This window comes from Triticum urartu, chromosome 2, assembly GCF_003073215.2.
Source record: "Triticum urartu cultivar G1812 chromosome 2, Tu2.1, whole genome shotgun sequence".
NCBI lineage: Eukaryota > Viridiplantae > Streptophyta > Magnoliopsida > Poales > Poaceae > Triticum > Triticum urartu.
This window is the reverse complement of record NC_053023.1, coordinates 601,162,388-601,234,476: the sequence shown is the minus strand read 5'-3', so window position 1 is coordinate 601,234,476 and position 72,089 is coordinate 601,162,388. Positions and strand designations below refer to the sequence as shown.

The 72,089-nt window shown below is 44.4% G+C and overlaps 2 protein-coding genes, 1 non-coding gene and 3 pseudogenes across 3 annotated transcripts; all 6 read right to left on the bottom strand.

The window, feature by feature from the left end:
- Positions 1-18,227: 18,227 nt before the first annotated feature.
- Positions 18,228-22,112, bottom strand: LOC125539105 (annotated as a pseudogene).
- A 794-nt stretch (positions 22,113-22,906) lies between these two features.
- On the bottom strand, positions 22,907-22,993 carry TRNAS-UGA. Its single transcript has one exon. It is a non-coding gene; the product is annotated as a tRNA-Ser (tRNA).
- A 3,840-nt stretch (positions 22,994-26,833) lies between these two features.
- On the bottom strand, positions 26,834-27,215 carry LOC125533750 (ribosomal protein S12, mitochondrial-like). Its single transcript, XM_048697111.1, has one exon. The coding sequence runs from the start codon at positions 27,213-27,215 to the stop codon at positions 26,838-26,840; it is 378 nt and encodes a 125-aa protein (XP_048553068.1). The 3' UTR covers positions 26,834-26,837.
- A 44-nt stretch (positions 27,216-27,259) lies between these two features.
- LOC125533751 (NADH-ubiquinone oxidoreductase chain 3-like) lies at positions 27,260-28,272 on the bottom strand. Its single transcript, XM_048697112.1, has one exon. It carries the CDS (start codon positions 27,614-27,616, stop codon positions 27,260-27,262), a length of 357 nt encoding a protein of 118 aa, XP_048553069.1. The 5' UTR covers positions 27,617-28,272.
- Positions 28,273-30,690: 2,418 nt separating this feature from the next.
- Positions 30,691-31,545, bottom strand: LOC125539104 (annotated as a pseudogene).
- Positions 31,546-32,211: 666 nt separating this feature from the next.
- On the bottom strand, positions 32,212-33,505 carry LOC125539103 (annotated as a pseudogene).
- Between the last annotated feature and the right edge of the window lie 38,584 nt (positions 33,506-72,089).

The window sequence follows — 72,089 nt, the reverse complement described above, 5'->3', positions numbered from 1 at the left end:
GAGTGTTTGCATTGCATTGCATCCAGACTTGATTTCAGTCCCTTAATGCCAAGTTTGACAGCCATGGCATTGTTCTGCTTTATTCTTTTCATGCGCGCAAGCTCATAATCATTATGCTGTTCAGAATCTGAGATTCATGAAAACATAAAAAGTAGTCAGATTATCTATGGAATGCATTGCAGTTTCAACTCGGAGTGTGTCTCCCTATAAACCCCTACATATGCAAAGTTCACCTCCCCAACCGTGCTGACCAGACCACACATAGAGATACACACCCGAGCGGCGAACACGCATTTTCGAAACTAATTTAGGAACATTTAGCTGACCAAATAAACAACTCTGTTTTAATAATATCAGATTCGTATTTGAACAACTAAGCTTGTTTAGCTTGATGGGTGGAGCAGTGTTATTATGACACGAAGCATGTATTCTGATCGCATAGTGATCATAAAAGGGGGAAACACTAAGCATATATTTTTTAGCAAAAGAGGGTTTCCCCTCTGATTTCTATTAAAGAAACCACCACGGAACCAACATGATCAATGAAACCCTAAGCATGATCAATTAAACCGTATTATGGCTGTGCCATGGCAGATTTGAAGCTGCAAACTGAAGAAATGATATTTACCATCCATTGTTTGCTTCGAACTGAGAACTAAATTCTAAGAGCTGAAAAGAAAGTAGAGTAACCAAGTTAAGATATATTTTCTAGTTGAGATCAAAAATTTGAGGAGATATGAAGTACCACCTCTCTTGCGGCGCCGTGTAGGCATCGAGGGTGCGCTGGCTGTCGGTGGCGTTGAAGCAGATCTGCGACGGTAGACAGGTGCATTGGGGGATAAGTCCCGTTGCGGTGGAAGAGAAGGTCGTGTGAGCGGCCTCGGCAAAGAGGACGACGGCGCCGATGAAGCGAGAGGACGTGATGTAAGGCTATTGGTCTGTCTCCATGGATGAGAAACGTACATCTCTAGCAGTGGACGACGCGGTCTTGGTAGGCGCTCCGGCATGGTGGAGGACGGTGGCGATGGATGTGGTGGAGGACGGCGGCGATGGATGGGGTGGCAGACGGAGGCTAGTGTGGGAATGGGGTGTTCTAGCGCGGACGGTGTATGAATGGGAAAATGGAGGGAGAGGTACGGGGAACCATGTTTTTGGGACGCGCCTGTCTGAAATATGGGAAAGTTACGAACTTATCCCCCGTTTCAAATTTGGACGTCTCGTCGGTTGGGGATAGGACGGTAATCCTGCTTCTCCCAAATATTTGCCGGTAACTATTTCGGGCGAGGAGAGGGTGTTTTGTCGCCCACGGTGTATGAACGGGGCTGACAGGTAGGGCGGTTGTATCACGTCTGATGGGAGTTACACATCTGCCCCTATTTAAAATATTAGCCTACATCTATTTCAAACGAGGAGAGGGTATTTTGCCGCCCACCGTGTATGAATGGGGAATGGAGGGAGAAATAGAGGTCTTTCGGACGAGCTTGAATCAAATGAGTTTTTCCGCCCATGTTTGACGCCCACCATGTCGGAATGGGCTCAGAGGCGGTCGTGTCACGTCTAATTGAAGTTACTAACCTACCCCTATTTAGAGCAGTGGAAATCGGGCTGATGGATTGTCCGTGTAATGGGTAGACAGTAATTTCCATCTCCCAAACACTTGCCTTCGGGCAGCCGATGTGGGAGTGGACATTTTGCTGTTTCTTTCGAATTTTGGGACAATAAGCATCCACGTTTACCCTGGCAGCTAAATTCGAATCCATTTTGTATTCCTATATGAATCTTTATAAATCATTCTATGTGTTTTTATATATCTTCAAAAGGACGATAAAGATGTATTCCACTGTCATATATGAATATGGTTTACAAATGCCGATACTCAAATTCAGAATCTAGAATCCAGTTTAAGGTGAATTCGAATATTTGGAACACTTCATGTCCAACTCAAATGTCACACACAGCATAATGTGTACTCCCATTTAGATATGTACACAAGCGATGTATCAAGATTCAAATACCGAGTCAATCAACCAAGAATGTACGGAACTAACAGACATATAAACACTTATAGAGTATATGGATCAATAATATCAACTAACATACATAAGCCAGGCCACTGTACTTTTTTTGGCTACAACAACATCCTTTTTTAGCCAGCATCTTGGCCCTTTCCAATGTGTGCCACTTATGGTCCATCTATACTACTATTGCTGAATGCACATTCAGCCTGATTGGCATATTTGTAGGTCTGGCACACCAATCCAAATGAAATGTCTCTGAGTCTTATCAATTAATACAGACTTGTGCTCAAATAAAATTACAAACAAAAAAAACAATTATTACATGATCTCTAAAACAAATGGTTTGATTGATTACATGAACAGACAACACAAAGGTTATTCAACTATGGAAAGAACATTTCACCTATGATTTACCAAGTAGGAATTTAATTTCCTTTTTTCCTTCAGGACCTTAACAATCTGGTCAGTCTCAGCTTGCTTCGTTTTGAAATCCACCAAATATTTAATGGTTGTCTTGAGTACTACTTGTGATTGTGCTGTTTGCTTCCTCAACATGTCAACTTCATCTCTAAGTGCAGAAGCAGAATCTCTTTCTACCACTAGTTTAGCCTCTAGAGCATCAACAGTTGGCAATTCATAATGCACGATTGGGCCGGTGCCACTGCTGTGGGATACTGCAACGTCCATGGGGACCTTGCTCTTTGATCTTGGGCTAACCTGTTTTGCCATTAAAGTTCCGATTGGATTCAGAAAAGTTGAAGTTAGCAAAACATCTCAACTGGGAGTTATAACAGCAAACCAGTTAAACAAACAAGGAATTAAAGAGTTTCAATTGGATGCTGAAAAGTAGTTATTAACATCATTGTAACCCGCTATTGCAGCAGCAAAGCAGTTAAACAAAAAAGTAGATATTTAAGTTAAGGCAAACAGGTAATTCTGAACAGTAAGTATCAAACACATAGATAGGCACAGTCTACAATATGATTAACAGGCTGTGCCATTATGTAATCAGTAGCAAACTAAATTAAGCCAAGCAACATAATTGAACAATTTTGCAATAAGTGGCTAACTAAAATTCCGAGAAGCAGGTAACTGAACTTACACTAGTTCTTTGTACAGGCACACTGCAACTTCTTTTTCGCTTACAAGGTTGTACGAAGGAGTCCATGGCATCAATTGCTTGGATACACAGTCCCAATACTTCTTTCTTCCCACACTGCATGGGTAAGTCGAATGGTTAATCTGGTAAGATGGTGCGTCCTTGATATGTTATATGAGGACGTGTAGTCAGACTAGTTGTAGCCAAACACATCACACTAGCTTTTACTGTATATTTCATGCGATTACTTTTGGTATATCGGGATCTAAGCAATCTACAATAGGATGAAAAGACTGGCATCCTTCACATTATTGGCGAACTCGGTTCATAGAAACAAGCAATTCAACCATTCTGTGGGTAAATCAAAAGCGCCACTGGAATATTTGTCACTATCCAATCATACAAGCAAAAAGGGGCGACGCCACCATAGGGGCTGGTATGGGCGGCCACCTCAGGTGGCGGGAAAGTGTGCACCTAGTTTGAGTCGTCCTAGTTGGCCCACGCTAGTTTTGTTCGTCCCAACGCATGAGCAGGCAATGTAAAAAATGAAGAAAGATGTTTCAATTTGGATGGGCCAATAACATAAGTGCAAGGCAGGCCCTATAGCAGGCTCGCGGCCCAAACGAGCGCCTCTCATATCGATTGATAGCAGGAAAAATCCCAATTCATTCGCTCCAGCCTCCAGTCTGGTTCGGTCCTAACCTAGCCGCCGCTGGACAGACCAACACAGCACTTCCTCGCGCCCTCGTTGGAGGGCGGTTGCCGGGCTTCAAGCGAATGGAAGGACAAGAAGATGAAGATCCAACCCTGGGTGTAGCCTGCATGGGAGGCAGCGGCGGCAGCACGGGCATGGCATCGAGCTTGCACAAATGGACAGTCGCAGCTTGCAAGAGTAGCATGCGCAACGAGCAGGTACATCACATCCCTGATTATATCTAATTCAACTCTTCAATTTCTGGCCAATAGTTAAACCTGACGGTGTTGTAAAACTGCTTGTATGTAGGGAATCTATGAGAAAATGAAACCAATTTCTACTTATTTTATAACTCCCCAATCGATACTGAACTGACTGAATCTGATGTATCTAATCAAGTTTCCGGTGCAAACATACAAGCTCATGTTGTTCTTGAGCCTGAAGTGTCTAATGAACAGACTGCTAATGAAGGATTTGATGCAAACATTTTACATGCTCCTGGTGATGAACATATAGTGTCTAATGAGGGATCTAATGCAAGCATTTTGCAAGCTCATTGAAGGATTTAGTGTCGAATGATGATCTACTATGTTGAGAGAGACAGAGATTTGCAGGCATTAATGACAAGCAAATTATAGTGCATTTTCATAGCTTGAGGAAACGTCGAGGCCATCTACCAGAAAGTCCCCGTATCATGACAACATAGCATAAATACTTTTCTAATATGTTGTTTGAAACCATTGGCATACTTGTGCAGGACAGATATATTTATATGCAGTTTGCGCACTGGTTATACGTGCAATTACACTTCGATATTTTCAGCCAGAGAACGAATAATTCAAGTAGGTACAAACCATGTTTGTAGTCCTTGTACACCATGTTGCATTTTGTGTTTTTTGGTGCTTGCATCATTTAGTGTTTATAATCTGAACTACTTTGGATCATTAGCTGGTTTTCAAAGTGCATGTAGCTTCACATTTCTCAAGTTATGTTGATTTCCGGAGTGCAAGTGCCTTGAATTCGTGGATCAGCCACTGCACACAAATCATACACGAATGCCAGTACGAATTAAATGAAATGCAGGGACTTACGCTAGCTCGTTGTACAGGCTCACTGCAGCTCTGCTTGCACTTGGGATGTTCCATGTACAAGTCCATGTTACCACTTGCTTGGATGTGCAGGCCCTGTGCTCCTTGCATCCCCCTCTGCATTTTTAACATGGTGAATGGTTGATCAAATAAGAGGAATCGACCTTCATGTTTTACCGGAGGACAGATACTTACACGGTTATACGGGTGTGCAGGATGTGTACCAGATCCCGTAGCGCCGTCATGCTTCGCTAAAATATGGATTTTTCTTGTTTCAGATGATATCTCTAGAAGAAATAACAGTTAAGGTCAGAGTTGCATAGGCGTGTAATCTATGAGAGCAGTGAAAGGATATCCAAACATCGTCGGAATAGTGCACAAGGGAGTGATGTGTGGATACCTAGTTCGGCCCGGCATTTGGGCATGCTCGCCTAGCTAGAGTGCGGGTCACTTCAGAGCCGTTGAGGGTGATGCGCTGGCGTTGGTTGGCCATGCACGGATGCAGATCTTCAGTGGCAGCGGAGCGCTACGATGCGGTGGATGAGACCGTTGGTGAAGCCCCAACGGCCTCGGGGGGCGGAGGTGCGACGATGTGCTCGGTGAAGTAGCCCCGGTGAGCTGGGAGACGGCGTCGGTGAAGCGCACCTAATGCGGTGGAACTCGGTGTCTGTGAGGCACATCGGTTGCGGCGGCCGACGTTGTCGGTGGACCACCCGGTGCGGTGGACGAGGGCATAGATGAGGTAGCTCTGGTGCGGTGGTGAAGCGTGACCATCGTCTTCGTCGTCGTCGTCCAGCACAGAGGTGGGGAACGGTGGGGATAGAGACGAGACGAGGGAGGGGCGGTGGGTGGCTGGGTGCTACGCGTCCGTCCGACACACGCAACCACCCCGACAAGACTATGCTTCGGTGCCTTAAGGAACCTTCCTTTGTGTCCATGACATATGGGCCCAACAGGTGGCTGGCCCACATGTCAGTAACCCAAAGGCAGTTGCCTTTAAGGCACCGAAGCAGCGTCCACCCCGACACGACCCTGGTTTGCCTGGTGCGCCTACATTTGAGAATGCAAATGAATCTTCTTTCATTTGCAAACGAATCTATATGTATTACCATGCTTGTGTTTTCCTTGCAATAATTAGTCATTCAAAACGAGATACTCCATCCGTTCACTTTTGTAAGTCATTTCAGACAACTTAAAATGAACTGTTTTGCACATTGTCTGAAATGTCTTCAAGGTATTATAAAAGTGAACAGAGGGAGTACTATAAATTAATTAATGAGGAGTTATTTGAAAAAAAATCGAAACGGTACCCACGCTAACGTGGATTAGAGTGTGTGTCACATCATTAGTTATTTGAATTAGAGTGTGTGTCACGTAGTTAGTTATTTGAATTAGAGTGTGTGTCACGTAGCGATCTCCAATTCTACGTAGTTAGAGGAAGCTAAAACTGACTGTCATGATAAGGCGAGAGACTGGTCGCTGTTCTGCGAGGTTTTTTGAGTCCCTAAAGACTTATGCCGCTTAGGACGAGGGGCCGGCCCTATCCGGCTTACAGGCATGTATCGCGCCCCGAATTCGGCCTTCCGAATACCAGGGGCTTCGCCAAAATTTAAAATTATAGAATTCTATGGCTAAGTGAGAGTGATAAAGCATTATTAGTCCTCTTGCCTTGTTCGTTGTGCTGAGCACCTCCCTCGAAGGACCCAAATATGGGAAGAAGAGTGCTCAGGTTTATCTCGAACACCCCAGCACTCGTGGCATGGGGGCAGAAGCCGAGGACTAGCCATCTCTCAGATTGGATAAACGGCCAAACAGAAGGTAATATTTTAAATTCACACAAGCATTGCATAGCGCATATGAAACAAGTTTTCATCATACAGGATCACACGAGCAAGTTTACTCAAATATTACATCCTTTGAACATTCGTCCGCTACAAGACGGGCACCCTTCAGGATACCCTCATAATAAATTTCGGGGGTGCGATGCTCCTTGCCCTATGGCGGCCCTTCCTTGATCAGCTTCACAGCGTCTAGCTTGGCCCACTTCACCTTCACATGGGCGAAAGCCCGGCATGCACCTTCGATGCAGATGGACCGCTTGATGACCTCCAGCCGTGGGCAGGCATCCACTAGCCGCCTCACCAGGCCGAAGTAGCTGTACGGAAGGACGTCGCCAGGCCACAGCCGGACTATAAGGCCCTTCATGGCCTGTTCGGCCGCCTTGTGCAGCTCGACCAGCTGCTTTAGCTGGTCGCTCTGGGCATTGGGTGTTCAGTCCCAGTATACTGAGACCAGAACAACTTCTTCGTTGAGCTTCCCTCCTCGGCCTAGTAAAACTGCGCGGCATCCGACACGCTACGAGGCAAATCTGCGAATGCTCCTGGAGAGCTCCGAATTTGGGTAAGTAATCGGTAATTTACTTTTACATGCTTGATCTACATATAGAATGCCTTACCCGCCGCTATCTTCTTCATTACATCGATCTCCTGGAGGGCCTTCTGGGCCTCGACCTTGGCACTCTTTGCGCTCTCAAGGGCCACGGCAAGCTCAGACTCCCGCGTCTTCGAGTCAAGCTCCAACGCCTCGTGCTTCGTCACGAGAGCCTGGAGCTCTTGCTGCACCACGCCCACACGAGCCTCTTGTTTTTCCCGCTCGGTGCGCTCCTTGGCTGCTTTATCTTCGGCCTTGGTTAGCGCTTGCTTCAGGGTCGCCACCTCGGTCGTGGCCCCTGGCAAACATACGATGATCCTGTCATTTTGCAATCGCGTCCTCTTTTATATACACATATCTATAGACAGGGTATTACTTACCCCTGTTCTCCTCGAGCTGCCTCTTGGCAAGGCCGAGCTCTTTACTGGACCCCTCGAGGTCCTGCTTCAGTATGGCGACCTCCGCAGTCAGTGCGGCGGACGTCAGCAGCGAAGCCTGCATACGCATATTGACATACTTATATTAGACTCCTGCGGTATTATTTGATCCTCTATTCGGCTTTTCTTTGTCAACACCGAAGAAAGCATCAGGGGCTACTGTCTATGCGGTAATATTTCTACTACATTTTAAAACACTTACCTCAAAGCCTGTTAGAAGGCTGGCACAGGCTTCAGTCAATCCGCTCTTGGCGGACTGAACCTTCTGGATCACCGCACTCATGATAGTGCGGTGCTCCTCGTCGATGGAAGCGCTGCGAAGTGCTTCCAGCAGATTGTCCGGTGCCTCTGGATGGACAGAGGTCACCGGCGCATGCGTCTTGCCCCTCTTAGAAGGAGGCTGCCTGCCCGAGCCCGGAACCAGTGGAGGGTCCGGCGCGGTGTTTGGCTGAGGGCCGAACTCGGAGCTCTCGGGGCCCCCGTCCCAGTGGCTCCCGGAGTCCGGAACGTCGCCTTGAGGCGCCTCCAGGACTGTCTCCCCTCGACCCGGTGCCTCTTGAGACAGCACCTCGGCGTCGTCAACAGGATGAGGGGAGGTGCGGTCGGGACTGGATCGCTATCCATGTCCGACGAGCCCAGGGAGCCGTCCGATGATACATTGATGCTGGTTCACGGCGGCCTGCATAATCATGTTCAGCGTTAGGGAAAGCAGTGTGACAAAGGAATGCTATGAGTTACTCTGGTATCTGAATACTTACGATCTACCCGGGGGCTTGGCCCGGGGCAACCACTTGTCTTCGCCCTTGTCGGCGGCGGTGTCCGGAAGGAGAGTCCTCCCCTTCTTGGACCCTTCGACCTCCCCAGTTGGGGCGGCCTTCCTTTTCTTGTCTCCACCGCCTAGAGGGGGAGCATCTTCTTCTTCCTCCTCGTCTTCGGGGGAAGAGTGTGCCACAGAGTTATCGGACGATGAGTCCGATAACACCTGGCGTCGGGAACTCTTTCGGGTTCCCTTGGCCTTCTTGGTCTTCTTCGGCACCTTGTAAGGAGCCGGAGCCAGGATCTCCATCAGGAGAGCGCTCGTAGTGTCTTCGGGCAAATGGGCCGGACAGTTAATCTGCCCCGACATCTCCACCCAGTCCTATCAAAGGCATGGAGATTATACCCCGCGCATAATTAAGCTAGGGAAATGAAATGTCCTACGGGACGTATTGAACTCACCGAACGCGCTAGACGCTTTGCACTTAGTCCGCGGTCCTTGGCGAGAGAAGGGGGGACCTTGGCGCCCTTGAACAGCACCTTCCAGACGTCCTTGTGCGTCGTATCGAAGAGCTCGCTCAGAGTTTAGTGCTGGGCCGGGTTGAACTCCCACAAGGTAAAATTCCACTGTTGACACGGGAGGATCCGGCGGATGAGCATAACTTGGACTATGTTGACAAGCTTGAGCTTCTTGTTCGCCATACTTCGGATGCATTTCTGGAGTCCATCCAGCTCCACCGATGAACCCCACGACAAGCCCTTCTCTTTCCAGGAAGTGAGCCGTGTTGGGAATCCGGATCGAAACTCAGGGGCTGCCGCCCATTTGGCGTCGTGCAGCTCGGTGATGTAGAACCACGCCGATTGTCATCCCTTTATTGTCTCCACGAAGGAGCCTTCGAGCCATATGACGTTGGGCATATCTTGCCCACCATGGCTCCGCCGCATTCTACTTGTTGGCCTTGTACTACCTTTGGCTTGATATTGAAGGTCTTTAACCATAGGCCGAAGTGGGGCCGAATGCGGAGGAAAGCCTCACACACAACGATGAACACCGAAATGTTGAGGATGAAGTTCGGGGCCAGATCATAAAAGTCCATCCCGTAGTAGAACATGAGACCACGGACGAATGGATGGAGGGGAAACCCTAGTCCGCAGAGGAAGTGGTGAAGGAAAACTACCCTCTCGTGAGGTTCCGGGGTAGGGACGATCTGCCCCACAGCGGGCAACCAATGCGCAATGTTCGTAGCTAAGTATCCGGCTCCGCGCAGCTTCTTGATGTCTCCCTCCGTGACGGAGGAGACCATCCACCTGCCTCCCGCTCCAGACATGGTTGGAGAAGGTTGAGGTGGGAAGTGTGGACTTGGGCGCTAAAGCTCGAGTGTGCGAAAACGGATGAGCAAAGGAGGAAGAAGGCGTGGATAGAAAGGTGAATCCTTATCCCTTTATATGGGCGGACGAAGCTAAGCATCCCCATTTGCCTGGTAAAACTCGCTTATCCCCCAAGCGCCATAGTTGATGGTGCAGTTGGGTTACCCACGCTCGTATTGATGAAAATCCCGTAATAAGGGGACACAATCTCTTCTTTGACAAGACGTGTCGAAAAACTGCCTCGCGTGATGTGCAGGGCTTGTTAAAGGGAACGGTTCGAATAATCACCAGGCTAGGACATAACATCATATTTTCGAAACAAGCCAGCAAATTAGATCTGCGAAAATATTATTCTCTCTACGGTGGTACGTGGAACTTATTTTGCAGGGTCGGACACTATCCTCGTTTTCAAGTTCTTCTGTTATGTATTCGGAGAAGGAACCCGCCTTGCAATGCCGAAGACAATACTGCGTGCCGGACTCATCGTCATTGAAGCCTAGTTCAGGGGCTACCGAGGGAGTCCTGGATTAGGGGGTCTCCGGACAGCCGGACTATCTCCATTGGCCGGACTGTTAGACTATGAAGATACAAGATTGAAGACTTCGTCTCGTGTCCGGATGGGACTCTACTTGGCGTGGAAGGCAAGCTAGGCAATACGGATATGGATATCTCCTCCTTTGTAACCGACCTTGTGTAACCCTAACCCTCTCCGGTGTCTATATAAAACGAATGGTTTTAGTCCGTAGGACAACAATCACAACATACAATCACACCATAGGCTAGCTTCTAGGGTTTAGCCTCTCTGATCTCGTGGTAGATCTACTCTTGTACTACACATATCATAAATATTAATCAAGCAGGACGTAGGGTTTTACCTCCATCAAGAGGGCCTGAACCTGGGTAAAACATCGTGTCCCCTGCCTCCTGTTACCATCCGGCCTAGACGCACAGTTCGGGACCCCCTACCCGAGATCCGCCAGTTTTGACACCGACACCCTCTGTCCCAAATTTCTTGTCTTAGATTTGTCTTGATACAGATGTATCTAATACTAAAATGTGACTTGATACATCCGTATCTAGAAAAATCTAAGACAAGAATTTTGGGACGGAGGGAGTACTTTATGAACATCAATGCTACCTTTTAAGAGGGTATATTTGCCTCAGTAACTTGTGTTATGGATATTGCATGTAATCCCTCTACTCTCATGCCTTTGAAGACATGTTCTAGTGTCTTTGTTCACTCATTTCTGTGCGTATATGTAGTCATATATGGAGTATAATATCGAAAATCATCTTATATTTCTGAACGGAGGTAGTAATAAAATATGGTTTCTGTTTGAATTAGAACCAGGTCCACGGTCAAGATGAAGTTCTCAAAGTCATGCCATGTGAACTAGAAGACCTGATGATGAGTTCTACCGCTGAACTATCCAGCTGCTGTGTCCTTGTCACCACGTGTCCTGAACTAGTGTTTTCCTATAGCATTGTTGCCGGGCGTGTTCTCGAGGCTGTACTTAACCACAAAAATTTCCTGGCTGCGACTTCGATTATGAAGGGCGTGGTTCTTGTAAAGCTTCCCAACAAATCTGATGCAGCCTGTCTTCATCATCATGTTTATGAGTGGAAAGACCACTCTGTTATGTTCTCCAAGGTTGACAAGATGGTGATGGTGCATGTAGACATCTCACAAGAAGTCCATGGCCTAGTAAGTTATGTGGGATTCATCCCGTAGGTCGGTGGCAAAAAATAGTCCGCAGAGTTTAATTAGTGCAACTTTGCTTGTCTGTAGTAAGTACTATTGTTCAGTACTTGATTTGTGTTTGTGAACCCTGCATTGTTTATTAGTACTGCCGCTTTTGGTGTGTGGTCAGTCCTGAGAACGGTCTATGTTAATGTTTGTCCACTCAATTCAGTCTGTGTATTTTGAAGTATCCATATCATATTTTTTTGTGAGGATGGTCTATCAATTATGGTTACACTCCAATATCTGTATGCAGTGCAGGGTTTATCGCACCCACCAGGATTTCCATCCACATGGATGTTCGGTCCATACGATTTGTCACGACTTTTCGACTATCCTGCTTGTGGGAGTAGGCGGGGCCCCTGCATGCCACGCATAGTTGGACGATCAATCTTCTGTTTAGTACTTCGACATAGCGATTTCCTGGTAAGGATTCACTCGTGTCAGATCAAGTAAATCTTATTGATTTAGTGTCTAAATCTTATTGATTTAATGTCATGTTTTCTTTCTTTTCCTGCAATTTTACTATGCAGGTTTTGCCATGTGACATTCATCACAGAATAAACCATTTGGTTTGCTCTACGATGGCTATTTTTGCAGGTTTCACTTCTTATGTTGTGTCAGTAACAAAGGAACCGTCCATCACTCATATTACTGGAAAAAATTGGATCAGTCTGTTGTCTGAGTACAAGCTGAATCCCTATGATGAACTGCAGTTTGGTTTAACAAAAACGCCACAATTAGTCCTTCTCGCGTTCAAAAGAAATGAAGAAAAAGACTCGATCACGGTCATGGATCCTAGTCAAGTTAGAAAGCTGATCATAGCAGACCAGACACGATCACCGCTGTCTCGCACAGATCGAGCACCGACGGTTGCTCTAGCGCTGACAGCGGCAACAACTCAGTCTGATCCAGCTGAGGATTGGGCACTGACCGCGTCAGCGGATCAGTCTGATCTACCAGAGGATCAGGCATCGACACCGGCACCTGCTCCGACACCGGCACCAGTTCTACAAGGAGCACCATCTCCGGCAGCAGCAACGGCTTCGGCACCTGCACCAACACTTGCACTTGCATCTGCTCCGGCCCGTGCAGTTGCACCGGCAACAGACTGGGCTGCAGTTCGCACTTCATATACCAAAGTCCTTACAAAAAACCGACATGTCCACCTTCTTGGTAAGCATTGGCCGCCCAAGTGCTGCGTTCTTTTTTCTTTCCATGTTGTTTCACATGATTCACTGTGTTGATATAACTTTTTGGGTATGTCTTCTTGTTTGCAAACAGAGAATTTCTAGAGCAACGAGGGAGTCGTTCAACAATCCGAGCGACCGCGGCCAAGTTTCTCTTACCATGCGCAGCCTTGGTGTGAATGAACCTGCTCAATATACCGTAAGTACAAAGGATGGTCGCATGATGATTGATGCTAAAGGATGGTCAAGGTTCAAATCTAAATCATATCTTGCAGTAGGGGATGATGTCAAAATCGAACTTTCTCGGCAAGGAGAGCTGGTCCAAATCAGCTTTGAAATTCTTCAGTAGCAGCACGCAAATGCCGAACTGATCTATCCTCCGAGAGATTTTGATGTAATAATCTGGCATGGTGAAACCAGTGTCCTGTGTGCATAAGTAGTACGACAGTATTACTTATCACATGGTATATCGTTGATAGAATTGCAACTCTGATTGCTGGTTAGGAACTGTCGTTTGATTTCATTCCAACAACTGCCATGCTTTATTCAATTTTGTGTATTCGCCTTGCGACAACATCTAAAACCAGCGCCGTATCGATCGCTTGCAATATGAAAAGCGCTGAGGTAGAGCACATGGGCCCCCAAACATGCAGGGTCGGCGTGCGGCCCAAAGTCCAGAACCGTGAGCCTATCTGAGTATTATATTCTCAGCTGAACCCCCATAATGCTCGTGCGTTGCAGAGGGAGTATATTTCTGGGTAAGGTGAGCCTGTGATATAAAATATTTGTATATTTCTGTATAGAGGGAGTATCTCTCCGTCAAAAAATATATTTATGTGTAACTAGTTACTCCTGTCTTTCTACTTCCTTTCGCTGATATGTGGGGCAACCGGCAACGGGGACCAGGTGCCATATGCACAAATTAGAGTGCAAAACTTCACGGTAGATACACCCCAGTTGTAGCGCCGCAGTAATGCCCAATGAGCCATCAAATCACAACCCCCCTTTCCAGCTTTAGCAGTAAGCTGGACAGACGAAGCGGCAATATTTCACTAGGCCTGAATCCCCTTCTCCCTCGTCTGCTTGTTCAGAGAAAACCCCCTCTCGGCGATTGCATAGGGTTTTCTCATGGAGAACCAGGTACGAATTCTTCATCCATCCCTGATAAACCCAGGTCCCTTGGTCACAGGTAATCCTAGGATGGCAGCCGCCGCCGTTGATGCATTTTTCTTCCTACTGAATCTAGTGTGTTTCATTTGCAGTGCCCAAAGTGCGAGTACCCTACAGGTTTCTGCACCCTCGGTGAGACGCCACACTTGTTCCTTCTCATCCTAACACAGCATTTTGAAACGTGCACAGCATGTTCCTAGAATCCTCTTTTCTATCCGGGAGGGTGGGGGTTTTTTGAACATGATGTGTTCTCATATTATTTTTCCTGCAGTGTATTATTTGCTCTGCCAGAACACATGTACTCAAGGTGCTTGGCCTTGCCATAACTGAATACACTAGTTTAATGGTCACAGTGAAGACAAGCGATGGATATAAGTTCCGAGTTGGGTTCATGAACCAAGAAGATCACTGCTTTTTTTATGGCCGAACTTGGATAAACTTTCTCAAGTGTTACAGACTGAAAGTTGGCGCACGAATGTTGATGGAAATAGCAGAACCTGGTCTCATCTTCACTGCGATCTTCCACCCCGACGTCGTTCCAATTGTTCATCCATGTTAGTTTTGTATCTGGTTCTTGCTTGTTGCCTTGATTACTTCTTAATCCACCTATTCTGTCTAACTAATCACAATTTAAATTTAGAAGTAGCAACGAATCTCTCACGAAGATGCTACTTCTAACTAATATTTTCTTATAATTGGTGGCACGTGTAGGTTTTTTCAGAGTTAAGCAGTCTACTCGTTTGTTACTCTGTAATAACTCGGCTGTTACTAATGGCACTGAAGTTGACTGGATTGACATCCACAAGTTCCTACACTTTATTGATCGTCTTGAGGTCCTTGTGGCGCGTTTCGATGGTGGAAGGCCACGTGGGATATGTGTGCCACTGCTGCACTCGTTGAACAGGTCCAACTGTGTCGAGAAACTTATGGTACGAGCTGTTTTCTGTTATATATGTTGTTCATAAACTGTTGCTTATACACAGTTTTACAGCCGTGATCTTCTTGAAACAGGAACTGCCGAGTTCTATTGTTCCTATACAGATGCCTGACCATGGTCGGGTCAGACTTGCGCTTGGTCACAACATGATGTTTATGTCGACCTACTCAATTCCCCTTGGAGGTGAAAAGATACTTATTCATGGGTGGTCTCAAATAATGAAGGCCCGTCCATCTTGGAGAATAAGACAGAAGATTATGTTCATGCTTTTCCATGGCTCTAAAGCGAATATCCTGTTTATTGTCCACGTTGCGAGATGAAGGCGCTTTCAGAAGGTTGTGGATGCGCGGGGTGGCGCCTGGGCCTTGTCCTGGGGCTTGGAGGCCTCACCCTTCGTTAACTGTAGGCAAAGTAGCACTATTTGTGGCATGCTTTGTAAGGTTGAACCTGTATAAGTACTCATACTGCTTTCAGCTTTGGTTGTTAAGTGCCCCTGCTGGTTTCAGTTAAGGTTGTTAAGTACTCCTGCTGCTTTTACAGTCTGTCGTGTTTCTTCAGTCCTGTCTTTCTCCAGCCGCCAAAACCAAACCAGCGCCGGCGGGGCCGCCTGCTTCCGCCTCCCACGGCTGGCTGCGCCTCAGCGCACGCATCGTCGCCCCACCATCTCCTAAATCGTTAACGCCGACATCCTCCGCGCACTTTGGTGCGCTCGCCGCGGCACCGCCCTCTCGCGTTGTCAACATGGTCAACAAACAACATGAATCGGCAGAAGTACGTGGAGAGGATGACAGTAGGGGCCCACCACGTCAGTGTATGGAAAAATAAAATGCTTCCTCCTAGTGTTTTCTTGACATCTGGGACCCACGACAGTGTGAGTGTATGTAGTCAATAGACAAGAGAATAGCACAAGATCGGCTGACACCTGGGACGTAGCTACTCAAGCAGTATTTTTTTGTTTGGTATTGTTGAGACGGAGCAGGGTTTGAACTGGGTTGTGGCCCGTCTAGCCCAAGTTTATATTTTATGTTCACCATGTGACCAGCCCAGCTATTTTTTCTTTGTGAAAATGAGCCCAGTTTAATTTTTCTGAAGAATTCCTAATCCAGGCCTACTTATTTTTCTACGCCCTCATGGACTGCAACTCTTTCAAGACGCCTGCAAATCTTGAAAGTAATATGAAATGGGTTGTAAATATAAAAGCAGATGACAAATTGGCAATTACTTTATAATTTCTGAATTTTATTACATTTTCAGAGTCCTATTTCACTAGGCATTAACCTAATTTAAATATATCTTCAAAGTAAATCTGGTTGGACATTTAGGTATTAAAAATAGTTTGGAACCCACAAAAATATGCGATTGGCCCCGGCCAACCAAAAAAATGACTACAATAAATTGCATAAGAAGTTTCCATGAGCTATATATAAATTATTAAAAAAAGAGGGAGTGGTCTGACTTGTGGGCATGTTTAGTTGACGCGTATGCAAGATTTTTTTAGTTATTATATACGTCAACAAACGATTCTAGCAGACGTAACCGTTGGATGTCAATCCAACGGCCGTCGTGTTTCTTCAATCTCTGATCTTCTTGCTCCAGCCGCCAAAGCAGCGTCGGCGGGACCGCCTACTCCCACCGTCACTTTGAATTTAGTGGGGCACTGTTTACTTACAGCCTCTACGAGTTGCAAGTGAATGGGGCCGGTGCGTGGTGAACGGAAGGGTTCATCAAGCCATTTCTCGCCTTAACCCCTAAACTAAATAGGAAGAGGGGTACTTGACTAATAGGGGGCAATTGCATTGCACCTGACTGTGAGGGACCTCTTGATACCTTATGTTCACTTCCTAACTAGTAGCCGGTTTCCTGTCGTGGAAGCCTTTTCCCAGTGCGCGGAGCCCCGATGAGGAAGGTGTTAGTGCTTTCTCATGGGGTCAATAATGCTAATCCCTCTTTTTGTGCCGGGAAGAAGATAAGAAAAGGCGAAGCCTTCTCTTGGTTTCCCAACCTGTTGCTTCTAAAGGCTGCCCTCTCTCGGCTGGATTTTGGTCCAGCCTACTGCGAGGATCCCGTATCCCGTACATCGTCTTTCTCCCTCCTGGGTTCCCGTGGTTCCTATGCCGCCGCGTTTCCCGGTCCTTTTCTTTTAGTGCTTCGACCCGAAGCGATAGCTTGACGCGTTTTCCGTGGATAAGATGGCAGCGCTCCAGCTCACTAAAGAATGGGACGGCAGTGGTCCGCCGGCAAGCTCGTTCTGATCCTGGGACGCAGTACATTGGAATCCTGAAGCACCACCACGAACGCTACCGCGCGTGCGCCTGCGGTGCGGTAAGGCACCACCCTGTTGTGCCAGCAGCCAACTCCGGCGTGTCAGCTTAGTTATCCTCATCAAGCCACAACCTTGATGTCTAGCTTTCCCAACTGGTAGACGGTTCCCTTCCCCCGGATCAATGAAGAAGGGAGAAGGTCAGTTGATTCCTCGAAGAACCGGAAAGCGAAGCGCTATGCCGGGCGAGGGGACGGGAAAAGAAAACTGCTCGAAGAAAGATATTGGGGTTCCCAATGCTTCTCCACGCCCAACGAGATGCGCCCAACCTCGGATGCTTTACTCCCTAAACCCCACGGCGGTTCCGAGACGGAGCTTAACTGAGTCTCGGTTAAAGAACGGCGATGATCTACGTTCACACGGCGGCACTGATTCCATGGATAGTTTCATTCGAGATCGTGATGAGGACAATAGCTTACGATCATCGGGGCTTTGATCATGCACTAGGCATTTGATTAGGGACATTGCACAATTGATCCGAACACTTTGTCGCATCTCTTCGATACGGATACAGTAACGATCATAGCGATCTCCTCTGGTACCTACTGGTACGTCAAGATCCGATTGGTCATGAACATCGTAAGGTGCTGCTCTTCGCGAATCCCAGCATACCCCAGGTGGGATGGGTAGGCCCACCACTTCACTTTTGCACTTTCACTTAGGCCCGGGCCAAGTCAGTGGGGGGACCCTGTCGGGCTCCTTCCCCCCCAAAACAAACTGTACGTGGGAGTTTCCCTTCATACGGCTCGAATCATTCTCAGATGCCCCGAGAGGCATCTTTTCCTTATGATCTGGTGGTTCACACGCGCGCAAACGAGCACCGGCCGCAACAGCAAGGAACTATGACCAATAGTCAGACACAGAGCGTCATACTTCTTTATCTTGTGATGGTTGAGGAGTTTCTTTCTCAGAGGGTGCGGGACGCTTGCGGAGTCCGTGCCTTCCGTACCACCACAGGTCGTTCTTGGGCAGATCCCGCTCCTAAACATAAGGGAGGGATAGGGGGAAAGGGGCCCTAAAAATCATATAAATAGGGTTGTAGAAAGACCACTTTCATTCGACGTTCCGGGGCGCCCGATTCGATCGACGAATTTGGCGAGCTGATCCGCTTTGATCCAGGAGAAAGCCCAGTCAGCCACCTTTTCGGTGCAGGTCACGTGACCTACAGCTCGGCCTTCGCTTTTTGAGACTTCCTCTACCCACATCTCTATGTGCCCGCAGCACTTTCATATGGAGAAAGATGGGCTTACCATGTTCCATCAATAGCACCTAACCTATGCCGATTTTGGCGGACCGTGCTCCACCCCGGTGAACTCATGCGGTTCCGACGTGCCCAGAGGCCAGAGGCGAATCCGTTCACGGTCCGTAGGACCAACACCATTCGAAGGTTGATGGCCCGCCCGCCTAGAATAGGAATCTTTGACTGGGCTTACACACATTCGCTCACTTACGCTGTCCCCCCTCAGCTCACCCTAGCCCCGGGTACGTCGTCTCCAAGGCTTCACACAAAATCTTCACTGACAACATATGCATGCTTTTGTAGGGTCAGGCAGAACCGTTGTTGCCTGATGGGAACTTCCCCCATATTGCTATCAATGTCTTCATGTCGCACGACCTCTTAACATTACACCACTGAATCCCCAATCCTTTGCTTGCTGTGCAGTGACAGTACCAATATCCACTAATCGTTGTTTCCAGATACGGTTGCCGGTTGACATCTCTTCTAATTCGTCGATACGAGAAGCAAATTGTTGTGTGGAGGAATCAATATCTCGACATAAGCCAAGAGGCAGATCTTGTGCCACTCCACCAGGTCGTATGAAACTGGCATGCATCCTGGCTCCCGGACTCTTTCATAGAATTCCAACAATTTCTCCCGCTCCTCAAAAGCCCAAAGGAACGGAGTTGATGCTCCCACATCCATAGCATGAGTAGTTGAAGCAAGTGAATGATTTGAAATTCGAGTTATTTCACAGAATAACACTCTTATATATTGAGCTCGTAATGGTACCTCACAATTCAAAAGTCTCTCGGCTGAAGAATGAGCGTGTTCTTGGGCCATCGTAGAAACATAGATAGGGTCAACGACGGAACGAACAACGAAACTTTACGATAGCTTTTTCGTACACGTTCACTTGCATCACATACACAAGTGCTCTCTGAACCATGCAATAAGGTCACCCATAACACGGCTCTCCCACTGGAGTTACCTTAGCCCCGGGCCATGCTATTCCATGATATTGGAAAAAGTTGACTAATTATTATCATCGTCTTGAAAGCTGGGCGCCTTTTGAATATGAGTGGGGCTCCTAGTGTAGGCGGCGCCTTCGTGGAGCCAAACCGAAGGAAGAGCAAAAGGGCGAGGCCACACCCGTCTTCGAATAGGAGGGGGGCTTAGCTCTGGATCCCGCCTGCTTGCAGAAATGAATGGATCAGAAAGGGGGCTGGGTTCTATTTCCGGGCCGGGCAGGAGGTGAAGGCCAGAAGAAGAAGAGAAGTGCGCCTTCCCGGTAAGGAAGAGGATAAAAAGGTGCTGTCATCTATCTCGACCTGTTTCCCGAGGCGTTGGAAATGAAGACCGGCTCAGAGAATCACTGGCGTGCTTTCTCTCCCCCATCGTTTCGCCAACAAAGAAGTCATCCTTGACTTGACTATTGACCATTCCATCCCTACCGAGCTGCCTCTTCGAAGTATTTACCTCTGCCTTTCTTTTTTGAGAACATACCCTTCAAATCAAAAAGAAAAAAAGAAAGAAAAGTTCCTCGTCTGTGATTTAATCGGCCCTAAGGGAGTTTACTTGACCCATTCTCCAGTCTCCCGCACTGCTCAAGTGTGCGACTCCGTATGAGGACCTCCTTCCCTTTTGCTCTGCCCACTCTCCGTTCACACGGTTATCAAAGCGGAGGAAGGGCGGGCAGCAGGTACCACGAGCCCTCTGTCCCACACATCTATCAAGAAGCAAGTGTAGTTCACCGGTTCCACCGAATGCTCCTATCTCTCGGCAAAGATCGTGTGAGTGTGCAGTTATGCTTCGGATGCTTCGCCATGGAATAGATCGATTCAGTTCCCCTTCTTTTCCGGTGCACTCGCTTTGTATCTCCGACACACAAGGAAGGACGCGGTGGGAAGAAAGCTGCCCTAGCCTCTGTCCGGTCGATCATTCCGCTGGCATCTTGCATTCACGCCTCCGTTTGACTGCCGCTCGGGAATGTAGTTGTAGATACGTGAGTCTTAGTGGGTCGTTGGCTCCACCTCTTATCTCCTTCTACGACATGCTGTAGTCGTCGCCATATTCAATATGTCACTTAGTCATATCTGCCTCGCAGCGGGTCAGCACCTCCGAAAGAAAGGGAGGGAGGACTTCATTCAGTGACTCCGCGATCGCCCTCTAAACGATCAAAATAAGGTAAAGCTTGAAGATAAGTTTTGTACTCGATTAATTTCTCAGTCCCTCTAGTCGGGTGGGCGCCGGCCGGCCGGATCCCCCTGAAAACCGTACGTGCGGGTCTCCCCGCATGCGGCTCACGCCATTTGAGGTGGCCCAGCCCAGCATTCATTCGCAAATCCTGTAGTGAAATTGAGACTGCTCGACCTCGGAAGCTAATTCGCGTGTAGGCAGCGCTGTCTTAATACCGTTGACTGTATCTATTCATTGATACATTGGCTCGCTCCCCCCCTCTTTTTTCAAGAATGAATGAGCCGCTCGGACCTTCCATTTCCGTCAAATGACCCGGCTTCCCCTGGCTCTTCCACCGTCCGGGCTCCCTTTCCTCCCTATGCTCCCCCGGCGCAGGCCCACCACGCTTCGCGCCTGCGGCGTTTTCGCCAGACGGTCTTTGCCAGTAGTGCCATCCTCCCCGCAGGCTGTCTGTATGGGTGGGTTGTCCCTTGCTGCTACGTTCTGTTAGGCGCTATGAATTACAGGAAATTCAGTGGTTGACTTGGACAGCAGGCGGGTTACACGTTCCACTGTGCCGAGATGTGAGGTGCAGGTGGTGATGATCACCCCGGGGTATGCGCTAGCGCCCTTGACGGGCACTCCAGGACCCGCCTACGCTCGTGAAAACCCAGGTCGGTCCTCCGACCAGATGTGTGGATAACGAGGCCACCTTCACAACCTTCTCCCTTCTATCTTTATCCAAAGTCAGGTAGGGCGGTTCGCTTGAGTTGCTCAACCGTCCCTTTGCCCGGTGCTCATGACGCGCTACGGAACCTCCACCGTGCTAGCGGCATAGGAGCCTACTCAGCGTCAGCGGCTTCGTGCCGCACTGGAGTGATCCAATATGTGGTTCCGCACGTTCCACCACTTCTCCGTTCATTTCCAATACTGATCGTGAAACACCATGAGCAGCAGGATGTTGAGGTCCGGAATTCGAAGTGAAATTCTTGATTTGCCCGTTCCTAGTCGTCATGGGAAAGAAATAAGAAAGAAATAAGAAAGAGATTATTCCCCTAGAGCTTGTCCAGTACCACCAGTACTCAAAATGCATCTCCGCGCGTCTACCTGGCGCTTTTATTAGCCGCCTTGCATGCAAGCGAAGCGCTATTGGCGGCAATTAATAGCTCACTGAGCGATGATTGATGCAGTCAGTCAGTGCCCTCGATTATTCTATTCATGATAGAAGGATCATGGCGCCCCGGAAGCATTCCATCCAGCAGCAGCATCTCCTTCAACCACGCGAGGACAAAACTGATGTTAGCTACATTCGAGCGTTCACCGCACAGAGGCGATCTCGAACACTACCTATGATAATAAATCCAAAGGAAAGGTCGACAAAATGATTCAATCTGACTTTATCGGTATTCTGGATTGAGTAAAAAAGGGATATATGAAGTTCAAGGCCTTGCCAAAACCGTCATGGCCCTATTATGTATAGGCCATACTAAGCCAATAGCGAATAACAAACTCTTTCCTGCTCCCTCGACCTTAATTAACTCCCCCATCCTGCCAAGCCTCAGCTGCCAGCCCATTGTATCTAAGCACACTGCGGCAAATTAATACAAGTAGCTAAAGATCTCGCATCCGACATCTCCGGCCGAACGGTTAGGCAACACTAGGGCGCCTAGGTCAAAATTCCGCTTACCAAACAAGATGTCGAGAGGCGAACTCTGTAATTCCCCTCCTGCAAAAGTGATAGCGGCTGTAGCATCCGTGTGGAAGAGGGTAAGCTTTCGGCAACACCTTTTTCAGATTGTAAAGGATGAATACTTGTGTTGGGTCCTGCAGACCAGGATAGCCTCAGATCAAAACCTAATAAATGTACCTGGGGGTTGATCATATTTTTGGGCAATAAGTATTCAGGAATTGAGCGCTTATGTAGCTAAAAACTCTGCCACCTGAATACTTGATTCATTAAGGTCGTCCCCTATACCCGGAAGTCTCTATCGTTTTCTTTGTCTGTTAAGCTTCACAGGGTTGGGACTCCCTAAATCAAACTGCAATCGTTGTTTATCAACCACTCACGAGACACACGAGATCTTCGACTTAGCTCCCACAGGTCATCCAACCCGGGGCGGAGATAACGAAAGGGAGACAAAGTCCTAACTAAATCAACACACAATAACCTCAACCTTCTACCCATTCCATCCATCATATCAGTCGAGTCGAGGAGATTCGTTCTTATCTATAGATAAGGCAAGAGAGAACTTATGACCTCGCGGATGGAGAGGGATTCGAACCCCCGGTATTCCTATCAATACTTCGGTTTTCAAGACCGACTCTTTCAACCGCTCAGACATCCATCCCTGCGCTCTCCCGCCCTATCTATCTGTGTGCTGGTAGGTAGGGGCAACTCTATGTGATTCGCTACGCTTGCTTGCGCCCCACCCCGTAAGCTGACTCTATTGCCCTAGCGGTTAGCGAACTTTTCCGGTAGTACGAATCGCTACGCTTCGCTTCTTTCTATATGATAATATGCACCGTCGGTTGCTGCGCTCCCTGCGGGTAATAGCAAGAGAGTGAAGAACGAACGATCCTCAAAAAAGTCAGCAGTGAATGAGTCCGACTCGAGTTCGTGAGTCAAAGGCGTGGCAAGAGAGCGAGTTCGACTCGCGAACGATCCGCAAGTGAAGGACCGATCCTTTAACGCCAGTACTGTTGCGAGACTGGTACTTGGCGGCTCACGAGCAACATATAGAAAAAGGTTGCCCATCACTCCCTCGCTCCTTTTTGAAGGCCCACCGCTCCCCCTTTCTTTAAGTATCTATCCCGGCTTGCATTTTGGGGCGAGTACTACAGTTCCTCCATAATCACACAAGAACGCCCAGCTTCGAAGAGCTGCTCTCTCCCAGTCCACAGCAAGGTGTTGGAATCTGGATCTACTGTGTGTTCTGACTCTATTTGGATCAAGTCAGATACTAAGCCTTCTACTACTACTACTTAGGAGATCAAATGCTATATTTCAGAGATTGGACTCTCTTACTGTGTTTTTTCAGGGTTGTTCCCGAGCCAGGTTCCCTGGATCCATTCTTACCTAAATGGATGAATGAAGAAGGGGGCGAGCAGATACGACGGCCACACACACTTCTTTTTAGGCGAATAAAGCCGGATCTACTACACGGCTAGATCAAGAGAAAGATGAGAAAGCAAGATCAAACCTACTCTACTGTCGATTCAAAAGGTAAACAGCCCCCGAAGACTTTATCAATGAATGGATCAAAGAAGTTTATCTATCTAAGTCATCGTATATAAGGGAAGAAGCCCGCCCCTGATCGAAGAATGAAGAAGCTAGCCCGGGTAGACTTTAAGACCAACTTGGTGTAGAGACGACTATGATGGTCGGCCTCCACAGACTGAACGCGGGAGATTCTTTCACCCTGTTTTTAGTAGTGCGAGGAGGATAGAGCTCCCAGCAACGACTGATTGTTCGTACGAGCAAAGGAGCGAGCATGCTTTACCCTTAGAGTGAAGTTGACATTCACAGGTCTTGTGGGAACTCCTTCAGTTCAGGTAGCCATAGTCACTCAGGGCTATAGTGGTAGTAGCAAGATCGAAATTGTGAGATTGGCTCGATCACAAACTATCCAAGAAGAAAGATCAAGATTCACTTTTGTCGGGCAAAGAACTCTATTGAGGAAATGACTTCGCTCACTGAAGACCAAGCAGCAGCCATTCTAGATGAAAGGACACAAGCCTAAAACTTGAATGCGGATCTATTTATCTGAATTCCTATCTTCAGAAATAAAGAGTTGCCTATCTTCAGAAATGCTGGTATAGTTGACTTGCCTCTGTTCTCGCACCGGTGTCTGCCAGGGTCTGAACCATTAGGTAGAGGATCAGCTGAAAGAAAAGGCAGACAGAGATCTTGCGCCAGATCCGTATACATTCAGCACCCTCATTACAGCATTTGCTAAGCATGAAAAGTGGTTGGAGCTATGCTTATGTGCACGAAAAATGCAGGAGAAAGGATGGCACCCAGAGACGAGAAGGGCGTAGCAAGCGGACGAAATGCTTCGGTGAAAGCTAGAACCAACTCTGCGAGGAAAGCAGAAGCAAACAGTTATGATGTGGTTGATAGTGTTTTTAGGGATTACCTAAGTCGGCGTTACCCGACATAGTCAACGGGGTACCTTCATTCTTTAACAATTCCGGACATAGGAACAATGAGCTGTCTCCACCGCTTCTCTTCCAAACCAATATCGCAATGGATCTATCTTCAGCTTATTCTCTCAATCAATGAATACGGGTCATCAAGGAGAATCAGGGGAAGTGTAGACTATAAGTAGCCAATTTGCAATTCATTTCCTTGGCAATGACGAGTGATGGTATCTCGAAGCCATTCATCTTATCTCTGCAGCAGGAGATTCTTCACCGGACAAAAGATAAGGAAAAGACAAAGAAATCCCATGGGTAGTTTTTGGAAAAACCTATTTTGTAGGAGAGAGAGGCCTACCTATGAAAACTAGTATGTATCTTTTTCTTGGTTTAAGCAGTGCAGGAAATTGTCGGTCCTAAAACAATGTGTCCCCATGATCATTTTACATCACGATATCTTTTCCTTCTGGTTATGCGTTTTCCTCTTCACTTTTCTTTTTATTTATTTGAAGGAATCGTCCGGGCAGAAACGGGGATAGTGATTGATGGCATAGAGTTTTGATAGAAAACTCGTATCAAAATCATACCAAAAGAAAGTCTCGATTCGAGGAACGGAATACAGGTCCATGATAGAACACAGACCGGTAAGAGAAAGGAAAGTAAGCATAGTCTTCATTGAACCGGAAGAACAATTTGATTTTCCGTCAACAAAGTAACGCTGTGCAAACTCATCTGATCCCTGTTTGGGACTTCTTCTTCATGTCACGAGCCGGAATCGAACCGGCGCTTTCCAGATGCATGGTCAGGATAGATACCTATCAGATCGCGACTTTGATTTCGCAGTTCAAGAGGAGACCTCCCTACATCTGCGGGCTGGCGGTCCTGCCGGCCAGCCGACACAAAATCCAATTCGAGTTTTCAATACGGAGCCTGAAATAGTTTTTTAATTCAATACGGAGCCTGAAATAGTTTCTAAATACAATACGGAGCCTGAAATAGTTTTTCAATTCAATACGGAGCTTATACCAGTCTAGTTCAATTAAAGATCAAATGGCGCAAAATAGTTTGCTTAGGTGGGAAAATTCCAAAAGCGCATATAAAAAGACATCAAAAAATGCACATACATCGGTACCCACGGAAAAGGCAAAAGCGGCTGGCCGCTAAAATAAGTGAAATGAAATAAAAAATACATCTGCATTTGATAATACATCTGCATTTGAGAAAAGTAATCTATATTTGCATTAGCAGCAACGAAATAAGGAATCTGAGAATAAGGGTTTGGATTAGGGGGAGGAGGGGAATTTATTTCTTCTTCCAACTCCATTAAATTAGAACTCACACTTTCTACGCTCATAGCCGGCCCATTGACAGAATTTGGGTATGACGACGCTGGGTCAAATTCCACAAGCATGCCGTCCATTGAATCCGGAAAAAAGGATCCATCGTGATTCCCCATCTTTTTCAGCTCTGCTCCCAAACAAAAGAGAAAGGGAGACTTAGTTTTAGATCGGCATTGGTTTTTCCAACGAAAAACAAGAACATTCTTTCACGAACAAAATGCTAGTGGATTTGTAACGCATACGATGGATTTCCCATCGACGAAGGCCACACGTCCCTCACAGCCCTTTTAAAGACCAAACCATTTGCACCAAATTCTTGCAAATCTGCCAAAGCCTGACGGCGATATTCGACCTGATGATCCCATTCCACCCCTCCATGCACTGCTTCAGAAAGCGCGCTTATATTAGAGGAAAGGTCGGTTAGCCAATACGGATCGATATCGTCCACGATTTTATTAATCTCGACGCGTATCCTGGAAGCAAGGATTACCCCTGCATTCTGTGGATCGTTCGGATCGATAATAATCTCATCAAGGAGCTTGAGCATCCTATCCCTATGCGCTTCATTGGTGAGAGGATTGACTTTTATTTCTTTCTCAAGCCCTTCTAAGCGAAGAATAGCGGAGAGAAATGGTAACGTAATAAGGGAAAGGGAGCTAGCTGGCTTCCATATCGCCCCCAAAAAAGAACCAAAAAGTTCCAGAGGATCTTCCATTCATTTCGATTTAGGTCTTTCTGCACCATATTTAGATCTTCCCTTTCTACGATCCGGAATTCCCAGCAAATCCTTGACTCCTCGAATACGATGGGATTTCACACCTGGCGAATCTTTCACTCTACCTCCTCTGACTAAGACTATAGAATGTTCCTGCGAATTATGACCTTCGCCTGGAATGTGAGCAAATATATCATGTCGATTGCTCAACCGTACTTTTGCTATCTTACGTAGAGCTGAATTAGGTTTTTTCGGTGTTCTCGTCGAAACACGCAGGCATACTCCTTGCTTCTGGGGACATTGATCCGAAGCTCGAGTACGGTCCCTGCGCCGTTTTTCTTCTCTACCATGACGAATCAATTGATTTTTTGTAGGCATCCCTCTTTCCTATGTCCTTCCCCCCTTTGCCCTTTCAAAAGTGGTTACTCCCTATCCGAAGCACCCCTTTTCCATTCATAGAGAGATCCAGTCATCAAAATCAATAAAAAGGCCATCATGGACCAAGATCCAAACAGATCAATCTTGTTAGGAGGTACTGCCCAAGGAAAAGAAAAGGTGACTTCCGGATCAGGGATAATAAATAAAATAGGAACCGGATAAAATCGTATATCGAAACGACTTCTGGCATCACCGGAGGGATCGGAACCACATTCGTAGGCCGACAATTTTTCTGGATAGGTCGAACTATTGGAAGCAAATGGAAAAGGAACACCGAGTGGAATCAAAGAAACTAGCGGACTGATCACTAAATAGATACAAATAGGTGCAAATTCCGACATCACCAAAGCCCACTTCGTTCTCTCGCTCTCCTCGCGGCGCTCCTTGCTCGCGGAGCGGCATACCGAAAAAAAGACGCTCAGATGTGGATTCGAACCACTGAAGGATTTCAAGGGCAATGCCCCTTGCTCTTCCCACTGAAACAAGAAAAAAAGGATTTGCAGTCCAGCAAGAAAACGGATGCGCTAACGCGCAACGGCTTTCGCGCTAGTTGCTCAATCCGTTGCTTGTTTTGCTCTAACCAGCTGAGCTACCAGAACCACTTGCCTAAAGTCTCTTTTCTTCATCTATGAGCATCCTACCTGCAGTGGAGGAGCTTGCTCAAGAACCGAGAGCCGGCCAGGGACTGGACGACCCTCGTTCGGGAAGGTCTTATTCGCTATAGACGCCACCAAGAACAAGAAAGGGGCGCTCCGCTCCTAGTCACTAAGCAGCTATTCTGTCCGACGGCGGACTCCATCAATCTGAGGTTCTTTCTCTCACGTAATTTCGCCCGCCCGTTCTACTTCCGTGCCGGAGGAAATGGGATTCGAACCCATGATACAATCTTCTTGTATGTCGATTTAGCAAACCAATGCCTTAAGCCACTCAGCCATACCTCCAAGTTGTTGATCGGAATTGGATGTGCCGGGTTGGTTGCCCGAAGATCCACTGCGTAAGCCGTTAGCGCGTGTACTCTTCTTTACTGAGTGAGAAAGACTCTATCCAGATCTATGGATCTCCCCAGCGTCCAAGCGAGACCCCATCCAAACCAAATCCGCCACTCGTTGGGCGAGGCCTTGCTTTCTATGAACACCTCACCACTGAATGAGAAACTTAGCCTCCGACCCGACCAAGAGAGAAGACAGGGTCAAGCCGACGCCGCCCTTCCTCACCTGCCTGAATGGAATGAATATCTCCTTCGTCTAGTCGAGAAGGGAAAAAGCCCGGCGGGGAACAGGACCGTGACTCTTCTAAACCATTACATGACGGAGAAGTCCATTCTCGTCATGATCGATCCACGTCCTACCATAGTGCCCGGAGAACCTGCTTCTAGAAGATTCTATAGTGATCCACTGGAATCGGCCTCGGGTGACGCCTCCCTAGTCGTCGAAAGATTTCATCCCTCGCTCGGTCGTTAAGGTGGGGTGAAAACTGCAATTAATGCTCTATCTCCGTCATAGAATATGGGATACTCACTTTCAATGGGCCTCGCATCCCCAGAGCCTCAGACTGGCCTGCCCTTCCAATCGGGGTTATAACGGGTCCGATATCAGCAACACCAGCCAATCGTGTTGGTATGGTGGGTTCCCCATACCCACTATTCGGAAAAAAAGCTTGCCATAGCAGCTCAAACCTCCGATTGGGAAATGGGAGTTCTAACCGGTCCTAACCCCAATTCCAAACAAATTAATTGGACCGAGGTTCGTGCAGGGAGAGAATAGAAACTAATAACGATGGAGCAAGAAAACGGATGCGCTAACGCGCAACGGCTTTCGCGCTAGTTGCTCAATCCGTTGCTTGTTTGGTTCGAGGTTGAGCTCACCCGCCGCCCTACGTCAGTAGTCTTCCTAACTTCTATTCCCTTTTTTTTGCTCTAAGGTAAGGTCCTTCAAGAACAGCATTGTGGTCGCAACGGGGCTCTGGGTGAATATTGTCCGCCCGTATGAGCCGGGCTGTGAATATTTATAGGTCGGGGTCTTTACTGAAAAACCACAATACTACACTACAACAATTTGAAGAAATCCGCAAGTGACTCTAATTTGAATTCACTAGTCGTGTTGAGTTTTTTTTTATTTCAATATAAAAAATCTGCCAATCCCGATATTCCCACATTTCATTCTGGTCCAGTGTCCATTCCTGAATGAAAGAAATGAGCTTTGCCCTTCACTCACTTCTGAATGACTCCTTTAGCACTCTCTTTTTTATATCAAAAAATAGAAACAGTTTACCTTTACCATACCTTCCAAGCAAGAGTGTTTTATTGCAAGATTAAGTTATTACTGAACAAAGAGAAATTCTCATTATAAAGGATGAGAGAAATTCGGAAGCACTTTTTTCTTATTCTAGCAGACGGAATTGAATTGGTCTAATTTAGGACTTTCCAATCGATTTTTATCTTACCTAATTCTATCTACGCCCAGGGGGTAGGTACGTCGCAAGCTCTGGGCAGCTATCTTATTCCAAAGAATCTCGCTCCCTAAAAGGTTGCCAATACCATACCTCTATTGAACCCTACTGGATCCAATTGTTTAAGTGTTTAGTCGAGAGGAACCACATTGACACCATGCTTGTGCTAAGCCACAGCTCCATCAAACTAATCTGGATTTCTTCTTGTTTACGAATAATGGGGCATCTGCCTAACCCTATCAAACCTCTCTGCAACTACTTCTCTCTGTTCTCAGCAGCCCGAAGGATTTTTCGAGTCTCAAAGTCCTATTAGAACTCCCGCGCTTGCTCCTTTGGAGCCAAATGGATCCGAATTTCGGTAAGATAATACAAGAATCGTATTTGGTTGGGTTCTCACTCTGCTGTTCAGTCTGGCGCGGGTGTGATACCGGTGAAGAAGCGAGTAGTTGACAGTCAGGGAAGTAGATTCCTTTAAGGAGAGAAATTCATTGGTTTAGCCGTTAGACAGAGCTTCTTTACACGACGGTAGCGGAACAGCCCAGGCAGCTTAACGTGCTCTTGGCACAAAGGTAATAGAATGCAAGTCTGACGACACCCGGTACTCGGGATCTCCTGCTTGAAGAAGCAAGGAATTTCAATTACTCAGCCGTTGAATAAAATAAACTAGATACCCATGTTTCCAATATTTACTTCTCTTTACTTGCAGGACCTGGCCTAAGCATAAAGTAGATTTGCTGCACAAGCTCAAGTGGAGGAGGAAGCAGGGGTGGCGAACAAAATGTTGGTATGGAAGATCTCTTGCTCCCCCCTGAAGGGTTCTTAGATTACCAAGTAAGGGAGGGAGGTAGGTACCATGGTTTCATTCTCCCATCGAGAGGTTATGATACTAGCAAGAGTCCTATTCTTCTCCTCTCGATCCTACCTTGGGTTATGTTTGACAGGGATGGTCAGTGAACTTCTATTGGTTTCAAAGGAGGAAAGAGATCCATTGGGGAGGGCTCGAAAGGTTATTCGATATCAAAGGTTGACCCTCGACGCGCCGCAGCCACTATTTTGACTCCTTTTATGCAATTATGAATGAAACTTTCTTGATTCTAATGCAACTTATCCTTTTGGAGTTGACGTAACAAACTACGCGAGCCTCCCGATGAAGCCAACAGAAATCCTATCCGAATACTAAAAATAAAAGGCAATTTCATTATGGTGGTATACCAGCCGCCAGTTCTGGAACTTCCAGTTCCAATCGGAGCATATAGATCCGTAAATGGATTTGTATGTATAGCCACTTCAGTCGTGCTCCTCGTTTCTCGAATGGAAAAAAAGTATCTTCTTTCTGGGAACATGCTAAACCAGAAATTCTTATGTTCGTGATTCTTCATCCACCGATGCAGAAAATCTTCCAGTTTTCCATTCTCATATGAGGCAGGAAAGTTTATGGGCAACAGGTCGGCACGAAGTGATTCATCATGTTCAAACATGAACCTTTCGCTCGTTGGGGACGGTTTATAAATCATCAAATTCCCACAAATGGAATGAGAAGTGGGTCCATGTAAATGATCGAGACCTCGCAAACAACAACGTTCCTTCCCCATATGGAGTTCGGGACCCAAGGGCAATCGTTGAGTGAACTGTATCTTATTCGTATTAGTTGACCTAAGCCGCACCATTATTGCAGGGGTGGGGCTCGGCCTCCGAACCGTACGTGGGACGAGTTTCTGCCTCATACAGCTCGGGCCGAAGACCGGGGAAGTTGAGGAGAGATGGGGAGACCCAACTGCTGCCGGTCGGGACGGACAGGAAAGGGGGCGGGGATATGCTTGTGAAGAAGCAAGCTTATTGCCCCACCCCCCAAAAACAAACCGACCCAGCAAGAAAATGTATGCGCAGGCGCAACAAAGCGCTCATCCCTTGCTTGCTGCTTCGCGTTCTTTCTATTCCATCCCAGTCCATTCCGGGATAGGCGGCTAATATAATATGTGCAGTAGTCGTCGTCTGACCAATCGGCTCGGACACCAGACCACTTGTGCCCGCCCATTCTGTCTCGCCCTAAATGGAATGGCTCTCTTAGTTACGCTGTGCCCCGACCCGAGTCCCCACGTCCGCTTTTATCTGCCCGCAACCCGGCCAACACAACATTAGGGCCGTCCCCCCATTCTATGCTGACCCAGGCCGGGGCTCGCTTTTTGGGAAGCCCGTTCCCACCGCGCTCACGGCCCGGCTGGCCTGCCAGCGGTAGTGGGAATTCTCCCGTTCCCTGGTCAAAAAAGGGTTGGTTGGATGCGGGATCTACTCCACGAGGAGCGGTACGGACGTAGATGATATCATCACGACCTCTCTTTGCGTACCGCTAGGGATGCTTAACGCCACTTCGCCAACTGGCATTACCTGCGCTTTCGTGTCTCTCAGTGTGGTCAGCACTGGGTGTTTCCGAGCAGCGAGGCTTACACCCATTCGCATTAATTCATCCAAAGTTCCTTACCCTTATGCACGAATTTTGGAATAAGCCATCTTCCTATCAAGGTTAAGGAGTCAACTGAGCATCTCAGCGGCGGGATTGAATACCCGGATCGAATCAGAGTTCACGCCGCCCGCCCTGAACAAATAGAATAGGAGGCGTGGGCCACAGGTCGCACATAAGCCATCGGGTCGCACGACAGAAGAACACCCAACATAAAGATGCACACTCCTCCATGTGAAATAGAAAGATTCATCTTCACTTTTTTGTAGTAGTCGTGACCAACAGCCATCAGCAGTCGGCTCGTTGGTAAGGCGAGAGATTCAAGCCCGCTTTCTGGTGGCACACCCCACAAACAAGCACCACTCGACGAGCGGTGGGGGCGGGGAAAGCTACAGGCCCAAAACCTTCGACCCTTCTTTCTATATGGGGGTGCCCGGGGCACCTCATCTTGTCATTTTGTTGCTCATTCCCCTTAGGCCGAAGTGTTTGGCCTTTACTTCGGAGCGCCCGCTCACGCTTCGCTGACCTATCGCGTGGTAAAGAGAAGAGAGTACGAAAGAATTGTAAACAGAGCAGACCGCAGAAAGATTCTAAATATGACAAGTCCCCCATGGATTCGATAATAAGGAAATGAAGAACGGGAACGAAACGAAATAAAGCATTTCTAGCGGATGAGCTTCTCTCCATTTTGTCTGGTAATAGAATAGGGCGGCTTGCTTTGACCAACACTCCACTTTTTGCTCTGTCCATGGAGCGTATGAATTTCCTTAAATGTAGATAGACCAAAAAAGGGAATAAAGGGATAGGAATAGGAATTATAGTACCATTGGAAGAAGAGGCACCAGTGGGAACATCTCTACTGACGAACCATTTCAATAGTACGGGTGCTGCCGTGCCACGGGGCACGACCATGGAAGTAATGAAAAAGAAGAAGTTCTGTAGTTGGACCATCTGCTCTATCCGTTCGATTTGAGCTTCTCCAGAGAAGATGAGACGCTAAAAATGAAAGTGTTCGCAACGCATACCGAAAAAGGGTACCTATGTTGCCGACCATTAATGACTAGTTCGAAGACCAGGAGCAGGGGCACGTGCCAAGAAAGATTTGTTACTTTCCCTATGGTTTTCGAACGTTTTCAATAAAACCTTCTCGTAGAAGTATTTTCACAAAGTTTTCGGTAATATTAGTAGATGCTATTCGAACCCTTCCTTTTATTAAGATTCGAATTCTTATTCTTATTATTATCTAATTATTCTTTTTTTTCATGTATATGCGTCAGACACAATCTACTAATTGATCTATATTCTGATACCCTACTATATCATAGTCTCTTTGGAATGCGTCGTGTTCATCGGGAGGGCTTGGACGGAACAGGCGATGGAAACAAGGCCTGGCGTACCGCAGAACAGAGGAAACGGCCTTGTGTTCGACCGGCCACATTCCAAACAGGATCATGTTCATCGGGAGTGGTCTGGCGTATCGCAAAACGGAGGAAACGGACCTCCTACGGTCGAAACGGGGGTCCTGTTGATCGGGAGGGGTGTGGCGTACCACAAAACGGGCGAAACAGACTTGTGTTAGAGCGCTACGACCGAAACGGGGGTCCTGTTCATCGGGAGGGGTGTGGCGTACCGCAAAACGGGACTCCATGGGATAGTGTTCATCTCCACCGTCGACCCCTCCAGCCTCCACGAGCTACTGTTCATCCACCGTCGACCTACTCCAGCCTCCACCTGCGACTGTTCATCCACGGGCTCCTGTTCATCCAGCCTCCACCGCGCGCTACTCCACCGGCTACTGTTCAACCAGCCCTCTCCACAGGCTCCTGTTCAACCACCCCTCCACGGGCTACTGTTCATCCTGCCCTCCACCGTCTACTGTTCATCCTGCCCTCCACGGGGTGGTCCTATTCATCCAGCCCTCCACGGGGTCCTGTTCAGCCAGCCCCAACCGGCTCGATCGATCGAGGTCCTCTTCATCCAGAGGCCACACCACGGGGTCCCGTTCATCCACCCCCACCGAGAACTATTCATCGACCCCCCCCCCCCCCCCCCAACACTCACTGTTCATCCAGAGGCATCATCGATCGGCTTCAGTTAGCAGCATTAGCGAAGGAATCGCTCGATCGGGTTCGGTTAACAGCCATCGATCAATCGCTCGGGTTCAGTAGCGCGTAGCCTGCAGTGCAATCGCTCGGATTCAGTTAGAGCGCAATGCCTCGCTCGGGTTCAGTTAGAGCCAACGCCTCACACACATGCCCGTACGTGTACGAGAGAAGCAAACATCGCTCGGCCCCCGACCTGCCACCGTAACCGGGAACTCCCTGAAATTTTCCTCGCCCTCGCTTCTACCACGGTTTTTCTGTCATGGACGGCCCAATGAATGTCATGCAGCTGCGTCTCCGGCCCACATAGGACGAAAAGCCCATTTTCTGTCATGATTTTTTGTCATAGAAGTAGGAGCCCACCACATCTATGATGATACCGGGTTTTGTCACAACTATCATCATAGAAGTGACATATGTATGACAGAAAAAAATTTCGTTCGGCCCAAAATGTCACAGATGTGTCTTTTTTTTTGTAGTGTGATGCAGCAAAGTAGCGTAAGTATTTCCCTTAGTTTTTGAGAACCAAGGTATCAATCCAGTAGGAGGCTACGCACGAGTCCCTCATACCTGCACAAAACAAATAAATCCTCGCAACCAACGCAAATAGGGGTTGTCAATCCCTATAGGGCCACTTACGAGAGTGAGATATGATAGATACGATAAGATAATATTTTTGGTATTTTTATGATAAAGATGCAAAGTAAAATAAAAGCAAACTAAATTGCAAAGTAAATAACTAAGTAGTAGGAGATTAATATGATAAAGATAGACCCGGGGGCCATAGGTTTCACTAGTGGCTTCTCTCGAGAGCATAAGTATTCTACGGTGGGTGAATAAATTACTGTTGACCAATTGACATAATTGAGCATAGTTATGAGAATATCTAGGTATGATCATGTATATAGGCATCACGTCCGAGACAAGTAGACCGACTCCTACCTACATCTACTACTATTATTCCACTCATCAACCTCTATCCAGCATGCATCTAGAGTATTAAGTTAAAAACAGAGTAACGCTTTAAGCAAGATGACATGATGTAGAGAGATAAATTCATGCAATATGAAATAAATGCCATCTTGTTATCCTCGATGGCAACGATACAATACGTGCCTTGCTGCCCCTTCTGTCACTGGGAAAGGACACCGCAAGATCAAACCCAAAGCTAAGCACTTCTCCCATGGCAAGAACTACCAATCTAGTTGGCCAAACCAAACGGATAATTCGAAGAGACTTGCAAAGATAACCAATCATACATAAAAGAATCCAGAGAAGATTCAAATATTATTGATAGATAGACTTGATCATAAAACCACCATTCATCGGTCTTAACAAACACACCGCAAAAAGAAGATTAGATCGAATAGATCTCCACCAGAGAGGGGGAGAACATTGTATTGAGATCCAAAAAGAGAGAAGAAGCCATCTAGCTACTAACTATGGACCCATAGGTCTGACGTAAACTACTCACACTTCATCGAAAGGGCTATGGTGTTGATGTAGAAGCCCTCCGTGATCGATGCCCCCTCCGGCGGAGATCCGGAACAGGCCCCAAGATGGGATCTCGTGGATACAGAAAGTTACGGAAGTGGAATTAGGGTTTTGGCTCCCGTTCTGATCGTTTGGGGTACGTGGGTATATATAGGAGGAAGAAGTACGTCGGTGGAGCAACATGGGGCCCACGAGGGTGGAGGGCGCAACTCCTACCTCATGGCCTCCTGTTAGTTCGCTTGACGTAGGGTCCAAGTCTCCTGAGTTGTATTCGGTGAGAAAATCATGTTCCCGAAGGTTTCATTCCGTTTGGACTCTGTTTGATATTCCTTTTCTTCGAAACCCTAAAACAGGCAAAAAACAGCAATTCTGGGTTGGGGCTCCGGTTAATAGGTTAGTCCCAAAAATAATATAAAAGTGGATAATAATGCCCAATAATGTCCAAAACAGTAGATAATATAGCATGGAGCAATCAAAAATTATAGATACGTTGGAGACGTATCAAGCATTCCCAAGCTTAATTCCTGCTCGTCCTCGAGTAGGTAAATGATAAAAACAGAATTTTTGATGCGGAGTGCTACTTGGCATAATTTTAAAGTAATTCTTCTTAATTAAGGTATGAATATTCAGATCCAAAAGATTCAAGACAAAAGTTCATATTGACATAAAAATGATAATACTTCAAGCATACTAACTAAGCAATTATGTCTTCTCAAAATAACATGACCAAAGAAAGTTCATCCCTACAAAATCATATGGTTTAGTCATGTTTCATTTTCGTCACACAAGAATGCTATCATCATGCACAACCCCGATGACAAGCCAAGCAATTTTTTCATACTTTAGTAATCTCAAACCTATAAACTTTCACACAATATATGAGCGCGAGCCATGGACATAGCACTATAGGTGGAATATAATATAATGAGGGGGTTATGTGGAGAAGACAAAAAAGGAGGAAGTCTCACATCAACGAGGCTAATAAATGGGCTATGGAGATGCCCACCGATTTATGTTAATGCAAGGAGTAGGGATTGCCATGCAACGGATGCACTAGAGCTATAAATGTATGAAAGCTCAACAAAAGAAACTAGTGGGTGTGCATCCAACTTGCTTGCTCACGAAGACCTAGGGCACTTGAGGAGGCCCATTGTTGGAATATACAAGCCAAGTTCTATAATGAAAGATTCCTCTAGTATATGAAAGTGATAACATGAGAGACTCTCTACTATGAAGATCATGGTGCTACTTTGAAGCACAAGTGTGGCAAAGGATAGTAACATTGTCCCTTCTCTCTTTTTCTCTCAATTTTTTTGGGCCTTCTCTTTTTTATGGCCTTTCTCTTTTTTTGGGCCTTCTCTTTTTTTATGGCCTTCCTATTTTTTTTTATTCTCACTTGGGACAATGCTCTAGAAAATGGTGAGCATCACACTTCTATCTATTTACAACACAATGATTACAACTCGATACTAGAACAAAGATGACTCTATATGAATGCCTCCGGCGGTGTACCGGGATATGCAATGGACCAAGAGTGACATGTATGAAAGAATTATGAACGGTGGCTTTGCCACAAATACTATGTCAACTACATGATCATGCTAAGCAATATGACAATGATGAATGTGTCATGATGAACGGAATGATGGAAAGTTGCATGGCAATATATCTCGGAATGGCTATGGAAATGCCATAATAGGTAGGTATGGTGGCTGTTTTGAGGAAGATATAAGGAGGTTTATGTGTGAAAGAGCGTATCATATCACGGGGTTTGGATGCACCGGCGAAGTTTGCGCCAACTCTCAATGTGAGAAAGGGCAATGCACGGTACCGAAGAGGCTAGCAAGGATGGAAAGGTGAGAGTGCGTATAATCCATGGACTCAACATTAGTCATAAAGAACTCACATACTTATTGCAAAAATCTACAAGTCATTGATAACCCACAAGTATAGGGGATCAATTGTAGCCTCTTTCAATAAGTAAGAGTGTCGAACCCAATGAGGAGCTAAAGGTAGAACAAATATTCCCTCAAGTTCTATCGACCACCGATACAACTCTACGCACACTTGATGTTCGCTTTACCTAGAACAAGTATGAAACTAGAAGTACTTTGTAGGTGTTGTTGGATAGGTTTGCAAGATAATAAAGATTACATAAATAAAAAGTAGGGGCTGTTTAGATAAAGACACAACTAAGTTATGTTTAGTAAAGAGCTTGTTGTTACGAGAAAGTTATTTGTCCTTAGGAAATCGATAACTAGACCGGTAATCAGTATTACAATTTTATTTGAGGGAGAGGCATAAGCTAACATACTTTCTCTACTTGGATCATATGCACTTATGATTGGAAATCTAGCAAGCATCCACAACTACTAAAGATTCATTAAGGTAAAACCCAACCATAGCATTAAAGCATCAAGTCCCCTTTATCCCATACGCAAACAACCTACTTACTCGGGTCTGTGCTTCTCTCACTCACGCCACCCACCGTAAGCAAATCATGAACATATTGCAAACCCTACAGCGGGGATCCCTCATGCTTGCGCGACACGGAGAGCACCATAGGACAACACCAATAATAAAACATGCAACTCAAACCAATCTTGATCATCAAATAGCCATTAGGACAAAACGGATCTACTCAAACATCATAGGATAGCCATACATCATAGGGAAATAATATATAGCGTTGAGCACCATGTTTAAGTAGAGATTTCAGCGGGTAAGAGAGAGGTTACACCGCTGCATAGAGGGGTGAAGATTTGGTGGTGAAGGCGGTGAAGTTGTTGGTGAAGATGACGGTGATGATGATGGTCCCCGGTGGCACTCCGGCGCCACCGGAAGCAAGGGGAGAGGGCCCCCCTTCTTCTTCTTCTTCCTTGACCTCCTACCTAGATGGGAGAAGGGTTTCCACTCTAGTCCTTGGCCTCCATGGCATGGGAGGGGCGAGAGCCCCTCCGAGATTGGATCTGTCTCTCTGTCCCTCTCTGTTTTTGCGTTCCGTTCTGGCTCTGTTTCACCGTTTCGTGTATATATGGAGATCCGTAACTCCGATTGGCCTGAAACCTTCGCCGTGATTTTTTTCCGAATATTAGCTTTCTTGCGGCAAAAGAAGAGCGTCAACCGCCTTACGGTGGGCTCACGAGGGTAGGGGCGCGCCCCCTGCCTCGTGACCACCTCGGGCACTGGTTCGTGTTGATTTCCCTTCCATATTTTCCAAAAATAAGCTCCGTCCGTTTTATCCCATTTCGACAGGAACTAGCACTGGGCACTGGATCAATATGTTAGTCCCAAAAATAATATCAAAAGTTGCCAAAAAGTATATGAAAGTTGGATAATATTGGCATGGAACAATCAAAAATTATAGATACGACGGAGACGTATCAGCATCCCAGAGCTTAATTCCTGCTCGTCCTCGAGTAGGTAAATGATAAAAAAGATAATTTTTGATGTGGAATGCTACCTAGCATAATCTTGATCATATCTCTAATCATGGCATGAATATTAAGACACGAGTGATTCAAAGCAATAGTCTATCCTTTGACATAAAAATAATAACACTTCAAGCATACCAACCAAGCAATTATGTCTTATTGAAATAACATAGCCAAAGAAAGCTCATCCCTACAAAATCATATAGTCTGGCTATGCTCCATCTTCACCACACAAAGCATTCACATCATGCACAACCCCGATGACAAGCCAAGCAATTATTTCATACTTTTGACGTTTCTCAAACCTTTTCAACTTCTACGCAATACATGAGCGTGAGCCATGGACATAGCACTATAGGTGGAATAGAATATGATGATAGGGGTTATGTGGAGAAGACAAAAAGGGAGAAAGTCTCACATCAACTAGGTGTATTAACGGGCTATGGAGATGCCCATTAATAGATACCAATGTGAGGAGTAGGGATTGCCATGCAACGGATGCACTAAGAGCTATAAGTATATGAAAGCTCAAACTGAAACTAAGTGGGTCTGCATCCAACTTGCTTGCTCATGAAGACCTAGGGCATTTGAGGAAGCCCATCGTTGGAATATACAAGCCAAGTTCTATAATGAAAATTCCCACTAGTATATGAAAGTGATAACTCAAGAGACTCTCTATATGAAGAACATGGTGCTACTTTGAAGCACAAGTGTGGTAAAAGGATAGTAACATTGCCCCTTCTCTCTTTTTCTCTCATTTTTTTTGTTTTCTTTGTTTTCTCTTTTTTTGGTCCTTCTCTTTTTTTGACTTTCTCTTTTTTTTCGTCCGGAGTCTCATCCTGACTTGTGGGGGAATCATAGTCTCCATCATCCTTTCCTCACTGGGGCAATGCTCTAATAATGATGATCATCACAATTTTATTTACTTATAACTCGATATTACAACTCGATATCTAGAACAAAGATATGACTCTATATGAATGCCTCCGGTGGTGTACCGGGATGTGCAATGATCTAGCGTAGCAATGACATCAAAATACGGACAAGCCATGAAAACATCATGCTAGCTATCTTACGATCATGTAAAGCAATATGACAATAAATGCTCAAGTCATATATATGATGATGATGGAAGTTGCATAGCAATATATCTCGGAATGGCTATGAAAATGCCATGATAGGTAGGTATGGTGGCTGTTTTGAGGAAGATATATGGTGGGTTTATGGTACCGACGAAAGTTGCGCGGTACTAGAGAGGCTAGCAATGGTGGAAGGGTGAGAGTGCGTGTAATGCATGGACTCAACATTAGTCATAAAGAACTCACATACTTATTGCAAAAATCTATTAGTCATCAAAACAAAGTACTACGCGCATGCTCTTAGGGGGATAGATTGGTAGGAAAAGACCAGCGCTCGTCCCCGACCGCCACTCATAAGGAAGACAATCAATAAATACCTCATGCTCCAACTTCGTTACATAACGGTTCACCATACATGCATGCTACGGGACTTGCAAACCTCAACACAAGTATTTCTCAATTTCACAATTACTCGACTAGCATGACTCTAATATCACCACCTTTATATCGCAAAACTATTGCAAGGAATCAAAGATATCATATTCAATGATCTATACGTTTATGTAGGATTTTATGACTAACCATGTGAATGACCAGTTCCTGTCATCTCTCTAAATAGATATAAGTGAAGCAAGAGAGTTTAATTATTTATAAAAAAGATATGCCCACGCTCTAACAAATATAAGTGAAGCAAAAGAGCATCTTACAAATGGCGGTTGTCTAAGTGAAGAGAAACAGGCAATCCAAACTTCAAATGATATAAGTGAAGCACATGAAGCATTCTATAAAGCCATACTCAAAAGATATAAGTGAAGTGTAAAGAGCATTCTATAAATCAACCAAGGACCATCTCATACCAGCTTGGTGCATAAAAGAAAAAAGAAAACTAAAGCAAAAGACACTCCAAGATTGCACATATCGCGTGAACGAAAACGAATCTGAAAACATACCGATATTTGTTGAAGAAAGAGGGGATGCCTTCCCAGCATCCCCAAGCTTAGACGCTTGAGTCTCCTTGAATATTTACTTGGGGTGCCTTGGGCATCCCCAAGCTTGAGCTCTTGCCTCTCTTCCTTCTCATCACATCGAAACCTTCTCAATCATCGAACACTTCATCCACACAAAACTTCAACAGAAAACTCGGTAAGATCCGTTAGTATAATAAAGCAAATCACTACTCTAAGTACTGTTGAAAACCAATTCATATTTTGTTTTTGCATTGTTTCTACTGTAATATAACTTTTTCATGGCTTAATCCACTGATATGAATTGATAGTTTCATCAAAACAAGCAAACTATGCATCAAAAACAGAATCTTTCTAAAGCAGAACAGTCTGTAGAAATCTGAACATTCACGATACTTCTGATACTTGAAAAATTCTGCAAAAATTAGGAAAAATAAAAAATTTGTATAGGAAGACAGTGCAAAAAGAATCAGAACCATTTGACATTCTATCTAAAAATGTAAAATCGCGCACTACAGCCAAAGTTTCTGTCCTGCACCGTACAAACCATCAAGCAAATGTAAACATCTTAAAGGCAAACCTTGGCACATTATTTCTATAATACAATAGAATTGTACAAGCGGATAATTATTTTTATTGCAAAGTTTCTGTAATCAATATTCACAAAGTTTCTGTGAGCATGAACAAAGTTCAAGGATAGCTCCCACTTCAACAATGCTTGTCTTTCTCACTTTCGCTTTCCTTTTTGAAAAAGTTTTGGGTTCCCCTCTTTATTTTTGTTGTTTTTAAACTATATGAAAGCACTCAACAGAAATAAATGACTCTCTAAAACTTCCGGGTTGTCTCCCTGGCAGCGCTCTCTTTAAAGCCATTAAGCTAGGCATGTAGTGCTCAAGTAGTGAATCCACCTGGATCCCAAGGTATATCAAAGCCAATTTGAATCAACAATGATTTGTAATTTAGTAGTGAGCACAAAGCAACATATATCAATCAACAACGAAGTCTAACTCTCTTCCCATGCATCGGCATGTCATAAAAGAACAATTCATGCACACATAGTAAAGGCCAATGCATAGTATAAATAGTTTCTTGCAATTTTATCATATTGGAAACATAGAGAGGTGGAGATATAGTTCCTCTCTCATAATTATTGCAAGTAGGAGCAGCAAGCACATGCATATTATACTCATCAAAATCATCATGTGCATCGGTAAAAGGCGACCCATCAATGTAATCCTTAATAAGTGCAAACTTCTCCGATATAGTGTAGTTTGGAGAATTCAAAAAGATAATAGGACTATCATGCGTGGGTGCAATAGCAACAATTTCATGTTTAACATAAGGAACTATAGCAAGTTCATCTCCATAATCATAATTCATATTGGCATCTTGGCCACAAGCATAGCAAGAATCATCAAAAAGGGATATTTCAAGAGAATCAATGGGATCATAACAATCATCATAGCAATCATCCTTTGGTAAGCACGAAGGGGAATTAAACAATGTATGAGTTGAAGAGTTACTCTCATTAGAAGGTGGGCACGGGTGATCAATCCGCTCTTCCCCCTTTTGTTCTTCGCTCTCCTCATCATCTTTTTCATCCAATGAGCTCACAGTTTCATCAATTTCTTCTTCCATAGCTTCCTGCAAAATATTAATCTCTTCTTGGACAGCAGAGACTTTCTCAATAAATGCATTAATATAGTAATTGTATTCATAATTTTCATAGCAATATCTAAGTATAGCAAGATTTTCAGGCCTATAAACATCATAATCTAAAGCTTCATACTTTTCAAACAAAGATTCAATTTCATAAGCAGCCTTAAAAGCAACAAATTCTTCTATTTGTTCCACATCATAGTAATCATATATACCATTAGCATAAGAAGCTAAGGTTTCATTAACATTAAATTTGCATGAAAAGGGAAGGTGTGGAGCCTTCATCCTAGAGCAACAAGTAATATCATATCTCAAGCATAGTTGCCAAGCATACCAACGCAACATAATAAATTGGTCCCATAATAGTTTCCTTTTTTGTGTCAAGCGATAATCCCTAAAGTATTCACGTTGATCCAACGTGTCTCCCATTATAAAGTTGAATGGGGTTTTCTCAGGATTATCAAAGTAGTACTTAATATCTTTCAAATAATGAGAATCAAGGGTTTTAGGAGTTACCCCATCTCCATGAGTAGCGAGTACATCTAATTTTTTTGGTATTTTGCGTTCCATATCCATAACTAAAGATAGAGAACAACTTAGAACAACAAATAAAAATTACTTAGTGATAAAGAAAACAAGCACACACGAGAATATTCACCCCACGCTATTGCTCCCTGGCAACGGCGCCAGAAAAAGGTCTTGATAACCCACAAGTATAGGGGATCAATTGTAGCCTCTTTCGATAAGTAAGAGTGTCGAACCCAACGAGGAGCTAAAGGTAGAACAAATATTCCCTCAAGTTCTATCGACCACCGATACAACTCTACGCACACTTGATGTTCGCTTTACCTAGAACAAGTATGAAACTAGGAGTACTTTGTAGGTGTTGTTGGATAGGTTTGCAAGATAATAAAGATTACATAAATAAAAATTAGGGGCTGTTTAGATAAAGACACAACTAAGTTATGTTTAGTAAAGAGCTTGTTGTTACGAGAAAGTTATTTGTCCTTAGGAAATCGATAACTAGTCCGGTAATCATTATTACAATTTTATTTGAGGGAGAGGCATAAGCTAACATACTTTCTCTACTTGGATCATATGCACTTATGATTGGAACTCTAGCAAGCATCCGCAACTACTAAAGATTCATTAAGGTAAAACCCAACCATAGCATTAAAGCATCAAGTCCCCTTTATCCCATACGCAAACAACCTACTTACTCGGGTCTGTGCTTCTGTCACTCACACCACCCACCATAAGCAAATCATGAACATATTGCAAACCCTACAGCGGGGATCCCTCACGCTTGCGCGACACGGAAAGCACCATAGGACAGCACCAATAATAAAACATGAAACTCAAACCAATCTTGATCATCAAATAGCCATTAGGACAAAACGGATCTACTCAAACATCATAGGATAGCCATACATCATAGGGAAATAATATATAGCGTTGAGCACCATGTTTAAGTAGAGATTTTAGCGGGTAAGAGAGAGGTTACACCGCTGCATAGAGGGGTGAAGAGTTGGTGGTGAAGGCGGTGAAGTTGTTGGTGAAGATGACGGTGATGATGATGGCCCCCGGTGGCACTCCGGCGCCACCGGAAGCAAGGGGGAGAGTGCCCCCCTTCTTCTTCTTCTTCCATGACCTCCTCCCTAGATGGGAGAAGGGTTTCCCCTCTGGTCCTTGGCCTCCATGGCGTGGGAGGGGCAAGAGCCCCTCCGAGATTGGATCTGTCTCTCTGTCTCTCTCTGGTTATGTGTTCTGTTCTGGCTCTGTTTCACCATTTCATGTATATATGGAGATCCGTAACTCCGATTGGCCTGAAACCTTCGCCGTGATTTTTTTTCCGAATATTAGCTTTCTTGCGGCAAAAGAAGAGCGTCAACCGCCTTACGGTGGGCTCACGAGGGTAGGGGGCGTGCCCCCTGCCTCGTGACCACCTCGGGCACTGGTTCACATTGATTTTCCTTCCATATTTTCCAAAAATAAGCTCCGTCTGTTTTTATCCCGTTTAGACTCCATTTGATATGGATATTCTGTGAAACCAAAAACATGCAATAGATAGGAACTGACACTGGGCACTGGATCAATATGTTAGTCCCAAAAATAATATAAAAAGTTGCCAAAAAGTATATGAAAGTTGAATAATATTGGCATGGAATAATCAAAAATTATAGATACGACAGAGACGTATCAGTCATAAAAAACCTCGGTACTACACGCAAGCTCCTAGGGGGATAGATGTGTAGGAAAAGACCATCGCTCGTCCCTGACTGCCACTCATAAGGAAGACAATCAAATAACACCTCATGTTTGAAATTTGTTGCATAATGTTTACCATACATGCATGCTACGGGACTTGCAAACCTCAACACAAGTATTTCTCAATTTCACAACTACTCAACTAGCACGACTTTGATATTATTACCTCCATGTCTAAAAACAATCATCAAGCATCAAACTTCTCTTTGTATTCAACGCACTCATAAGAAAGTTTTATTATTAATCTTGCATACTAAGCATATTAGGATTTTAAGCAAATTACCATGCTATTAAGACTCTCAAAATAATCTAAGTGAAGCATGAGAGATGAATAGTTTCTATAAAACAAATCCACCACCGTGCTCTAAAAGATATAAGTGAAGTACTAGAGCAAAATTATATAACTCAAAAGATATAAGCGAAGCACATAGAGTATTCTAACAAATTCCAAATCATGTATGGCTCTCTCAAAAGGTGAGTACAGCAAGGATGATTGTGGTAAACTCATAAGCAAAGACTCAAATCATACAAGATGCTCCAAGTAAAACACATATCATGTGGTAAATAAAAATATAGCTCCAAGTAAAGTTACCGATAGAAGTAGACGAAAGAGGGGATTCCTTCTGGGGCATCCCCAAGCTTTGTAAACAAAAGAAAACAAAATACCACTTCAAGGTACTGTAATGAAGATCTCGTGAGCTCCGTTAGCGAAAGAAAACAAAAGACCACTTCAAGGTACTTTAATGCACTCATTCTTTATTTATATGGGTGTTATAACTACTGTATTACAAGTTCTCTATGGTTTATAAACTAATTTACTAGCCACAGATTCATCAAAATAAGCAAACAACACACACAAAACAGAATCTGTCAAAAACAGAACAGACTGTAGTAATCTGTAGCTAGGGAAGAATCTGGAACCCTAAAAATTCTAAAATAAATTGCTGGACGTGAGGAATTTATCTATTAATCATATGCTAAAAAAATAACTAAATAGCACTTTCCAAATAAAAATGACAGCAGTTCTCGTGAGCGCTAAAGTTTCTGTTTTTTTTACGCAAGTTCAACAAGACTTTCCCCAAGTCTTCCCAACGGTTCTACTTGGCACAAAAACTAATTAAACACAAAAAACACAACCAAAACAGAGGCTAAATAATTTATTTATTACTAAGAAGGAGCAAAAAGCAAGGAATAAAAATAAAATTGGGTTGCCTCCCAACAAGCGCTATCGTTTAACGCCCCTAGATAGGCATAACAAGCAAGAATAGATCTAGGTATTGCCATATTTGGTAGGCAATCCATAAGTGGCTCTCATAATAGATTCATAAGGTAATTTAATTTTCTTTCTAGGAAAGTGTTCGATGCCTTTCCTTAATGGAAATTGGAATCTAATATTTCCTTCCTTCATATCAATAATTGCACCAATCGTTCTAAGGAAAGGTCTACCAAGAATAATAGGACATGAAGGATTGCAATCTATGTCAAGAACAATAAAATCTATGGGCACATAATTCCTATTTGCAACAATAAGAACATCATTAATTCTTCCCATAGGTTTCTTAATAGTGGAATCCGCAAGGTGCAAGTTTAGAGAGCAGTCATCAAAATCACGGAAACCTAACAAATCGCACAAAGTCTTTAGAATCGTGGAAACACTAGCACCCAAATAACATAAAGCATAGCATTCATGATCTTTAATTTTAATTTTAATAGTTGGTTCCCACTCATCATAAAGTTTTCTAGGGATAGAAACTTCCAATTCAAGTTTTTCTTCATAAGATTGCATCAAGGCATCAACGATATGTTGAGTAAACGCTTTATTTTGACTATAAGCATGGGGAGAATTTAGCACCGATTGCAACAAGGAAATACAATCAATCAAAGAGCAATTTTTATAGTTAAATTCCTTGAAATCCATAATAGTGGGTTTAGCAACATCTAGGGTTTTAATTTCTTCAATCCCACTTTTATCAAATTTAGCATCGGTAAGAGGAGCAATCGGAGTGCTAATAAAATCATTGTTGTTGGTATTGGTGAAGTCACACAATTTAGTATTATCCTGAGCCATCGCGACAAACAAGCAAACTAACACACAAGCAAACAAAAAGCAAGCGAACAAAAAAGGCAAATAGAGAAAGAGAGGGAGGATACGGAGAGAGAGGGCGAATAAAACAGCAAGGGTGAATTGGGGGGAGAGGAAAACGAGAGGCAAATGGCAAATAATGTAATGCGGGAGATAAGGGTATGTGAGGGGTACTTGGTATGTTGACTTTTGTATAGACCTCCCCGGCAATGGTGCCAGAAATCCTTCTTGCCACCTCTGTTAGCACTGCGTTGGTTTTCCCCGAAGAGGAAGGGATGATGCAGCAAAGTAGCGTAAGTATTTCCCTCAGTTTTTGAGAACCAAGGTATCAATCCAGTAGGAGGCTACACGTGAGTCCCTCGTACATACACAAAACAAATAAATCCTCGCAACCAACGCAAATAGGGGTTGTCAATCCCTATAGGGCCACTTACGAGAGTGAGATCTGATTGATATGATAAGATACTATTTTGGTATTTTTATGATAAAGATGCAAAGTAAAATAAAAGCAAAGTAAATAGCAAAGTAAATAACTAAGTAGTAGGAGATTAATATGATAAAGATAGACCTGGGGGCCATAGGTTTCACTAGTGGCTTCTCTCGAGAGCATAAGTATTCTACGGTGGGTGAATAAATTATTGTTGAGCAATTGAAAGAATTGAGCATAGTTATGAGAATATCTTGGTATGATCATGTATATAGGCATCACGTCCGAGACAAGTAGACCGACTCCTGCCTGCATCTACTACTATTACTCCACTCATCGACCGCTATCCAACATGCATCTAGAGTATTAAGTTAAAAACAGAGTAACGCCTTAAGCAAGATGACATGATGTAGAGGGATGGATAGACTCATGCAATATGAAAAAAAACCATCTTGTTATCCTTAATGGCAACAATACAATACGTGCCTTGCTGCCCTTACTGTCACCGGGAAAGGACACCGCAAGATTGAACCCAAAGCTAAGCACTTCTCCCATTGCAAGAAAGATCAATCTAGTAGGCCAAACCAAACTGATAATTCTAAGAGACTTGCAAAGATAACCAATCATACATAAAAGAATTCAGAGAAGATTCAAATATTATTCATAGATAGACTTGATCATAAACCCACAATTCATCGATCTCAACAAACACACCGCAAAAAGAAGATTACATTGAATAGATCTCCACAAGAGAGGGGGAGAACATTGTATTGAGATCCAAAAAGAGAGAAGAAGCCATCTAGCTACTAACTATGGACCCGTAGGTCTGAAGTAAACTACTCACACTTCATTGGAAGGGCTATGGTGTTGATGTAGAAGCCCTCCGTGATCGACCCCTCCGACGGAGCTCCGTAACTGGCCCCAAGATGGGATCTCGTCGATACAAAAACTTACGGCAGTGGAATTAGGTTTTTGGCTCCCGTTATGATCGTTTGGGGGTACGTGGGTATATATAGGAGGAAGAAGTAGGTCGGTGGAGCAACAGGGGGCCCATGAGGGTGGAGGGCACGCCTAGGGGGGCAGGCGCGCCCCCTACCTCGTGGCCTCCTGTTAGTTGGCTTGATGTAGGGTCCAAGTCTGAGTTGTATTATGTGAGAAAATCACGTTCCCGAAGGTTTCATTCCGTTTGGACTCCATTTGATATTCCTTTTCTTCGAAACCCTAAAACAGGCAAAAAACAACAATTCTGGGCTGGGCCTCCGGTTAATATGTTAGTCCCAAAAATAATATAAAAGTGGATAATAAAGCCCAATAATGTCCAAAATAGTAGATAATATAGCATGGAGCAATCAAAAATTATAGATACGTTGGAGACGTATCACTCATCCTTCAACAGCACCTCAAGGCCATGGCCTGGGAGGAGGGGATCGGAGGGGGAATAAGGTGCCTTCTGCCGCAGTGTGGCATCAGCCATAGTTGTGGAGCGCCCGCCGGAGTAGTGCGTTGGACGAACCACAGTGGAGCAGGTGCTGGAGACCATGAGATTGAGGGGCGGTGCCAGAGGGAGGAGCAGCCAGGGAGATTTGCCCCTACCCGCCGGCCATGTAGCCTAGCTGGACATAGCATCGTCGAGGACCAGGCCAGATGGGACCAGTGGCGACGGCTCGCTGGAGGAGCCCTAGTGCTGCAGGCAGGGGATCGAGGTAGGGGGAAAGGGGAGAGGAGATGCAAGCGGGCAGGGCAATGAATGCTTGCGTGTTTGTTTTTACTTGAGGGTCAGGTATGACACGGGCGTTAGCAGTTGCATTTTGAGTGTAATATAGGCAGACAACAGAGTCATTTCACTATTCCCCTTCCCTTCAATTTTTAGTGAGGTTCTACCCGAAACACCCCCCTCCAAAGCGAAATTAGTTAAGCCTAAGACCTTAACTCAAAAATGACTTTTTTACATCTTTTATGGCTAATTTTGACAATATGCCCTGAAAAGGCGGAATCGAACCGGCCCTTAACCTGCAATTCAATTGTGCGTGCAATGATGAATCACTCCTGCTTGCTATCTGTACATTTAGGCATCATCATACATGGCATAACCTAATTCATGTGCATTCCATTGTAGAATCTGGAATATGCAATGTTTATGTTAGTTCATACGTTGCACATGATGTTTAAATGCCCCTTAAATTTGGTCAGTCAAGTGATGGTCTTTAAGCCTCCTTCTTTGCTTCTTTTCTTGATATGTAAGATTTGCTCACACATCTGTTCAATTGCTTGTTTGCGTTAGCCAACCATACTAGGACTGTTTGCTTTGATTACTTGCTGTTCTTGACCTAACACTCTAACAGAGCTTGTCAATGATTTAAACACTAAGGGCTGTTGTAGTGGGGCCTTGTCTAACTCATAGGTGACATAAAGGTTTGGCTGTACACTACAGTAGGCTCTCCAAGAGTACATGGAGATCCAGTTCGAAGGTATGCCTAGTTTTTACATAGTGCAGACATAGTAAATGCTCATTTCATTGTGTTCAAGTGTAAGAGATGCGGGATGTTTCATTATGTGGTGTTGTTTTGTTATAATGTCATCCTTTTGTGTTCACAGACTGGAAAGTATGCATATTTTTCTTCCAAGGAGACTAGTAACTACTCCCTCCGTTCCTAAATACTTGTCTTTCTAGGCATTTCAACAAGTGACTACATACGGAGCAAAATGAGTGAATCTACACTCTAAAATATGTCTACATACATCCGTATGTAGTAGTCATTTGAAATGTCTAGAAAGACAAGTATTTAGGAACGGAGGGAGTAGTTTGTGTCACCTTGCAGAGGGGGTGCAATGAAGATAAGATTGAGGATTTCCATGTACAAGATGTTAGGAAGGAGCCTTGCAAGAGAAGTAGGAGATGCGCTGAGCCTCTTCAACCTGCTAAGGTAAGTCACTGTATGCAACTCAACAGTTCAATTCCTTGTTTGTTTCAGGCATAGTTAATTTTCTCTTTTCAATTGCTTTATTTGTCCTCAGTTAATGAGATGACCAAATAATCATGCCTGAGGTTCGGTACTTGTATCACTATTAGTTGACATAATTAAAGGCCTTACCATTCAATTACTCTGCCGAAGTGTGCCTGAAGCTTTGAAGTCTATTAACCAACTATTATTGCATGAGGCTCACAATCTAGCTTATACTATGCTAATGATTGCATAGTTTTGCTTGCTGTAGTATGTTTGTATGAAACCCTCTGTTGTTCATTATGCTCCCTAAGACTTTAATTGAGGCACAGAATGGCCAACTGCTTGCTTACTTATACGCAACGTGCCGTCTAAATTTGTAACTTGTCTGTGTTTTCGATTGGGCCCCAACATCATGCTCCTCTAGTGAGCTAAGAGGGATTTCTGTATGCAGGCTGCACAGACTATCTTTTTTATAATTTTTAAAATATCACCTGCTTATGCTTCATGACGTGTAACATTATATTTTTTGAAAGTGACGTGTAACATTATTGTTAGTCCTGTTTTGCCATGTAGTACAAAATAGTGTCTTGTTCGCTTCACTATTGTAACTATATTTTTGCCCTAGTCATGTGTACTTACAGAAACATTTCAGGATGAAGTGACATCAACACAAAGATCTGCGAGCAGTGTGGCATGGCTGTTACCGAATGATTATGGATTGGAATTGGAATGTTCTGATGTTCTCGAGCATCAACTAGAGGTGGCAAGACAACGTGTACATGATTGTCAGCGTATAATCAATAAGTTGAGACTGGACATGCAGGTATTAGATGCAGGAGTCAAAAAATGAAACAAGACACTGAGGTAACCATGAAGGAATTGGAGATTTTGCAGACTGAAATTTGTGCTATCTGAATCCGGCCAATCCTATTTTCTGAAGAGATTATAGTTCAAATGGAGTTAAGTTGATGCACATCCATGATGTATGAGCTGTATTTGCCCAGTGTATGTAATTTGCTATTTGTGTATGCTTTATTATCACCTGTGCCGAACCATAATGCCCAGTGGGTATAATCGGCTGTAATTTCTTTATTGTATAGTGTAGGATTATTCTACCTTTTTATGCCTTGATCTCTTTGTTGTATAGTGTATGCTTTTTAGAGGTGATAGTATTGAGTAGGATAATTCTTTGAATATGCTATATCATTCAAACGGGGGCCAACTCGCCCGACCATGGCCCTTCACGGGTCGTCGGATCCATGGGCCTTCTATGTCTCGTAGGATCCATGGGCCTTCTACGTCTCGTAGGATCCATGGGCCTTGTACGTCTCATAGGATCCATGGGCCTTCTACGTCTCATATGATCCATGGGTCGCCGACTCATTTATGGGTCTTGTACGGGCCTTTAATGGAAATCGTACGTTTTATGGGCTGACCATAACGGGACGTTAATAGGCCGTATTTGGTGATGCTATGAAAATGGCCCAACAAACTAACGGTCCACAAATGGGCCGACTGTAATGACGGGCTGAATTTGGCGCACAAGCAGAAAATGATAGTAACGGGCCAAGAATAAATGGGCCCTCAGAAGGCCGAAAGTTAACTTGGGTTGGAAACGGCCCAACAGAATAACGGGCCGTTAATGGGTATAAAGTGATACACTGTTCATTACAGGCTAGTTTCACCACGGGCCGTTAATGGGTTTAAAGTAATACACTGTTCATTACGGGCCAGTTTCAGCATGGGCCGCTAATGGGCCAAGAGTTACAAAGGGCCTCATATGGGCCGAAAGACGTCATGGGCTATACATGGGCCAGAAGTGAAAACGGGCCGAAATCATATTGGATGGCCCAGATGATGCTACTAGGCCTAATTCGGATAGGGCGTAACAGGCCTTGGGTTAGCGGGCTGTAAATGGGCTATTTGCGAACAGGCCATTAACAGGCTTTCCATGGGCCGGCCCGCAAGCTTTTGACCAAGTCAAACGGGCCGGCCTTTTCGGCCACTGTTGGGCCATGCCATGTGTCGACGTAACATAGGCGCCTTCTGTCCAGTGAGTGGATAACTTCTGTCCCAACGATGAGCCGACACGTGTTTCCTCTAGCCAATGATGATTTTACACGTGGAAAATCCCCATTGGTCAGGGCTGTTAATGGGTTATCGGATCCAAAACCCGACCCGATAGCTTAACGGCGTTCCATTACGGTGGATGCCACGTGTTGGTCACCCTTGACGAAAGCACTTCTGGGACGTGCGATTTATCGTCATTGAAGTGGACACTTCCATGATGATAATTTTGGTTATGTCATGGAACACTTCTACGATAGCACATGTATGACTATCTTGATTCTGTCATTAATTTGTCATGGATGTACATGCATGACAAAAAACGCGACATACTATGACAAACATGTATCATCACGGAAGTGTATTTTTTTGTAGTGATACTGAGTGTGCACCGGAGGTGCTGGTTTAATCCTCCAAGAAATCTATCAATTTTTCTTTCTTCTGTGGCCACATCATAGAGGGAATAGCGGGCCAAGTGATTGAACTTATGCAGATACTCACTAACAGACTGGCTTCCCTGGATGAGCGTGAGGAATTCACACTGCTTGAACTTCATAATACCAGCAGGAATATGGTATTTGTGGGAATGATCCTTGAATTTTGTCCAAGTGATTTGTTCATTAGCAGGCCACATGGCTTTCGCATTATCCCACCATATAGTGGCAGCTCCTTCGAGATAATGCATAGCAAACAGAACCTTGTCCTCCTCTTTAGTACGAGCAATCTCAAGATGTTTCTCAATAGTTCGTAACCAATTGTCTAATTCCAAGGGATCAATAACTTGATTGAAACTAGGAGGCTTAGTTCTCTGAAAATCTGACAGTTTGGAGTGGTGACCGTTTTGACTTCCATTCTGCCCAACCATAGCTTGTACACTTTTTAATAATTCAACTAGATTATTATTCCTTCTTTCCTGAAACATGCATAAAATTTGCTCGGTGGAGGGCGAATTTGGTGGTGGAGGCGGTGGTGGATTGTACGGCTCGGGGGAATGCCCTGCCTGTCGTGCAGTGGCGAATAGGGACATCCTCACAAGCATGACTGCTGCTGCCTCCCCGCGCCATCCTATTATTTGTTTTTCCCAAGATAACGCAACCGCAATGAGAAACATCCAAAATAGTGGGGAAAAGCCAGCGACAAAACTCGAACAAACAGAAAATGGAATATTGAAGAAAAAGACGGCGAATAATAAAAAGTTCCAACATAATTATACATAGACTCATACATGAAAGATAAACGTCATGATAAGGTAGACTACCCTCAAACATGAAACGGGACATCATGACTCGTACGACTACATCTGTACATCAACATGACAACTGCAGGTACTCGAACGCTCTAATGCTCTGCTGGTGCTGCCGGGTCCTCTCCTGAAGCGGACTCGGATCCCGAACTGATGATGTTAACCGAGACATCTAGGTTAAAGGTAACACGACGACGCTGCCTCGAGGGCTCTCCCTCCGGGACATGTGCAGGATGAGGCTGGAGCATCGGGGCTATGAGGGTGGTGAGAAGGGAAACCCACTTAGTAGGAGCACTCAGGGGAGTCACGGTCGAGGTGCCCGAGCAACTCGGAGGAGTTACCGGTGAAACAGGTGAGCTAGAACTAGGTGGAATATGAGGAGTAATTCCCATAGACGGTGGAGTAGGGTAGGATCGAGCAGCGGCTAAAGTAGTGCGAGCACGAGACATCTCTCAAGCCCACTCATGAATCAGAAGGTAGCTAGAAGTGATATAGCGAGAAAGGTGGCTAGCAGCGCTATAAGACTCCGTATCAATGATAGGAAAACGGACACGACCATTGTCGTGCAAGGATGGATAGTAGTGGAAACCTGGGTGGGTCCGCATCCGGACCTCGTTATATCGCAGCTCAACGAGGACCTCAAATGTAGTAAACTAGACTGCCTGAGAAGAAGTGGAAGTGAAACCGCTCCTGGAGGTACGAATGTAAGTGCTGGAGGATGAACTGGTGGGCAGAGTAACCATGGCGTGATACTCGTACACTGAGTCTGTTAGACGCTCCCGGTACACTTGATATGCTGGGTCACAACCGTGAGGGTATAGTCGATGCCACACGTTATGAAGGAGATGCGGCAACGTGTACGGCATCATCTGCAACTAGCACGGATACGGCACTAGAGCCATCTACACTCACATCCATTAGTAGGATAGAAATAAAAATAGAACGAGTGCATGCAGTGCAACAATCACCTACAAACACTACCGGCACTCAACTTTTACTCTAACTAACGTTTAGTTAACACGTCAGTAGTCTAGCGTGTCCTACCGTCAGTGCAGATCTGACACCAAGCGTTGTGGCACCCCGGCTCAGAGCAACCGGTTTACCTTGCATTGCTAGCCCAGAGCCCATGTCTTCGGCAACACACAACATCTTGGTAGAGAAAACAACTGCTTTATGGATACTAGTGGAACATAGTTCTCATTACATCAAGTTGTGAGGCCAAGCGGCACACATGGTGCGGCTGAACAATATGTACATTATTTAGTGAACATAAGGGGCCTCGATCACGATAACTACGTGGTAGCGGAACGATGACGAAGCGGGACTCCATAGCACAGGGACACCAATGTGGACACGGTCTAGACTCGGACGGCACTCCGATCCAACGAGCCTTTCCTGAAATCTGGCATGACACGCCAGGTCAGTACATTGAATGTACTTGCAATCTCACAAGAAGCATAGAGATAATGACAAACAATATCATGATATTAACCAAATTATCATCAATGCAAAATCATACCAGGGATGCAGTGAACAAGATTTGTTGCCTCAAGTCCCTCGGACTTGCTTACCAAATGGGTTACCTCGTTACCAAACGGTGATCTTTCTCGGATCACAAACGGACCAACAATTTGGTCCCCAATCGGGTTACCTAGTAACCAAACAGTGATCTTTCTCAGATCACAAACGGACTAACACTTTGGTCTTCGAACGGGTTACCTCATAACCAAATGGTGATCTTTCTCGGATCACAAACGGACCAACACTTTGGTCTCCGTCATCAACATGGTTTATGAACCATCATCTTTCCAACAGTGCCATGTTATTAACATTAGTGTGCATGCTTATTTAAACATTGACCCATGGTGTGACCTACTTCCGAGTTGTGTTTGTAACCGTGGACGCGGCTATCGATAGATCAATTACACTCTCCAAAGGTAGCGCACTTTACCCACACCACGGAATCCATGGCCTCGCACTCCCATTCGGGTGGACCAACGACATTCCAACGAAACCCCTCCATTGCCATGACACTCTCCCGGTCACTCCGACTTACTCCCCACTGGGCTAAGTCCTGGGTCGCCCTATGCCTACCAAAGGCATCACGACCACCATCGTGGAAACACATAAACGGTCCCAAACGGGGACAAGGTACCATAACAAAGGCTACGGGCACACAAGGTTATGATTGCTTACCGGGCCAGGGTAACGCACGCCCATAACCTTCCCTCGTTGGAGGCACCGACCAAAGGCATGTCAGTGGACCGAATAAAGGCCTTCCCATAAAGGCAAATGTGGTTGCACTAGGAAAAAACTCGATTCAGTGGCACCATGACCCGATCAACGATAGGTTCAAGTTGAGTTATGATCAGGTTTAACTCAAAGTAAAAATAACCGGTGTCATGATAAGCCATGCAAGTGCAACCTTACAAAATGCATCACAAATTATCCGAAATAAATGGGTCAACCTCATCAAGTGTTTCACTAACCATAATCATCATCAAACTCATACCACTTATTTGTTTATTATTATTCAACAAACTTAACCATGATGTTAGCTTAATATAATTCATTTTCTCACTTAAGAAAATATTAACCAAACTAACTTTTTTCATAGTCATGTTATTTCTACATAACCAAATATTACCTCTGTTATTTCTACATAGCCAAATATTACCTCTACTTACTTGAACTAACTTATTAATCTCAAGCTACTGTAAACTAAGCATACCAAACTAAACAAGCATTCAACAGAATAAATATTTATTTAAGTGATTTACATGCATGAGCTAAATCATTTATTCAAGTTGGAAAAATCACAAATATTGCAATGGCACCATGAAAATGTTTCTGTGGCTTGCCTTAGTGCAGATGTGGTTCACACTCCTCCTAGTGATCCTCAAGACAAGCTTCACCTTGTGAAAGTAATTAAAAACAGAGAAAGAAAATGTCAAGAAACACTTTGAAAATCACCAGAAAATCTAGGCAGCAGAGAAAAATCTCATTTTTGGTGAGCTGCTAGATCTTTTCATTAAGAACACAATGCAAAAAGAATCACTTCATTTGAACTTATGGTTCAAGAGTTGTGGCTGTTTGAAGTTCTCTGGATAATTTGAATTAAATTTAAACGAAACAAAAACTAGGGGAGGAGGTGACGTTGAAGGTGTAAACCCGCGAGGCGCCACCACTAATACCTCTTTGGGCGCGGCCTGAGTGGCTGACAGCAGGCCCCCTTGGACAGGTGCGAGGGAGAGAGAGAGAGAGAAACAGAGCACGGTGAGGCTTCGCCAGAGCTCACGCTAGTGAGGAGGGCTCCTTGGCCAGATCCAGAGGGATAGAACGCGAGAGGAGATCGAGGCGCACCTGCTTGTACCCATATAATAGCTAGGGGTGGTCGGACGGCGTCGGAACGAGCTTCTTCGGCGGCGGCAGGAAGCAGAGGTCGCCGGAGTTGGAGACGACGGCGAGGTGGGGCTGCACCAGGGCTCCAACCAGGTCGGACGACACCAGTGAAGCACTACGGAGGCTCTGGAAGAGTGGCTCGAGCTTGCGAGGGGCTTGAACAGTGGGGGCGAACCGCGGGGATCACCGGCGAGCTCGAGCTCGGGGACAGGGGCCCGAGGCCTACCCTACCGGTCTGCGGCTTTCTACTGCGTTGTGGAGTGTGTAGGAGGAGTTGGTGATGCTCGAGGAGGCTGGGGAGGGGATGTATTTATAGGCGAGCGAGAAGAGGGGATCAGGATCCGTCGGAGGGCTTCTGGACACGGCGCCCGACGACGAACGACATCAGTGAGAGGGGGAAAAGGTGACGCAGCTCAGGCGGGCACTGTGGGAGGGCGGAGACGAGCACAAGAACAGGGGTGGCGACGAGCACAGTGGCGCGGCGCACTGTTCGGTTGGCCGGGTCGCGCCCGTGTTCGCTACAGCGAGCTCCGGCATCGGCTGCCAGGGGGGAGTTAAGTGGGTCAATACGACGATGGTGGCCTGGTTTGGCAAGGTGCGGCAGCCGGGAAAGCTATCACATAATGAACAGAGCGCTCGGCGACATCTAGAGCGCGTCGACTAGCACGTTGGCATCGTGCACACGCGTGGTCACCTCACGAACTCTGGCATAGAGCCACGGCTTGCCATAAATTCATGTCTGGCGTGTTGTCCTTAGTGGTTTGGGTCGTTCCAATGCTTTGAGTCGAGCCCTGGTGCTGTAAGTTAGTGTTTTACTTCCTGGTATGTTTCTGGGCAGTAACTTTGGGAGTTAACTGTGGTCAAACTAGTAAGAGTTTATGGCTGATTTATGGTGGTTAGTAGTTTCTTAGGAAGGTAATGACGCTCAAGAAAAATCAGCCTCATTGGATCAAGGAAAAGGGTACTTGCTGTAGAAAATACCTTTCCTGACCAAAAATATTACAAAAAGTGGTGCAATATTTTTGCTCAGGGAGGTACCCTAGGGTTCAAAGAATAATTGGGAATTTTCTCAGATTTTTGTGGGAAAATAAAATGGGGGTTGCTTTGGAACATATGTTGCTGATTAGGGTTTCTGAGGAGGAAATGAATATTTTTCATTTAAGTAAAATATTCTGATGATTCTTTTGAGATTAACCAGAGAAGAAAAGATGGCTTGGGGAGAGGTAAGCCACTTAGGTGAAAGTCATGGGTATGCCCAAGGGTTTAAATACAACTGAAATGATTCAAAAACCCAAATTGAAATAAGAAGGCAATCAAAATCAAAGGAAAGAAGAGGGGGCAAAAACCAGGTTGTCACACCGACCGATCAAGCACCGAACGTACGGCACCTCCGAGTTCTGCACATGTTCATCTCGATGATGTTCCTCGCCTTCTTGATCCAGCAAGGTGTCGAGGAAGTAGATGAGTTCCGTCAACACAACTGCGTGGTGATGGTGATGGTGAAGTTATCCGCGCAGGGCTTCACCTAAGCACCGCGAAACTATGACTGGTGGTGTAAACTATGGAGGGGGGGGGGCGGACACGCCTAACGATTGTTGTCGTATGTTCTAGGCGCCCCGTCCCCACATATATATATATATATACGTGGGAGGGGGAGGAGAGGCAGCTAGGGGCGCCCTAGGGTTTGCCGCCACCCCCTAGGAGCCCTGCCTTGCCCTGTGCCCCCCTTTCCATGTATGCATGAAGGGGAAGGAAAGAGGGGGTGAGGGAAGGAAGTGGGAATCCTAATCCACACTTTCCTTTCCCTTCCCCATTTCCTTCTCCTCCTATAGCCTTATAGGGCACACCAACCCCTTGTGGGCTGGAGTGTTCCTTCACAAGGCCCATATGGCCCATAGGATTGCTGAGGGTACCCGAAACACCTTGCGATGACCCGATAAGTACCCGATACCCTCCGGAACACTTCCGGTGTCCGAATACCAATGTCTTATATATCAATCTTTACCTCTAGGACATTTTGGGACTCCTCGTCGTGTTCGTGATCTCATCAGGGACTTCAAACAACGTTCGGTCACCAAATCACATAACTCATATAATACTAAATCATCATCGAATGTTAAGCGTCACTAGTAGAAAAAGGGTCAAACGTGAAGCACATTAGTGCCGGTTTGATCTTGGCCCGGTACTAATGGTACCATTAGTGCCGGTTCGAACGGATTTGCATTAATGCTGGTTCGTGTTGAACCTTTAGTACCGGTTCATGGCACGAACCAGTACTAAAGGGGTGGTGGCAGGCTGGCGTCAGGCCGGGGCCCCACGATCACCTTTAGTACCGGTTCGTGGCACGAACCGGTACTAAAGGTCTAACCTTTAGTACCGGTTCGTGCCATGAACCGGTACTAAAGGGGTCTGACCTATAGTACCGGTTTGTGACACAAACCGGCACTATAGGGCAATTTTCAAACTCTACCCCCCCCCTGTGTGTCGCCATTTCAGTTCTGAAAAAATCAAAAGAAAATGATAAAAACTTCAAAAAATAAAATCCTTCGAGAGGTAGTTATATTACTACATCTACTAGTTAGGAAAATTTTAAAACTACAATTTGGACATGTTTTGCAAAAAGTGTAGGGAAAATGTAAAACGGCTATAACTTTTGCATACGACGTCGGAAAAAAACGTATAATATATCAAAAAATTCAGCACGAAAATCCGCATCCGATAGAGACCGCCTACGGCCTGTTTGGAATTTTTTAGAATCCTCAAATTTCAAAAGGAAAAAAAGATATGGTCCAATTTCAGTTTGTTTAAAAAAATTTGGTTAAATCTGGTCAAACTACTTATTCAAGAAGTATTAATGTTACTACATAATTATTCAAGAATATTAGTGTTACTAAATAATTATTTCAATTTTTTGAATTTTGGTCAAATCTGGTCAAACTATGGTCAAACTGTGGTCAAACTATGGTCAAACTTATTCAAGAAATATTTGCGTTACTAAATAATTACTATTTTTTAGAATAATAGTTTCAAACTCAAACAGTGAAATGTGTGACTTCATGCTCAAGCTAAACTCCTGAGGGTTAATAGGATTGACATCTTACTATTATCAGGAAAACAACAAGTGCAGACTCGGAAACGAAGGAGAATAGAACCCGAAAGTTAAGCGTGCTCGGGCTGGAGTAGTGAGAGGGATGGGTGACCGGTCGGGAAGTTAGATGATTTGGAATGAGTGATCCACATTTGAGCAGTTAAGAGAGGTGATTAGAGACTAAATCATCAAATAATTCAAAAAAATTAAAAATGAAAAAAAAATTCCAAAATTTTCAAAAAAAAAAATTCAAAAAAAACCATTAGTACCGGTTGGTAACACCAACCGGTACTAAAGGTCCACCATACCAGGGCGCGAGCTCACGCCACGTGGTGGCACTTTAGCGCCGGTTCGTGCCGAACCGGTACTAAGGGGGGGGGCCTTTAGGGCCCACCCTTTAGTGCCGGTTATGGAACCGGCACTAAAGGCCCTTACGAACCGGCGCTAAAGCTCCGTTTTCTACTAGAGCGTGTGGACCCTACGGGTTCGAGAACTATGTAGACATGACCGAGACACCTCTCCAGTCAATATCCAATAGCGGAACCTGGATGCTCATATTGGCTCCTACATATTCTACGAAGATCTTTATCGGTCGAACAGTTATGACAACATACGTTATTCCCTTTGTCATTGGTCTGTTACTTTCCCAAGATTCGATCGCAGGTATCTTCATACCTAGTTCAATCTCGTTACCGGAAAGTCTCTTTACTCGTTTCGTAATACATCATCCCATAACTAACTCATTAGTCACTTTGCTTGCAAGGCTTCTTATGATGTGTATTACCGAGGGGGCCCAGAGATACCTCTCCGATACTCGGAGTGACAAATCCTAATCTCGATCTATCCCAACTGAACAAACACCTTCGGAGATACCTGTAGAGCATATTTATAATCACCCAGTTATGTTGTGACCTTTGATGGCACACAAGGTATTCCTCCGGTATCCGCGAGTTGCATAATCTCATAGCGAAGGAATATGTATTTGACATGAAGAAAGCAATAGCGATAAAACATGAATGATCAATATGCTATGCTAACGGATGGGTCATGTCCATCACATCATTCTCCTAATGATGTGATCCTGTTATCACATGACAACACATGTCTATGGTTAGGAAACTTAACCATCTTTCATTAACGAGCTAGTCTAGTAGAGGTTTACTAGGGACATGGTGTTTTATCTATGTATCCACACATGTATCAAGTTTTCGGTTAATACAATTCTAGCATGAATAATAAACATTTATCATGATATAAGGAAATATAAAATAAGAACTTTATTGTTGCCTCTAGGGCATATTTCCTTCAGTCTCCCATGTGCACTAGAGTCAATAATCTAGTTCACATTGCCATGTGATTTAACACCAACAGTTCACATCTTTATATGATTAACACCCATAGTTCACATCGCCATGTCACCAACACCCAAAGGGTTTAATTACTAGAATCAATAATCTAGTTCACATCGCTATGTGATTAACACCCAATGAGTACTAACGTGTGATCATGTTTTGCTTGTGAGAAAAGTTTAGTCAACGGGTCTGCCACATTCAGATCCATGTGTATGTTAGAAATTTCTATGTCTACAATGATCTGCATGGAGCTACTCTAGATAATTGCTCCCACTTTCAATATGTATCTAGATTCAGACTCAGAGTCATCTGGATCCGTGTCAAAGCTTGCATCGACGTAACCCTTTACGTCGAACTCTTTGTCACCTCCATCACAGAGAAACATTTCCTTAGTCCTCTTTAGGTATCTAAGGACAATTTTGACCGCTGTCCAGTGATCTACTCCTAGATCACTATTGTAACCCCTTGCCGAACTCATCGCAAGGTACACAATAGGCCAGGTACATAGCATGGCATAGTTTATAGAACCTATGGCTGAGGCAGAGGTAATGACTTCCATTCTCTCTCTATCTTTTGCTGTGGTCGGGTTTTGAGTCTTACTCAACTTCACACCTTGCAACATAGACAAGAACCCTTTCTTTGACTGATCTATTTTGAATTTCTTCAAAATTTAGCTAAGTTATATACTTCGTGAAAGTCCTATTAAGCGTCTCGATCTATCCCGATAGATCTTGATGCCCAATATATAAGAAGCTTCACCGAGGTCTTTCGTTGAAAAACTTTTATTCAAGTATCCTTTTATGCTATCCAGAAATTCTACATCATTTCCAATCAACAGTATGTTATCCACATATAATATTAGAAATGCTACAGAGCTCTCACTCACTTTCTTGTAAATATAGGCTTCTCCAAAAGTCTGTATAAAACCATATGTTTTTATCACCTCATCAAAGCGTATATACCAACTCCGAGATGCTTGCACCAGTCCATAGATGGATCGCTGGAGCTTGCACACTTTGTTAGCACCTTTAGGATCGACAAAACCTTCTGGTTGCATCGTATACAACTCTTCTTTAAAAAATCCACTAAAAATGCAGTTTTGACGTCCATTTGCCAGATTTCATAATCATAAAATGCGACAATTGCGAACATGATTCGGACATACTTAAGCATCGTTACAGGTGAGAAAGACTCATCATAGTCAACTCCTTGAACTTGTCAAAAAACTTTTGCGACAAGTCAAGCTTTGTAGACAGTAACCTTGCCATCAAAGTCAGTCTTCTTCTTGAAGATCCATTTATTCTCTATGGCTCGCCGATCATCGGGCAAGTCAACCAAAGTCCACACTTTGTTCTCATACATGGATCCTATCTCAGATTTCATGGCCTCAAGCCATTTATCGGAATCTGGGCTCATCATATCTTCTTGTTAGTTCGTAGGTTCGTCATGGTCTAGTAACATGACTTGCAGAACAGGGTTACGGTACCACTCTGGTGTGGGACATGCTCTGTTTGACCTATGAGGTTCAGTAGTAACTTGATTTGAAGTTTCATGATTATTATCATTAGCTTCCTCTCTGGTTGGTGTAGGCAACACGGGAATGGTTTTCTATGATGAGCTACTTTCTAATTCGAGAGAAGGTACAATTACCACATCAAGTTCTATTTTCGTCCCACTCACTTCTTTCGAGAGAAACTCCTTCTCTAGAAAGGATCCATGCTTAGCAACAAAGCTCTTGCCTTCGATCTGTGGTAGAAAGTGTACCCAACAGTTTCTTTTGGGTATCCTATGAAGACGCACTTACCTATTTGGGTTCGACCTTATTAGGCTGAAGCTTTTTCACATAAGCATCTGATAACCCAAATTTATAGATTCAACCCAAATTTATAGATTCAACACAAGGGGAGCCAAAGAATATTTGAAAGTATTAGCAGCTGAGTTGTCAATTCAACCACACCTGGAGATTAATTACCTGCAGCAAAGTGATCAGTAGCAAAGTAATATGATAGTTTTGATAATAGTGGCAGAAGTAACAGTAGCAGTGACAGTGATAGCAGTAGTTTTGTAACAAGTGCAATAGTAACAACAACAATAGTAACTTAGCAACATCAATATAAGATAAATTCATAGGCATTGGATTGGTGACTTGTTGGATGATATTCATCATGAGACATTTATAACCTAGGGCGATACGACACTAGCTCCAGTTCATCAATATAATGTAGGCATGTATTCCGTAAATAATCATCCATGCTTATGGAAAGAACTTGCATGACATCTTTTGTCCTACCCTCCCGTGGCAGCGGGGTCCTATTGGAAACTAAGGGATATTAAGGCCTCCTTTTAATAGAGAACCGAAACAAAGCATAACACACGGTGAATACATGAACTCCTCGAACAACTAGTAGAAAACGGTGCTTTAAAACCGGTTCGTAAGGGCCTTTAGTGTCGGTTCTGTAACTGGAACTAAAGTGTGGGCACTAAAGGCCCCCCCTTTAGTATCGGTTCGGCACGAACCGCCACTAAAGGCCCACCACGTTGCGTGAGCTCGCGCCGTGGCATGGGGGACCTTTAGTACCGGCTGGTAACACCAACCGGTACTAAAGGTTTTTTGAAAAAAATTGAAAATTTTGTAATTTTTTTTTGATTTTTTGATTTTCAATTTTCTAAATTGAATTATTTGATGATTTAGTCTCTAATCACCCCTCTTAACTGCACAAGTGTGGATCACTCATTCCAAATCGTCTAACTTCCCGGTCGGTCACCCATCCTCTCACTCCCCCAGCCTGAGCACGCTTAACTTCGGAGTTCTATTCCCCCTACTTTCCAAGTCTGCACTTGTTATTTTCCTGACAAATGTAAGCTATCAATCCAATTAACACTCAGCAGTTTAGCTTGAGCATTAGGTCACTCGTTTCACCATTTGAGTTTGAAACTATTATTCTAAAAAACAGTAATTATTTAGTAACACTAATATTTCTTGAATAAGTTTGACCATAGTTTGACCACAGTTTGACCATAGTTTGACCAGATTTGACCAAAATTCAAAAAATTGAAATAATTATTTAGTAACACTAATATTCTCGAATAATTATGTAGTAAAATTAATACTTCTTGAATAAGTAGTTTGACCATAGTTTGACAAAAATTAAAAAAACTGAAATTTGAGCATATCTTTTTTCCTTTTGGAATTTGAGGATTCTAAAAAATTAAAAAAAATCTTCCCATTCCTTTTCGTGCTGAATTTTTTGATATATTATACGTTTTTTTCTGACATCGTATGCAAAAGTTATAGCCGTTTTACATTTTCCCTACACTTTTTGCAAAACATGTCCAAATTTAAGTTTTCAAATTTTCATAACTAGTAGGTGTAGTAATATAACTACCTCTCGAAGGATTTTATTTTCTGAAGTTTTTATCATTTTCTTTTGATTTTTTCAAAACTGAAATGGCGATACACGAGGGGGGGGGGTAGAGTTTGAAAATTTTCCTATAGTGCTGGTTTGTGTCTCCAACCGGGACTATAGGTCAGACCCCTTTACTCCCGGTTCATGGCACGAACCGGTACTAAAGGTTATCCCTTTAGTACCGGTTTGTGCCACGAACCGGTACTAAAGGTTATCCCTTTAGTGCTGATTTGTGCCACGAACCGGTACTAAAGGTGATCATGGGGCCCCGGCCTGATGCCAGCCTGCCACCACCCCTTTAACACGAACCGGCATTAATGCATAGCCATTCAAACCGGCACTAATGGTGCCATTAGTACCGGGCCAAAATCGAACCGGGACTAATGTGTCTCACATTAGGTCCTTTTTCTACTAGTGAACTACGGTCATCACCGGGAGTGGTCCCGACTATTGTCACACCAGGGTTGCCGGATCATAACACGTTGTAGGTGACTATAACTTCCAAGATCGGATCTAGAACATGGATTTAATGGTGATAGCATAAACGGTTCAGATCTGAATTCATGGCACCTGGGCCCAAAGTGACAAGCATTAAGCATGGTAAAGTCATAGCAACATCTATCTTAGAACATAGTGGATACTAGGGATCAGGCCCTAACAAAACTAACTCGATTACATGATGAATCTCATCCAACTCCTCACCGACCAGCGAGCCTACGAAGGAACTACTCACCCCCGGTGGGGAGCATCATGGAATTGGCGATGGAGAAGGGTTGGTGATGACGAAGAACGAAGATCCCCCTCTCCGAAGCCCAAAACACACTCCAGATCTGGCCTCCCGATGAAGAATAGGAGGTTACGGCGGCTCCGTCTTGTGGATCGCAATAATTCTTTCTCCTTGATTTTTTCTGGAAAAATAGGATTTTATAGCGTCGATTTCAGGGTCTACGGGGCCACCAGGTGGGGACAACCCACCTGGGCACGCCAGGAGGGGGCGCGCCCCGTTGGGTTGTTCCCACCCAGGTGCCCCCCCTCCGGTGGATCTTGGCTCCAAAAATTCTTATTTATTGTATAAAAATCCTCGCAAAGTTTCGTTCCATTCCGAGAACTTCTATTTCTACACAAAAACAACACAATGGTAGTTATGCTGAAAAGAGCGTCAGTACGGGGTTAGTTTCATTCAAATCATGCAAATTAGAATCTAAAACAAGAGGAAAAGCGTTAGAAAAAGTAGATGCGTTTGAGACGTATCAACTCCCCCAACCTTAAACCTTTGCTTGTCCACAAGCAATTCAATTGATAAACTGAAAGTGGAAAGAAAAACTTTTACGAACACTTTTGCTCTGTTTTGCATAAATAAGCTTAAACAACACCCAAGTTTTCAGCCAACATTATAACTAACCATGTCGACAATAACCCTTAAAGATTATATTAACTCACATCAATAACATAATCAGCTAGCGAGCAATAATAAGATATCTCAGACAGCAACATGTTGTTAAAACAACCATGATATAGTATGACAATAGTAATTCATGGTAAAGAAGATATAGTAAAACAACATATCTGAGACTGCAAAACATAAATGCAGAGCACCTCCAAAGTTCAAGCAACGACTAAACATTGTAATTCATGGTAAAAAAGATCCAGTCATGATGCACCCAACATTAGCTACAGACAATGCATAAGTCATGATAGTAGTGCTCTCAGGTTCCGGCACTTGTTTTAGAAGGTGATGACACAACATAAAAGTAAATAGATAGTCCCTTCATAGAGGGAAGCAGTGATTTGCAGACGTGCTAGAGCTCAAGTTTTTAAACAGAGGTAAATGATATTTTAAGACATGCAACCTTCTCATTTACTTCACAACTATCAGTTATCAATATCTTCCATGCTAAGCACGCTAGTGGCGGTTCCCAAGCGATAAAAGTAAAGGTTTTGACTCCATTGGGAGTTTTTGTTTGATTATTTGTAAGCTTTTCTGTTTGCAATTTGCGACTGGGCATTCCTATTACCGCCCTTTTCTCATGCAATGCCGAGTGAATAAACACTCGACCTGAGAATAACCCGCTTAGCATGGAAGATACCGACCACCTCCTGTCGTTCCATGAATGATCCAGGCACACAAAAGGATATTTATTAGAAGTTTTTAGAGGTGGCACATGCAAATTTAGTTAGGACGGCAGGGTAATACCGCATATAGGTAGGTATGGTGGACTCATCAGGAATAACTCTTGGGTCCAAGGTTTTTGATGTACAAGCAGAATTCCCACTTAGTATAGGCGAAGGCTAGCGATTAGATTGAGAAGCGGCCAGCTAGAGAGAAACAACGGTCATGAACATGCATTATGCATAAGTAACATTGGACACTAGCATGAGTAGGTTATGAACACCATGAACATAAATATCATAGAGGCTATGTTGGTTTTGATTCAACTACATGCATGAACATGTGCCAAGTCAAGCCACTCGGACATTCAGAGTAGGATACCATATCATCATACTACATCACAATCATTTTAACACAATGTTGATATCCAAGATAAATCATTATCCACTCCTAGCTATTAATGCATGGCATGAGAAACTACAATCTCTAATTGTCATTGCAAACATGTTTAATCATAATGGGCTGAATCATGGATACTAGGATAAACATATTTACATAAACAGAACAAGTCGAGTTCATACCCGTTTCTCTCTGCCACGGCCAGTTCATCGAATATCGTCATTATTGCCTTTCACTTGCATGACCAAACGATATGAAAATAATAAGAGTGCAAGAGTGCCGTGGACTAAGCTGGAATCTACAAAACATTGTATTCAATAGGAGAAGACAAGGTAAAATGGGCTCTTTATTTGATCAACAGTTCTTCATATGAGAGCCACTTAACATTTTTTTGACTATGTACAGCAAGGCAACAGCCTCACAGCTCTTTATTCATCAAATATAATAAAGGTCCACTCTACAAGAAAGAAATAAAATAAGACAAAATAAAGTACAATACTTACAAAGAAAGGTCCAGTCACAATACTTACTAGGAGAGAGAAACTATCCAAGCTAACATGCTATCCCTATATTTACATTTGATGTTGTATGCTAACAAAGAAAGGTCATGCACGAAATTACTCCTCCAAGATCTAAAGCTAGGAGCCTCATTCCTGAAAATCTTCCCATTCCTTTGTGTCAAGATATTCCAAGCTGCAGCAAAAACCACCTCAGAAAAGAACGGTCTATTGAATTCTTTCTTAGAAGCTGCGGCCATCATAAAAGTGGACTGGTTGGGTAGGGCCTGCCAAGAAATCCCAAGATAATTCCAAACTCTTTGACTAAAATTGCAGGAGAAAAAGAGGTGGACTCTATCTTCATGCAACGAGGACTGGCAAAGAGCACAAGTATCATCCTGGATATTCCAATGTCTCGTTTGCATCATGTCCCTTGTGTTAAGATGATCCATCAGTAACAGCCACCCAAAAACCTTGATCTTGACTGTACAGGAGTATTTCCAGATGCACTTGAAGATTGGGTCAATACCCAAATAAGAGAAGGTGAACTCATAGTAGAGCTTAGTCTGATACTCCCCGGATTTAGATGGCCATTTCCAAATATCCTTCTCATGTGGGTCCAAGCTGATGGGTTGCAACAAAGCTTGAAGCTGAGTTAGTTCCAGATATGCTTCCAAAGAGAAGGGAAGGTGGAAACCTTCTACCACCGATTGGTAATCAAAGAAATCCTTGACCATTATCATATCATCAATGGCAAACGAGTGAAACCTAGGGAAACGATCCTTAAGTGCAATCACTCTGTTGTCAATTTGCCATCTATCAAGCCAGAACACCACCATGTCTCCTGCATGCACTTGTGGAGTGGCTAACATACAAAATTTGTCATATAGTTTTAACACATCACGCCATCGAAAGGAGCCACAAAGCTGAGTAACTTGCGGAGCAGATGAATGATAATAAGAATCCCAAATAAGATTAACTCATGGACCATCTTTCTTATTGAATAACTTGAACAAGTGTTTGATCAGAAGGGCTTCATTTTGCACTCCCAAATGAGTGACTCCAAGGCCACAATACTTTTTGGCCTACAAACCAAATCCCATGCAGCAAGGGATTGTCTAGGATTTTCAGTATTTCCTCTCCAAAGACACTTCCTTTCAATCCGTACAATATGCTTGATAATACCCTATGGTATGAATAAGGAGCAGAGGAAATATATGGGCATGGACGTGAGGGCTAACTGAAGGAGCTGAAGTCTACTACCCTGATTGAGGAGACAAGAAGATGCAGATAATCCTCTCTCAATGGGATCAACAAGTGGCAACAGATCATAAATAGTTGGCCTAGATGTACCCATGGGAAAATCAAGATACGTGAAGGGCCTCGAGCCAACAGAGCACCCTAACAGAGCAGCAATTCTGACTCCTTCTTCCTTAGACATATTCATTGGGATTAGGGAGGATTTACTGAAGTTAACACGCAAACCCGTGGAGTCAGCAAAATTCTGTAGCATATCTTTGAGTGCAATTAATTGGCTGTCGACAGCAGGCAAAATAGTCAGTATGTCATTCACGTATTGGAAAATGGGGTAATCATTGGACCTTGTTGGGATTGGCATGGTGAGGATATTACAGCTACACATGTCATTCACCACAGATTGTAGAAGATCAACTACGATTCCAAACAGTAAAGGTGATAAAGGGTCACCTTGACGAACTCCACTTTTACATTTAAAATGCTGACCTGGGACTCCATTTAAAAGAACCAAAGAAGAACCAGATGAAAGTAAGCTACTGACCCAACCATTCCAACGATCGTCAAAACCCTTCCACTTAAGAATAAACAGAAAAGAATTTCAGAGAAACATTTTCATATATTTTTGGAGTTTTTGGTTTTCTTGAACAAGCAAATAAAAGGGAAAAGCAAAAACGAGAAAAACTATTTACACGGGAAAGCTCCCAACAAACAAAAGAAGAACAAGGAAATCTTTTTGGGTTTTCTTTTTAGTATTACAACTAAGCATGCAATGAAAGCAAACTAACTATAACTACCTAATTTTTTTTGGGGGGGGGGGTTTCTAAGGGTTTTCACACACACATGAAGAAAGCGGAAAAATAAAATTAAGCATGGATGATACAATGAAAAAGTGTGAGCACCGACAAATGAAATAAGTGAACATGAATGTAATGTCGGTGAGAAACACGTACTCCCCCAAGCTTAGGCTTTTGGCCTCACTTGGTAATCTATCAGTAGCCTGGATGGTAGTCGGCGTGGTAGCTCACGGAGGTTCTCGGTGCGGATGCCTCGGCATGCCGTGCTGCCTCCACTACCGCATTATGAGATTGGGCCTCGCTCTCAAGAACAAAATATCTTCCTTTGTTGTGATAGTCAAAAAGAGCAAGCTGCTACCTCTTGAGCTTGCGTTGGTTTTCCCTTGAAGAGGAAAGGGTGATGCAGCACAGTAGCAGAAGTATTTACCTCAATTTTTGAGAACCAAGGTATCAATCAAGTAGGAGACTACACGCAAGTGCCTCGTACCTGCACAAACAAACAAGAACCTCGCAACCAATGCGATAAAGGGGTTGTTAATCCCTTGACGGTCACTTACAAAAGTGAGATATGCTAAAAATAATAAGATAAATATTTTTGGTATTTTTGTTATATAGATTGGAAAATAAAGATTGCAAAATAGAAATAGCAAGTTGATAGGAAAATAATAAGATGGAAGATAGACCCGGGGGCCATAGGTTTTACTAGTGGCTTCTCTCAAGATAGCAAATTCTACGATGGGTGAACAAATTACTATCGAGCAATTGATAGAAAAGCGCATACTTATGAGAATGTCTAGGCATGATCATGTATATAGGCATCACATCCGCGACAAGTAGACTGAAACGATTCTACATCTACTACTATTACTCCACACATCGACCGCTATCCAGCATGCATATAGAGTATTAAGTTCATAAGAACAGAGTAACGCATTAGGCAAGATGACATGATGTAGAGGGATAAACTCGAGCAATATGATATAAACCCCATCTTTTTATCCTCGATGGAAACAATACAATACGTGCCTTGCTGCCCCTGCTGTCATTGGGAAAGGGCACTGCATGATTGAACCAAAGCTAAGCACTTCTCCCAGTGCAAGAAAGATCAATCTAGTAGGCCAAACCAAACTGATAATTCGAGGGGACTTGCGAAGATATGTAAATCATGCATAAAAGATTTCAGAGAAGAATCAAATATTGTTCATAGATAATCTTGATCTTAAACCCACAATTCATCGGATCTCGACAAACACACCGCAAAAAGAATTACATCGAATAGATCTCCAAGAGAATTGAGGAGAACTTTGTATTGAGATCCAAAGAGAGAGAGGAAGCCATCTAGCTAATAACTATGGACCCGAAGGTCTGTGGTAAACTACTCACACATCATCAGAGAGGCCACGCGGTGTTGATGTAGAAGCCCTCCGTGATCGATTCCCCCTCCGGCGGAGCGCCGGAAAAGACCCCAAGATGGGATCTCACGGGTATAGAAGGTTGCGGCGGTGGAAATAGACTTTCGTGGTGCTCCTGGATGTTTTCGGGGTATGTGGTTATATATAGGAGGAAGAAATACGTCGGTGGAGCTGCGAGGGGCCCACGAGGGTGGGGGTGCGCCTACCCCTGCGAGTGCCCTCCTGCCTCGTGGCCTCCTCCCTTCTTTCTTGATGTCCACTCCAAGTCTCCTGGATCACGTTTGTTCCAAAAATAAATCTCTCGAAGGTTTCATTCCGTTTGGATTCTGTTTGATATTCCTTTTCTATGAAACACTGAAATAGAAAAAACAGCAATTTGCACAGGGCCTTTGGTTAATAGGTTAGTCCCAAAAAATAATATAAA

Excerpts from the sequence above, each read along its gene's own strand:
- LOC125533750 (XM_048697111.1), bottom strand. The coding sequence starts at position 27,215 with ATGCCTACAAAAAATCAATTGATTCGTCATGGTAGAGAAGAAAAACGG.
- LOC125533751 (XM_048697112.1), bottom strand. The coding sequence starts at position 27,616 with ATGTCGGAATTTGCACCTATTTGTATCTATTTAGTGATCAGTCCGCTA.